At 34.7% G+C, this 72,089-nt stretch overlaps 1 protein-coding gene and 2 non-coding genes across 3 annotated transcripts; all 3 read left to right on the top strand.

Annotated features, from left to right (window-relative positions):
- Positions 1-2,193: 2,193 nt before the first annotated feature.
- On the top strand, positions 2,194-2,300 carry LOC139903626 (small nucleolar RNA R71). The gene has a single exon (XR_011778436.1). It is a non-coding gene; the product is annotated as a small nucleolar RNA R71 (small nucleolar RNA).
- An 8,334-nt stretch (positions 2,301-10,634) lies between these two features.
- On the top strand, positions 10,635-10,741 carry LOC139903627 (small nucleolar RNA R71). Its single transcript, XR_011778437.1, has one exon. It is a non-coding gene; the product is annotated as a small nucleolar RNA R71 (small nucleolar RNA).
- A 19,230-nt stretch (positions 10,742-29,971) lies between these two features.
- LOC139900743 (jasmonoyl--L-amino acid synthetase JAR4-like) lies at positions 29,972-35,258 on the top strand. The gene is made up of 6 exons (XM_071883501.1): positions 29,972-30,039; positions 30,452-30,673; positions 30,807-30,847; positions 33,096-33,420; positions 33,506-33,607; positions 33,762-35,258. The coding sequence occupies exons 1-6, from the start codon at positions 29,972-29,974 to the stop codon at positions 35,104-35,106; spliced, it is 2,103 nt and encodes a 700-aa protein (XP_071739602.1). The 3' UTR covers positions 35,107-35,258.
- The last annotated feature ends 36,831 nt before the right edge of the window (positions 35,259-72,089 follow it).

Genomic DNA, 72,089 nt, shown 5'->3' on the forward strand with positions numbered 1-72,089 from the left:
GAAATTTCGGTTCCATGACCTAGTCTTTAACTTACGACGAATTTTAGAAATCATTTTTTTTAAACTTAATGAAATAAAGCAAATTTTTGTTTTTTAAATTCACACAAAACATAAATTTAAAAAATGCATATTAATTTAATATAAAACCTATAAAACAAAAAAAAATCAGAATGGGGGGAGAAAACTAGTTCTTTAGTGTCTGCTAGTGGAAAAGACCAATCGAATTCCATTCTCGGAACTACACGAGAACAGAACAACTAACTCTAGACAGCATTTTCTTTTTAGAACATTTGAATCTCCCCACACTTAGGTAGCTGTGGTGTCGAAATTGTGATTAACTTCATCATCAATTTCTCTTGGACCATAATCAACTTGCATATCTGTGACTTTTGCTTTAATCCATTGGTCGGATTCCTGTGTAATATCCACAAATTTAACTAGTTTTGCCTTTTCTTTAGGTGATAGATTGGATATTAACTGGTTACATAACTTAAAGTTCCCCTTAGTTCTAGCATCGTGAATCCGTTTAATAAGTTTCTTCATTGAAATGTTAATAACGGGGTCATTTAATTAGTTGTTACTTCATCTTCCCCACACTTAGGCGTTTTATTATTGTTAAGCACTACCGTTGGAGTTGGTAAAACAATATGGTTCTTATCGATCGTTTTTATTGGTTCAACGGTTTTGGTTGGTGTAGATTTAGACTTTCGTATCACAAAGGTGATTGATTTGTCACCATCACTAAGTGTCATTCTACCCTCTCTTATATTAATGAACGCCTCGGTGGACGCTAAGAATGGTCGACCTAAAATTAGAGGAATATTTGAGTCCTCTTATATGTCAATGACAATAAATTCGACTAGAAAGGTTAAATTACCTACTTGAACGGGTAGGTTGTCAGCAATTCCAACTGGGTGCTTAATGGTTTGATCAAAGAGTCTAACACTCATTTTCGTTGGACTTAACTCACCTACTATTAATCTCTTATATAATGAAAGAGGCAAAACACTCACACTCGGACCTACATCTGCTAGTGCATCATACAAGACACAATCACTAAGTAGACAAGGAACAATAAATTGACCCAGATCACCCAACCTGGGTGGAGGTTTCGGTGGAACTGTCTTCACCTGGTTTACTTTTACGGTTTTTGTTTCTTATACTTTCTTATTTTTCTTCTTCTTTCCAAAGGTATCACAAACTTTATTACCTATTACTTGCTCATACTCAACTCCTTTTCTTGGAAACGTTATGGGTGGTCTGTATGGTGCCACCACTGGCTTTATATACTCGGGTGATGGTGGTGGTGTTGTAACTTCTTCATTGTTACTCACATCGAAAACCTTCCCATCATCTGATGCTGGTTTTTCAGAATTCGTTGATACCATATTAACATTCTCATTCCGAGGATTTACTTCAGTATCACTCTGTAGCTTTCCTTGTTCCCTCTTACTCATCATGCTAGCAAGAGTACCTACGTATTTTTCTAGATTCAAAATGGAAGCTTGTTGAGTTCTTAATGACTGATCAAACCTCTCATTTGTTTGGGTTTGAGATTTAATAAATTGTGTTTGAGATTCCATTAGCTTTGTCTTCATTTCTTCCAGATTTGGCTTTTTCTCTTCGGTTTGTTGTGGTGGTTTATATAAGCCAGGTCTTTGTTGATTGAAAGTGTTGTTTTGAGTTGGTTGGTTATTCGGACCTTGTTGGTTGTACGAGTTATTGTTGGGTCGATTTGGATTGTAAAGAATGTTTTGATTTCGATTGAAATTTGGCCTTGGCGGTTGATAATTATTTCCCAGTCTTTGGTTCATGTAGGAAACATTCTTTCGTTCTTCCATGGTTTGCTCAATGTGACAATCTTTCGTTAAGTGTGGTCCACCGCATTGCTCACAACTGATTCTTATTGCATGAATATCTTTAGTCATCTTTTCCATTCTTCTTTCGAAAGCATCTATTTTTGCGAAAACGGAATCAAAGTCATGGCTAGAATCGGCTCTAGCCGCTTTAGATGAACGAAAAATATCTTTTTTCTGGTGCCACTCATGTGAGTGTGAGGCTGTGTTATCTATGATTTTGTGAGCTTTAGTTGCAGTTTTCTTCATAATGGAACCACCAGCTGCTGTGTCGATGTATTTTCGTGTAACAACGTCGACACCTTGGTAGAATATTTGCACTATTTGATAAGTGTCTAAACCGTGCTGAGGACATCCTCTCAACAACTTTCCGAATCTTGTCCACGCCTCATATAATGTTTCATTTGGCTTTTGTGCGAACGTAACAATTTCTCCTTGAAGTCTCACGACTTTAGATGCCGGAAAGAATCTTTTAAGAAAATTTTCAACTAAGACATCCCATGTGTCAATCGCTCCTTCTGGTAACGATTCTAACCAATCTTTAGCTTCTCCCTTTAAAGTCCAGGGAAACAACATGAGATAGATCTATTCATCCTCAACTTCTCTGATTTTGAATAGAGTACAGATCCTATTAAAGGTTCGAAGATGTTCGTTTGGATCTTCTTTTGGCGTACCACTAAATTGGCATTGATTAGTTACCATGTGTAGGATTTGTCCTTTGATTTCATAATCTGGCGCATTAATATCCGGTTGAGTAATGGCATGACCTTGGCCAGTACGTGTAGCTCTCATTCGATCTTCCATACTTAGAGGTTCCTGATTTTTCATGATTGAATTTGTTGAATCTGAATCACTAGGGGATTTTGATTTAATGGTTTCTTCCTCGACAATCTCTGGATGAGTAATTTGTGGTTCAGGAGGAATGATTAGTGGTTCAGGATCTCTGAATTGTCCTTGAATATCCTCCGGGTTCTCAATTGTGAGGTCGGGTTCAAAAAATGGATTATCGGAAAATTGAATTGGAGTACTTGGTCGACTTAAAGATGATTCTAAGGAAAAATCAACGGCGACAATGTTGGCTAGATGTCTTGATCGAGTTACAGGTGGTGAACGTATGAAAGGTGGTGAACGTTTTGCTCGGTGCATTCACTGAATATCCTATTAGTTATAAAAATAATAAAATTATATAAGTTATCAAATTAATAGACTTTTCTGATTTTGCCCCCATTTCGAATAGCCAATAGATGCAGTGGGTAGCCAGGACCCTTTAAATCAGAAGCCCACAAATCGCCACTAACAAATCCAACTATTACTACGAACCAGAAAATTTTGGATGTCTATCAATTTAACCGCTTAAAATAATTTTTCGTCGAAATTTAAAGAAAATAAAGAAAACTTTATGTCCTAAAAACTAGAGCGTAGAAACGAGAAAGAAAAAGAGTGCCTCGAAAAACATGAGGTCAAAAATAAATCGTCGAAAAATAATAATAAGAAAGTAGAGCGTCGAAACTTAAAAGTCTAAAAACTAAAAATTAAAACTTGCGTCTAAAAGTATTAAAGCTTAAAAGGAATTCTATATCCAAAACGGCAATAACTTAATTAGGCACTTAAATCTTAAAATGGCGTCGCAAAATTCTAAAGCACCTAAATCTTAATCTAAAGAAAAAACACTTAAGGGATTTTATGGCAAAGCTTTAAAGATCTAGAAATATAAAATAACTACGGCAAAAACTAAGTTTATAACTAATTACAAACGACAAATAAACAAATTACGAATTATATGATTAAAATATACAATTTATAAAAAGAAACAAGAAATGATAAAATTACTTATTTTATATAGAACTATTATTTTTATATTATTTTATAAAAGTATTAATTTTATATATTTAATAATAATTAATAAACTTAATATTACTAAATAAAACTAAAACTAAATACTAATTAAATAAATCAAAACCTAATTAGGTTAATAATAATAATTAATTTATTAAAACCCTAATCAGTAATTAATGCGTACAAGGTTCAGCCTGTCAGACGGCTTCCCGACAGCGGTTCGTTTATGCCAAAATGGCTCCGCGACTGCGGAGTTTAATGGTGTTGGGTTCGGCTGTTGGGCCAAAAACAGACTCAGCCCAGTTTAATTTAATTAAAAACTGAATCGGGCTTTGAAATTTAACTGGCCCAGTTCGAAATTTTTTTTTATTATATTCATTTGATTTTTTTAGTTTTATAAAATAATGGTTAGAAAATAAAAATAATATTATATTTTAAAAACTTAATAAAAATACTTTTATAGATAAATTCTTAAAATATATATATATATATTCTTTTCTTTTCTTATTTTTAATTTTAATTTTAATTTTTTTTATCACTTATTAATAATACAAAATATTTGTACAAAATTAGAGATAAAAATATAGCGTTTCTCACCGAGTCCCCGGCAGCGACGCCAAAAACTTGATGTTAAAGCGGAGGGGTACGAAATAGATTATCTTTTATTAAGAAATACTATTAAATACGATACAATTTACACAAGTTATTTATTTATTTATAGAATGGGATATACCTAAACCTTGCTACAACACTATAGGCAGTGTACCTAATCGTAGAGTAGTGTAGTTTTTAGTAAGTCCGGTTCATTCCACAGGGAGCTAGTGATTACGTACTATATTTTTAATAAATATATTTATATAAAATATATATATAATTATATATAGTAATATTATATATAAAAGGGGGTTTTACCGTTTAATGACCGGTTTGTCGATTTTATATTTTAAGCGTAAAGATAAATGACGATAATATAAATGACAGAATTTAAATTGCGATAACGTAAATTGCAGTAATTAAAATAACAGTAAATAAAGGTACGATGAAATATGAAATAAAAGTATTATGCTTATTTAAACTTCCGTAACCATGATGTTTAACGTTTTGATTTTAATTCATTACTCTGGGTTAATTGTCCTTTGTCCAGGATTTATTTGAAACCTATCTGGTTTTTGTCCATAATAGTCCATCGGTCATAATTATAAAATGCTCTACAAATTAACCTTATTCCCAAAGTCAAATATTCCAACTAATTAGGGATTCAAACTGTAACAAGGTTTTAATACTTTGTTAATAATTACACCAGGTTATTGACTGCGTGTAATCTAAGGTTTTAATACTTTGTTAACAATTACACCAATTACCCTTGTATGTAATCCACCCCTGTTTTAATTAGTCCATGATATTTTAATTTATCTACTTGGCCAAAATGAATAATCAATGAATAATCAATTACCCAAAACCAATTGATTAATTAAATGATCATAAAAGATGTCGTATAAACGTCACTAAATAGGACATGCATAATCATTTAATAATTATTAGATTAACTAATTTGAAGATAGGTTCGACAGATTCCAATGAGTTGTCATTCAATTAGACAATACCCCCCACCTATTAATAGTCATAGTCCAATGTCCACAAGTGTCGGTCTTTTGTCCAAACCTGAATTATGGTACAAAATTCAATAACCCCGTCTTAATATTTAGCCCAACATCACGATTACTTCGGCCCAAATAAGCATAATAATAACTTAGTTATGATACATTAATTAAAAAAGCAAGAACATAGCTTACAGTGATTATTTATCGCGTAGCGTTACACGGACAGAGTTCCGACTTTAAAACCCGTAAAACATTTCTTACAATAACCCAACTAAACCATAATTTATTATTAATCTTAAATTAAAATTATAATTATAATATAAATATAAATATATTACATATAGAGATTGAGAGATTGGAAAAAGGTGTGTATTTCATCTTCTGAATTCGTTGGCTTTTATAGGCAATTCTTGAGACTGACTGCTCCGCGATCGTGGAGGTTTTACCCTTTGCAGCTCCGCAATTGCGGAGGTCCTGATTCCAGCTCATTTCTTAAACAAAACGTGGGCTGCTGTGAATATTATAATATATAATATATATAATTATTTATATATTATATTATATTCTTGTGCATAGTTGACTTGTAATTTTAGCTCCATTGAGTTGTACTTTGATAGTTGTTTCATGTCTCGGTTCTGGATTTTCGAACGTCTTTTCGTATGCTTAGATATATTGTACTTTGCGTTCCGTGACTTGTACTCTTATCAATATTTAGACGTTAATCATCAATAAATAGTATCATTTAGAGTGTAACTTGTACATTTGAGCTTTTTGGTCATTTGCTTCTTCAAATCGTCATTTTCTTCTTTTGTCTTCGCACTTATTTATTTAAATGAATATTACTTGAAAATAGAACAATTGCAACTAAAAACTTTACATATTGGAAGGATATTGCGACTAAATATATGTTAATTTGGAGCACTATCAAATATCCCCATACTTGAACGTTGCTTGTCCTCAAGCAATACAGAACTTGAAATAAAATCATACATCACTCGAATCACTTTTTTTATTTTCACACTTTATACATCAGTGATTTTGATACGGCGGTATAAACAATGATAGTAACGATAGAACCATGGTTAAAGGTGGGTGTGCCATCCACAGTTGCCTCGGGTTCAGGTCAACGACACTTGCAATCAAATAGTCGATTTACTTTCGGTTTCCAAAGTAAAGTGCACATTTGAAAGGCGGTTTAAAGTCCAACGTGACTATGAAAATTTAGATCCTTAAGGAAATTGGATCTTTATGAAAACATTTGATCTTTTGAAAATTTAAGCCAGATTTTACCCTAGATAAGTTTTTCGGAATAACCCTTCACCAGTGTTTGCAAAATATTTTTGTGGGTTTTCTGGGTTTCAGATTTTAAAATTTTAGCTCAAAACTTATGGTTTTGTGTTACCCACTTGCTAACCTTGTATTAGGAAAGCACACGTCCAGTATACTTGCTCCGTATATTACCTTTCGGTAAACTACCGTCCGGTTGCAAAAGAAAGCGATGAACAAGCAACTGTTAAGGCAATGTCCCATGACATGCATGTAATTATGGTCAAAAACGTGTCGGATGCAATTACTATCCTTTGTAGGAGCAATAGTAAAGATCACCCTATAATTTTTCGGTCTGGCACAAGGTCCTGTCTTCGACCATGCTATGCAACCACCGTTCTTACGGTTGACACCCGATTTGGTTCAGTTGACCTAATTAATTCTGGTGAATTCTCAGGATTTTACGTTCAATGGTAATGAACGCATTGAAAATCGGATTTTAGAAAACAAATCGATTTTAATTTGATCAAAATATTTTCTCGTTCAAGCTCGAGTTTAGATATCATCTAATTCCATGAGTTTGTAATTCTCAATCTTTAAGGTCAATCTCAAGGATTGAGTAATATCAGGCTTAAAAGCTGATTTTTAATCTTTAAGGAGATTATCCTTTCTGGGGGTCTGATTCATTAGTCTTATCAAGCTAATTTGCACGGCGCCCTCCCCATTTTACGAGACAGATCCTCTCATAGTTTGGATAAGTCTGACCACTTGGCGACCCTGTTTGATGCTGAGGTCCATGGATTTCCTGCTGATTTTAGAGATGACTTTTCTAGATTTTTCGTCAACCTACAGCTGGTCTGGACGACAACTTCCTGACCTAAATCAAGAAGCGCGTGTCTTTTTCGGAAGACTTTACTTCCTTTTAATGATGGAATTGATTCATCGTGTAGATCCATCTTTCTTTCAAATATATTACAGTAAATCGGGTAAAACTGATTAGTTTAGTCCAAAGCAAAAGTACCTGCAATAATCTTGTACAAAAATATGTGATATCTGTTTTAAAGAACTTGGTGCATTCTTCCGACACTTAGCTTTTATTTTGTTTCTTTCTTTGCCATTTTATTCTCTTCTATTCCATTTTAAATGAATTCTAACGTTTTGAGTTGTTTCTCAATTTATGTCCTTTCCGAGGTAAAAATAATTTCGGTATTATCACCTAGTTTTATCGTTCATAAATATGTATAAACATGATTTTGAATTCATTTAATTGAAAAATTTTCAAATTTTCACAAAATTTGGCAATTAAACTAAGTGTAAACCCGAGAGAATTTATAACTCTTCCCCACACTTGAGATCTTGCAATGCCCTCATTTGCAAGAAATCAGTAAAAATCTAAATTCATGAGGGTGATTAGTGTAGAAAAATGATTAAAAATACCGAGTTTGCAAACCTATTGTTTTATATCACATTTGCTATTTTACGTCTTGTCGTGAAAATTAGTAACTTTTGCGGAACTTAATGCCAGTCTTTGAAAGTGCGATGTTTTACCCTGTTTTGTATATTACATAAAATACAAACATATATATACATATTTTTGAAGTTTGGTATATAACCCCACATTCATATAATATTTTTGGCATACTTTAAATCAATAAATATTAAAATAATGATAACAAAATTTTTCGCCCCGCCCTCGGGTAAAGAAATTTCTGTTCCATGACCTAGTCTTTAACTTACGACGAATTTTAGAAATCATTTTTTTTAAACTTAATGAAATAAAGCAAATTTTTGTTTTTTAAATTCACACAAAACATAAATTTAAAAAATGCATATTAATTTAATATAAAACCTATAAAAAAAATCAGAATGGGGGGAGAAAACTAGTTCTTTAGTGTCTGCTAGTGGAAAAGACCAATCGAATTCCATTCTCGGAACTACACGAGAATAGAACAACTAACTCTAGACAGCATTTTCTTTTTAGAACATTTGAATCTCCCCACACTTAGGTAGCTGTGGTGTCGAAATTGTGATTAACTTCATCATCAATTTCTCTTGGACCATAATCAACTTACATATCTGTGACTTTTGCTTTAAGCCATTGGTCGGATTCCTGTGTAATATCCACAAATTCAACTAGTTTTGCCTTTTCTTTAGGCGATAGATTGGATATTAACCGGTCACATAACTTAAAGTTCCCCTTGGTTCTAGCATCGTGAATCCGTTTAATAAGTTTCTTCATTGAATTGTTAATAACGGGGTCATTTAATTTCGCATCAACAACGGGGTTCTTTGTTATCAGGGCATCATTAGTTGTTACTTCATCTTCCCCACACTTAGGCGTTTTATTATTGTTAAGCACTACCGTTGGAGTTGGTAAAACAATATGGTTCTTATCGATCGTTTTTATTGGTTCAACGGTTTTGGTTGGTGGAGATTTAGACTTTCGAATCACAAAGGTGCTCGATTTGTCACCATCACTAAGTGTCATTCTACCCTCTCTTACATTAATGAACGCCTCGGTGGACGCTAAGAATGGTCGACCTGAAATTAGAGGAATGTTTGAGTCCTTTTCTATGTCAATGACAATAAATTCGACTAGAAAGGTTAAATTACCTACTTGAACGGGTAGGTTGTCAGCAATTCCAACTGGGTGCTTAATGGTTAGATCAAAGAGTCTAACACTCATTTTTGTTGGACTTAACTCACCTACTCATAATCTCTTATATAATGAAAGAGGCATAACACTCACACTCGCACCTACATCTGCTAGTGCATCATACATGACACAATCACTAAGTAGACAAGGAACAATAAATTAACCCGGATCACCCAACCTGGGTGGAGGTTTCGGTGGAACTGTCTTCACCTGGTTTACTTTTACGGTTTTTGTTTCTTATACTTTCTTATTTTTCTTCTTCTTTCCAAAGGTATCACAAACTTTATTACCTATTACTTGCTCATACTCAACTCCTTTTCTTGGAAACGAGATGGGTGGTCTGTATGGTGCCACCACAGGCTTTACATACTCGGGTGATGGTGGTGGTGTTGTAACTTCTTCATTGTTACTCACATCGAAAACCTTCCCATCATCTGATGCTGGTCTTTCAGAATTCGTTGATACCATATTAACATTCTCATTCCGAGGATTTACTTCAGTATCACTCGGGTGGTGGTGGTGTTGTAACTTCTTCATTGTTACTCACATCAAAAACCTTCCCATCTTCTGATGTTGGTTTTTCAGAAATTGTTGACACCATATTAACATTCTCATTCCGAGGATTTACTTTAGTATTACTCGGTAGCTTTCCTTGTTCCCCTCTCACTCATCATGCTAGCAAGAGTACCTACGTATTTTTATAGATTCAGAATGGAAGCTTGTTGAGTTCTTAATGACTGATCAAACCTCTCATTTGTTTGGGTTTGAGATTTAATAAATTGTGTTTGAGATTCCATTAGCTTTGTCTTCATTTCTTCCAGATTTGGCTTTTTCTCTTCGGTTTGTTGTGGTAGTTTATATAAGCCAGGTCTGTGTTGATTAAAAGTGTTGTTTTGAGTTGGTTGGTTATTCGGACCTTGTTGGTTGTATGAGTTATTGTTGGGTCCATTTGGATTGTAAAGAATGTTTTGATTTCGATTGAAATTTGGCCTTGGCGGTTGATAATTATTTTGATAATTATTTCCCGGCCTTTGGTTCATGTAGGAAACATTCTCTCGTTGTTCCATGGTTTCTTCAATGTGACAATCTTTCGTTAAGTGTGGTCCACCGCATTGCTCACAACTGATTCTTATTGCATGAATATCTTTAGTCATCTTTTCCATTCTTCTTTCGAAAGCATCTATTTTTGCGAAAACGGAATCAAAGTCATGGCTAGAATCGACTCTAGCCGCTATCGATGAACGAAAAATATCTTTTTCCTGGTGCCACTCATGTGAGTGTGAGGCTGTGTTATCAATGATTTTGTGAGCTTCAGTTGCGGTTTTCTTCATAATGGAACCACCAGCTGCTGTGTCGATGTATTTTCATGTAGCAACGTCGACACTTTGGTAGAATATTTGCACTATTTGATAAGTGTCTAAACCGTGCTGAGGACATCCTCTCAACAACTTTCCGAATCTTGTCCACGCCTCATATAATGTTTCATTTGGCTTTTGTGCGAACGTAACAATTTCTCCTTGAAGTCTCACGACTTTAGATGCCGGAAAGAATCTTTTAAGAAAATTTTCAACTAAGACATCCCATGTGTCAATCGCTCCTTCTGGTAACGATTCTAACCAATCTTTAGCTTCTCCCTTTAAAGTCCAGGGAAACAACATGAGATAGATCTATTCATCCTCAACTTCTCTGATTTTGAATAGAGTACAGATCCTATTAAAGGTTCGAAGATGTTCGTTTGGATCTTCTTTTGGCGTACCACTAAATTGGCATTGATTAGTTACCATGTGTAGGATTTGTCCTTTGATTTCATAATCTGGTTCATTAATATCCGGTTGAGTAATGGCATGACCTTGGCCAGTACATGTAGCTCTCATTCGATCTTCCATACTTAGAGGTTCCTGATTTTCCATGATTGAATTTGTTGAATCTGAATCACTAGGGGATTCTGATTTAATGGTTTCTTCCTCGAAAATCTCTGGATGAGTAATTTGTGGTTCAGGAGGAATGATTAGTGGTTCAGGATCTCTGAATTGTCCTTGAATATCCTCCAGGTTCTCAATTGTGAGGTCGGGTTTAAAAAATGGATTATCGGAAAATTGAATTGGAGTACTTGGTCGACTTGAAGATGATTCTAAGGAAAAATCAACGGCGACAATGTTGGCTAGATGTCTTGATCGAGTTACAGGTGGTGAACGTATGAAAGGTGGTGAACGTTTTGCTCGGTGCATTCACTGAATATCCTATTAGTTATAAAAATAAAAAAGTATATAACTTATCAAATTAATAGAATTTTCTGATTTTGCCCACGTTTCGAATAGCCAATAGATGCAGCGGGTAGCCAGGACCCTTTAAATCGGAAGCACACAAATCGCCACTAACAAATCCAACTATTACTACGAACCATAAAATTTTGGATGTCTATCAATTTAACCGCTTAAAATAATTTTTCGTCGAAATTTAAAGAAAATTCTATGTCCTAAAAACTAGAGCGTAGAAACGAGAAAGAAAAAGAGTGCGTCGAAAAACATGAGGTCGAAAAATAAATCGTCGAAAAATAATAATAAGAAAGTAGAGCGTCGAAACTTAAAAGTCTAAAAACTAAAAATTAAAACTTGCGTCTAAAAGTATTAAAGCTTAATTAGGCACTTAAATCTTAAAAAGGCGTCGCAAAATTCTAAAGCACCTAAATCTTAATCTAAAGAAAAAACACTTAAGGGATTTTACGGCCAAGCTTTAAAGATCTAGAAATATAAAATAACTACTACAAAAACTAAGTTTAAAACTAATTACAAATGACAAATAAACAAATTACGAATTATATGATTAAAATATACAATTTATAAAAAGAAACAAGAAATGATAAAATTACTTATTTTATATAAAAATATTATTTTTATATTATTTTATAAAAGTATTAATTTTATATATTTAATAATAATTAATAAACTTAATATTACTAAATAAAACTAAAACTAAATACTAATTAAATAAATCAAAACCTAATTAGGTTAATAATAATAATTAATTTATTAAAACCCTAATCGGTAATTAATGCGTACAAGGTTCAGCCTGTCAGAAGGCTCCGCGACTGCGGTTCGTTTATACCAAAATGGCTCCGCGACTGCGGAGTTTAATGGTGTTGGGTTCGGCTGTTGGGCCAAAAACAGACTCACCCCAGTTTAATTTAATTAAAAACTAAATTGGGATTTAAAATTTAACTGGCCAAGTTCGAATTTTTTTTTATTATTATATTAATTTGATTTTTTTAGTTTTATAAAATAATGGTTAGAAAATAAAAATAAATTTATATTTTAAAAACTTAATAAAAATACTTTTATAGATAAATTCTTAAAATATATATATTTTTTTCTTTTCTTATTTTTAAAATTTTTTTTAACACTTATTAATAATACAAAATATTTTTACAAAATTAGAGATAAAAATATAGCGTTTCTCACCGAGTCCCCGGCAGCGGCGCCAAAAACTTGATGTTAAAGCGGAGGGGTAAGAAATAGATTATATTTTATTACGAAATACTATTAAATACGATACAATTTACACAAGTTATTTATTTATTTATAGAATGAGATATACCTAAACCTTGCTACAACACTATAGGCAGTGTACCTAATCGTAGAGTAGTGTAGTTTTTAGTAAGTCCGGTTCATTCCACAGGGAGCTAGTGATTACGTACTACATTTTTAATAACTATATTTATATAAAATATATAGAATTATATATAGTAATATTATAAATAAAAGGGGGTTTTACCGTTTAATGACCGGTTTGTCGATTTTATATTTTAAGCGTAAAGATAAATGACGATAATATAAATGACAGAATTTAAATTGCGATAAAGTAAATTGTAGTAATTAAAATGACAGTAAATAAAGGTACTATGAAATATGAAATAAAAGTATTATGCTTATTTAAACTTCCGTAACCATGATGTTTGACGTTTTGATTTTAATTCATTACTCTGGGTTAATTGTCTTTTGTCCTGGATTTATTTGAAACCTATCTGGTTTTTGTCCATAATAGTCCATCGGTCATAATTATTGATAGTGCTCCAGATGAACATATATTTAGGCACAATATCCTTCCAATATGTAAGGCTTTTAGTTGTAATTGTTCTATTTTTATATAATATTCGTTTAAATAAATAAGTGCGAAGACAAAAGAAGAAAATGATGATTTGAAGACGCAAATGACCAAAAATCTAAAAAGTACAAAGTACAATCCAAGTGGTTCGAAATATTGATGAGAAACGTCTCAAAATTACAAAAGTACAAGTCGCAAAACGCAAAGTACAAGATATTAAATTATACAAAAGGACGTTCGAAAAACCGGAACCGGGACCTGAGCCAACTATCAACGCGCAATGCAACGGAGCTGAAATTACAAGTCAACTATGCACAAGAATATAATATAATATTTAAATAATTATATAAATTATTTATATATTATATATTATATTAAATAACGTCGACAAACTAGCAAACAAACAATTCTGAGCTGGATTCCCAGGCCATGCGATCGCATGGCCAGAAGGCACAAATGCCATGCGATCGCATGGAACAAAAAGGTTGGCCGCATTGCTATAAAAGGCGCAGTTTCAGTCGAGTTTATAGACATCTTTTTCTCTACTCTTCATCTATAACATAAATATATATATTTATAATTTTAATTTTAATTTAAGTTTAATAATAATTGGGTTATTGTAAGAAATGTTTTACGGGTTTTAAGTCGGAACTCTGTCCGGGTAACGCTACGTGATAAATAATCACTGTAAGCTATGTTCTTCCTTTTTAAATTAATGTCTCGTAACTAAGTTATTATTATGCTTATTTATGCCAAAGTAATCGTGATGTTGGACTAAAAATTAAGATTGGGTTATTATATTTTGTACCATAATTAAGGTTTGGACAAAAGACCGACACTTTTGAACATTGGACTATTGACTATTAATATGTAGGGGGTATTGTCTAATTGAACGATAACTCATTGGAACCTGTCGAACCTATCTTCAAATTAGTTAATCTAATAATTATTAAAATGATTATATATGTTCTATTTAGTGACGTTTATACGACATTTTTTACGATCATTTAATAAATTATTCGGATTGCGTAATTGATTATTCATTCTTATCAAGTGGGTAAATTAATATTCATATCTCATTAAAACGTGGGTGGATTACATACAAGGATAATTGGTGTAATTGTTAACAAAATATTAAAACCTTGAATTACCCGCAGTCGATAACCTGGTGTAATTATTAAACAAAGTATTAAAACCTTGTTACAGTTCGAATCCTTAATTAGTTAGAATATTTGACTTCGGGAATAAGGTTAATTTGACGAGCATTTTATAATTATGACCGATGGACTATTATGGACAAAAACCAGATAGGTATCAAATAAATCCAGGACAAAGGACAATTAACCCAGATAAATAAATTAAGATCAAAACGTCAAACATCATGGTTACGGAAGTTTAAATAAGCATAATTGTTTTATTTCATATTTCATCGTACTTTTATTTACTGTCATTTTATTTACTGCAATTTACTTTATCGCAATTTAAATTCTGTCATTTATATTATCGTCATTTATCTTTACGCTTTATTTAAAATCAACAAACCGGTCATTAAACGGTAAAAACCCCCTTTTATAATAATATTACTTTATATAATTATATATATTTTATATAAATATAGTTGTTAAAAATATAGCGTTAAACTCAGCTAGCTCCCTGTGGAACGAACCGAACTTACTAAAAACTACACTACTGTACAATTAGGTACACTACCTATAAGTGTTGTAGCAAGGTTTAGGTATATCCACTCTATAAAAAAATAAATAACTTGTGTAAAATCGTATCGTATTTAATAGTATTTCGTAATAAAATTAATAGTATTTCGTATACACCTCTGCACACATCAAGTATTTTTGGCGCCGCTATCGGGGACGCCGAAACGAAAAGCTATAAAAAAAGATTTTTATTAAGTTTTAATTTCTTTTTGTAAAAATATGTTTTAAATATTAAAAATACAAAAATATAAAAAGAAAAACGAAATATATATATATATATATATATATATATATATATATATATATATATATATATATATATATATATATATATATATATATATATATATATATATATATATATATTTAAGAGTTTGTTTAAAATATATAAAATTATAAAGTTTTTCTATTTCTATTTTAGTTTTTAAAAAGTAAGTTTTTATTTATTTTATATAAATAAATATAAAACAGAAAAAAAAATAGTAAAAAGTAATCGGGCCGATCACTGTAGCAGCCCAACTAATTTGGCCTGGATCCACGACTCATGCGACCGCATGGAATTATAACTTCAGACTCATGCGATCGCATGACTTGAAGTGACAGGTCTGGTACCTTGGATCCATCGAATTAGGGTTAGGTTTTAATTATTATTATTATTAATTAATTTAGATTAGGGTTTTGTTTTAATATTAATTAGTTTTAGTTTTATTTATTTTGTGTTTTTAAGTTATAATTAGTTGTATTATTTATAAAATCAATACTTTTATAAAATAAATAATATAAAAATAATATTTTTATAAAAATTGTATTTTTATAACTTTAAGCCTATTTTTATATTTTGTATATTTTTAATCGTTAAAGCGTAATTTTATAATTTTTCGTTCGTAATTAGTTCGTAACTTAGTATTTTGCCGTAGTTATTTTATATTTCTAGATTTTTAGACTTTGCCGTAAAATCCTTTAAGTGCTTTTTCTTTAGACTAAGATTTAGATGCTTTAGAATTTTGCGATGCCGTTTTAAGTTTTAGTGCCTTTTTAAGTTATTGCCGTTTTGGATATAGAATTCCTTTTAAGCTTTAATACCTTTAAGACGTAAGTTTTAATATTTAGTTTTTAGACTTTTAAGTTTCGACACTGCATTTTATTATTTTTCGACGCTTAATTTTTCGACCTTTTATTTTTCGACGTTTTTCGATGCACTCTTTTTCTTTCTCATTTCTCGACGCTCTAGTTTTTAGGACATGGAATTTTCTATTTCTTCTCTAGAACTTCTTCAAACTTTGACGAAATTTTTTTTAAGCGGTTAAATTGATAGACATCCTAAATTTTCTGATTCGTAGTAATAGTTGGATTTGTTAGTGGCGAGTTGTGGGCTTCCGATTTAAAGGGTCCTGGCTACTTGCTGGATCTATTGGCTATTCGAAACGTGAGCAAAATCAGAAAAGTCTATTAATTTGATAACTTATATAATTTTTATTTTTATAACTAATAGGATATTCAGTGAATGCACCTAGCAAAACGTTCACCACCTTTCATACGTTCACCACCTGTAACTCGATCAAGACATCTAGCCAATATTGTCGTTGATTTTTCTTTAGAATCGTCATCTAGTCGACCAAGTACTCCAATTTAAATTTTCGATAATCCATTTTTTGAACCTGACCTCACAATTGAGAATCTGGAGGATATTCAGGGACAATTCAGAGATGCTGAACCACTAATCATTCCTCCGAAACCACAAATCACTCATCCGGAGATTGTCGAGGAAGAAACCATTAAATCAGAATCCTCTAGTGATTTAGATTCAACAAATTCAATTATGGAAGTAACAGAACCTCTAAGTATGGAAGACCGAATGAGAGCCACACGCACTGGCCAAGGTCACGCCATTATTAAGCCAGACATTAATGTGCCAGATTATGAAATCAAAGGACAAATCCTACACATGGTAACTAATCAATGCTAATATAGTGGTACGCCGAAGGAAGATCCAAACGAACATCTTCAAACCTTTAATAGGATCTGTACTCTATTTAAAATCCAAGAAGTAAAGGATGAACAAATCTATCTCATGTTATTTCCCTGGACTTTAAAGGGAGAAGCCAAAGATTGGTTAGAATCGTTACCTGAAGGGGCGATTGATACATGGGATGTTTTAGTTGAAAAATTTCTTAAACAATTCTTCCCGGCATCCAAAGTCGTGAGACTTCAAGGAGAAATTGTTACATTTACGCAAAAGCCAAATGAAACTCTATATGAGGCGTGGACAAGATTTGGAAAGTTGTTGAGAGGATGTCCTCAACACGGTTTAGATACTTATCAAATAGTACAAATATTCTACCAAGGATGAGACGTTGCTACACGAAAAGACATCGACATAACAGCTGGTGGTTCCATTATGAAGAAAATCGCAACTGAAGCTTACAAAATTATTGATAACACAGCATCCCACTCACATGAGTGGCATCAAGAAAAAGATATTTTTCGATCATCTAAAGCGGCTAGAGCCAATTCTAGCCATGACTTTGATTCCATTTCCGCAAAAATAGATGCTTTCGAGAGACGAATGGAAAAGATGACTAAAGATATTCACGCAATACGAATCAGTTGTGAACAATGCAGTGGACCACACTTAATGAAAGATTGTCACATTGAGCAAACGATGGAACAACGTGAGAATGTTTCCTACATGAACCAAAGGCTGGGAAATAATTATCAAAATAATTATCAACCTCCAAGGCCGAACTTTAATCGAAATCAAAACATTCTTTACAATCCAAATGGAGCCAACAACAACTCGTACAACTAACAAGGTCCGAATAACCAACCAACTCAAAACAACACTTTCAATCAACAAAAACCTAGCTTGTATAAACCACCACAACAAACCAAAGAGAAAAAGTCAAATCTAGAAGAAATGATGGCAAAGCTAATGGAATCTCAAACACAATTTATTACATCTCAAACCCAAACAAATGAGAGGTTTGATCAATCATTAAGAACTCAACAAGCTTCCATTTTGAATCTAGAAAAACACGTAGGTACTCTTGCTAGCATGATGAGTGAGAGGGGAACAAGGAAAGCTATCGAGTAATACTAAAGTAAATCCTCGGAATGAGAATGTTAATATGGTGTCAACAATTTCTGAAAAAACAACATCAGAAGATGGGAAGGTTTTTGATGTGAGTAACAATGAAGAAGTTACAACACCACCACCACCCGAGTATGTAAAGCCAGTGGTGACACCATACAAACCACCCATCCCATTTCCAAGAAAAGGAGTTGAGTATGAGCAAGTAATAGGTAATAAAGTTTGTGATACCTCTGGAAAGAGAAAGAAGAAGAATAAGAAAGTACAAGAAACAAAAACTGTAAAGATAAACCCGGTGAAGACAGTTCCACCAAAACCTCCACCTAGGTTGGGTGATCCGGGTGAATTTATTGTTCCTTGTCTACTTAGTGATTGTGTCATGTATGATGCACTAGCAGATTTAGGTGCGAGTGTGAGTGTTATGTCTCTTTCATTATATAAGAGATTAGGAGTAGGTGAGTTAAGTCCAACAGAGATGAGTGTCCGACTCTTTGATCAAACTATTAAGCACCCAGTTAGAATTGCTAACAACCTACCCGTTCAAGTGGGTAATTTAACCTTTTTAGTCGAATTTATTGTCATTGACATAGAAGAGGACCCAAACGTTCCTCTAATTTTAGTTCAACCATTCTTAGCGTCCACTGGGGCGTTATTTGATGTAAGAGAGGGTAGAATGATACTTAGTAATAATGAAAAATCGATCACCTTTGTGAGTCGAAAGTTTAAATCTCCACCAACCAAAATCGTTGAACCAACAAAAACGATTGATGAGAAGCATATTGTTTTACCAACTCCAACGGTAGTGCTTAACAATAATAAAACGCCCAAGTGTGGGGAAAATGAAGTAACACCTAATGATGACCTGATAACAAAGAACCCCATTGTTGATATGAAATTAAATGACTCTGTTATTAATAGTTCAATGAAGAAACTTATTAAACGGATTCGCGATGCTAGAACCAAGGGGAACTTTAAGTTATGTAACCAGTTAGTATCCAATCTATCGCCTAAAGAAAAGGCAAAACTAGTTGAATTTGTGGAAATTACACAGGAATCCGACCAATGGCTTAAAGCAAAAGTCACAGATATGCAAGTTGATTATGGTCCAAAAGAAATTGACGATGAAGTTAATCACAATTTCAAAACCACAGCTACTTAAGTGTGGGGAGATTCAAAAGTTCTAAGAAAAAAATTTTGTCTAGAGTTAGTTGTTCAAATTCAAATGTTCTCGTGTAGTTTCGAGAATGGAATCCGATTGGTCTTTTCCACTAGCAGACACTAAAGAACTAGTTTTCTCCCCCCATTCTGAATTTTTGTTTTGTAGGTTTTGTATGAAATAAATACGCTTTTTCAATTTAAGTTTTGTGTGAATTTAAAAAAAAATTACTTTATTTCATTAAGTTTAAAAAATTGATTTCTAAAATTCATCATAAGTTGAAGACTAGGTCATGGAATCGAAATTGCTTTACCCGAGAGCGGGGCGAAAAATTTTGTTATCATTATTTTTAATTTTATTGATCTAAAGTATACCAAAAAAAAAAATTTAAAAAAAAACCCAAAAAACTTTGCTTTTAAAACAATCGCTTTAACGACAAATTTTAAATTTTGTCGAGGGACGGACTAGGTAAATATACCGAAACTACCTAAAGTAAAAGGAATTAAAATTTTAAAAAATTATTCATTTAAATTGTTTTAATAACTAAAGATTTTATAAAAAAAATAATAATAAAAATTTTATGTATGTTTGTAGTTTATCTTATGTACAAAACAGGGTAAAATAGCGCACTTTCAAAGACTGGCGTTAAGTTCAGCAAAAGCTACTAAGTTTGACGACAAGACGCAAAATATCAAATGTGATATAAAATAATATGTTTGTAAACTCGGTATTTTTAATCACTTTTCTACGCTAATCACCCTCATGAATTTATAATTATAGTCTGATTTCATGCAAATGAGGGCATTGCATGATCTCAAGTGTGGGGAATGGTTATAAATTCTCTCGGGTTTACACTTAGTTTAATTGCCAAATTTTGTGAAAATTTGAAAAATTTTCAACTAAATGAATTCAAAATCATGTTTACACATATTTATGAACGATAAAACTAGGTGTTAATGCCGAAATTATTGTTACCTCTGAGAGAACATAAATGGAGAAACAACCCAAAAAGTTAGAATTCATTTAAAATGGAATAGAGGGGAGAATAAAAAGGCAAAGAAAAAAATTAATAAAAACTAAGTGTGGGAAGAATTTACCAAGTTCTTTAAAACACATCACATATTTGGTACAGATTATTGCAGGTACTTTTGCCTTGGACTAATCAGTTTTACCCGATTTATTGTAATACCTTTGAAAGAATAGATGGATCTACATGATGAATCAATTCCATCATTAAAATGAAGTAAAGTCTTCCGAAAAAGACACACGCTTCTTGATTTAGGTCAGGAAGTTGTCGTCCAGACCAGTTGTAGAGTCTACGAAAAATCTTGAAAAGTTTTCTCGAAAATCAGCTGGAAATTCATGGACATCAGCATCAAACAGGGTCGCCAAGTGGTCAGACTTATCCTAACCATGAGAGGATCTGTCTCGTAAAATGGGGAGGCGCCGTGCAAATTAGCTTGATAAGACTAATGAATCAGACCTCCAGAAAGGATAATCTCCTTAAAGATTAAAAATCAGCTTTTAAGCCTGATATTACTCAATCCTTGAGATTGACTTTAAAGATTGAGAATTACAAACTCATGGAATTTGATGATATCTAAACTCGAGCTTGAACGAGAAAATATTTTGATCAAATTAAAACCGATTTGTTTTCTGAAAACCTATTTTCAATGCGTTCATTACCATTGAACGTAAAATCCTAAGAATTCACCGGAATTCATTAGGTCACCTGAACCAAATCGGGTGTCAACCGTAAGAACGGTGGTTGCATAGCATGGTCGAAGACAGGACCTTGTGCCAGACCAAAAAATTATAGGGTGATCTTTACTATTGCTCCTATAAAGGATAGTAATTGCATCCGACACGTTTTAGACCATGAACATTTGCATGTCATTAGACATTGCCTTAACAGTTGCTTGTTCAACGCTTTCCTTTACAACCGGACGGTAGTTTACCGAAAGGTAATATACGGAGAAAGTATACTGGACGTGTTGCTTTCCCAATACAAGGTTAGCAAGTGGGTGACACAAAACCATAAGTTTTGAGCTAAAATTTTCAAATCTGAAACCCACCAAACCTACAAAAACAATTTGCAAACACCGGTGAAGGGTTATTTCAGAAAACTTATCTAGGGTAAAAGCTAGAATGAATTTTTAAAAGATCAAATGTTTTCATAAAGATCCAATTTCCTTAAAGGATCTAAATTTTTAATAGTCATGTGGGACTGTAAACCACATCGTTACTATCATTGTTTATACCGCTGTATCAAAATCACTGATGTATAAAGTGTGAGAATAAAAAAAGTGATTCGAGTGAAGTGTGATTTAATTTCAAGTTCTGTATTGCTTGAGGACAAGCAACACTCAAGTGTGGGGATATTTGATAGTGCTCCAAATGAACATATATTTAGGCACAATATCCTTCCAATATGTAAAACTTTTAGTTGTAATTGTTCTATTTTTATGTAATATTTGTTTAAATAAATAAGTGCGAAGACAAAAGAAGAAAATGACGATTTGAAGATGCAAATGACCAAAAAGCTAAAAACTACAAAGTACAATCCAAGTGGTTCGAAATATTGATGAGAAACGTCTCAAAATTACAAAAGTACAAGTCGCAAAACGCAAAGTACAAGATATTAAATTATACGAAAGGACGTTCGAAAAATCGGAACCGGGACCTGAGCCAACTATCAACGCGCGACACAACGAAGCTAAAATTACAAGTCAACTATGCACAAGAATATAATATAATATTTAAATAATTATATAAATTATTTATATATTATATATTATATTAAATAACGTCGACAAACTAGCAAACAAACAATTCTGAGCTAGATTCCCAGGCCATGCGATCGCATGACCAGAAGGCACAAATGCCATGTGATCGCATGGAGCAAAAAGGTTGGCCACATTGCTATAAAAGGCGCAGTTTCAGTCGAGTTTATAGACATATTTTTCTCTTCTCTTCATCTGTAACATAAATATATATTTATAATTTTAATTTTAATTTAAGTTTAATAATAATTGGGTTATTGTAAGAAATGTTTTACGGGTTTTAAGTCGAAACTCTGTCCGGGTAATGCTACGCGATAAATAATCACTGTAAGCTATGTTCTTCCTTTTTAAATTAATGTCTCATAACTAAGTTATTATTATGCTTATTTAAGCCAAAGTAATCGTGATGTTGGACTAAAAATTAAGATTGGGCTATTAGATTTTGTACCATAATTAAGGTTTGGACAAAAGACCGACATTTGTGAACATTGGACTATTGACTATTAATAGGTAGGGGGTATTGTCTAATTGAACGACAACTCATTGGAACCTGTCGAACCTATCTTCAAATTAGTTAATCTAATAATTATTAAAATGATTATGTATGTTCTATTTAGTGACGTTTATACGATATCTTTTACGATCATTTAATAAATTATTCGGATTGGGTAGTTGATTATTCATTCTGATCAAGTGGGTAAATTAATATTCATATCTCATTAAAACAGGGGTGGATTACATACAAGGATAATTGGTGTAATTGTTAACAAAATATTAAAATCTTGAATTACGCGCAGTCGATAACTTGGTGTAATTATTAAACAAAGTATTAAAACCTTGTTACAGTTCGAATCCCTAATTAGTTGGAATATTTGACTTCGGGAATAAGGTTAATTTGACGAGCATTTTATAATTATGACCGATGGATTATTATGGACAAAAACCAGATAGGTATCAAATAAATCCAGGACAAAGGACAATTAACCCAGATAAATAAATTAAGATCAAAACATCAAACATCATGGTTACGGAAGTTTAAATAAGCATAATTGTTTTATTTCATATTTCATCGTACTTTTATTTACTGTCATTTTATTTACTGCAATTTACTTTATCGCAATTTAAATTCTGTCATTTATATTATCGTCATTTATCTTTACGCTTTATTTAAAATCGACAAACCGGTCATTAAACGGTAAAAACCCCCTTTTATAATAATATTACTTTATATAATTATAGATATTTTATATAAATATAGTTGTTAAAAATATAGCGTTAAACTCAGGTAGCTCCCTATGGAACGAACCGGACTTACTAAAAACTATACTACTGTACGATTAGGTACACTGCCTATAAGTGTTGTAGCAAGGTTTAGGTATATCCACTCTATAAATAAATAAATAACGTGTTTAAAATTGTATCGTATTTAATAGTATTTCGTAATAAAATTAATAGTATTTCGTATACATCTCTGCACACATCAATTATAAAATGCTCGACAAATTAACCTTATTCCCAAAGTCAAATATTCCAACTAATTAGGGATTCGAACTGTAACAAGATTTTAATAGTTTGTTAATAATTACACCAGGTTATCGACTGCGTGTAATCCAAGGTTTTAATACTTTGTTAACAATTACACCAATTACCCTTGTATGTAATTCACCCCTGTTTTAATTAGTCCATGATATTAATTTATCCACTTGGCCAAAATGAATAATCAATTACCCAAACCCAATTGATTAATTAAATGATCGTAAAAGATATCGTATAAATGTCACTAAATAGGACATGCATAATCATTTAATAATTATTAGATTAACTAATTTGAAGATAGGTTCGACAGATTCCAATGAGTTGTCATTCAATTAGACAATACCCCCCACCTATTAATAGTCATAGTCTAATGTCTACAAGTGTCGGTCTTTTGTCCAAACCCGAATTATGGTACAAAATCCAATAACCCCGTCTTAATATTTAGCCCAACATCACGATTACTTCGGCTCAAATAAGCATAATAATAACTTAGTTATGATACATTAATTGAAAAAGGAAGAACATAGCTTACAGTGATTATTTATCGCATAGCGTTACACGGACAGAGTTCCGACTTTAAAATCCGTAAAACATTTCTTACAATAACCCAACTAAACCATAATTTATTATTAATCTTAAATTAAAATTAAAATTATAATATAAATATATTACATATAGAGATTGAGAGATTGGAAAAAGGTGTGTATTTCATCATCTGAATTCGTTGGCTTTTATAGGCAATTCTTGAGACTGACTGCTTCGCGATCGAGGAGGTTTTACCCTTTGCAGCTCCGCATTCGCGGAGGTCCTGATTCCAGCTCATTTCTTAGACAAAACGTGGGCTGCTGTGAATATTAATATATATATATATATATATATATATATATATATATATATATATATATATATATATATATATATATATATATATATATATATATATATATATATATATATATATATATATATAATTATATATTATATTATATTCTTGTGCATAGTTGACTTGTAATTTTAGCTCCATTGAGTTGTACTTTGATAGTTGTTTCATGTCTCGGTTCCGGATTTTCGAACGTTTTCGTATGCTTAGATATCTTGTACTTTGCGTTCCGCGACTTGTACTCTTATCAATATTTAGACGTTAATCATCAATAAATAGTATCATTTGGAGTGTAACTTGTACATTTGAGCTTTTTGGTCATTTGCTTCTTCAAATCGTCGTTTTCTTCTTTTGTCTTCGCACTTATTTATTTAAACGAATATTACTTGAAAATAGAACAATTGCAACTAAAAGCTTTACATATTGGAAGGATATTGCGACTAAATAAATGTTCATTTGGAGCACTATCATAGTGCATGAATGGTTCCAGATTGGTAGATTGAACATGGGAAACTGAATCGGCCCGTGTCTCTTAATTTCTTCGGTAGAGAGTTTCTGAGCAATGCCGAGCATTCTTCTCTCAGTGAAATTTTGTTGGAATCTAGTGTCCTTTCCTTTGTAGAGAGAAGCCTTCGAATGTATCTCTTCTGGTTAGGAACTAATGATGCGCATAGCTGCACATCTATATGCGCTATATCAGATCATCGCACGTCACCCTACATAAATCGTGCAGGCTCATATCTTACACTGACTAGTGCACAATCTCGTCACACTAGAAAGGTACCGGGGCGACACTAAAGAAGAAAGGACACTTGTGGCAACACGATACGATCATGACACTGCAGGGCGCACAGAAAAGGATAGCAGGGTATAAAGGAGACAACACTAAGATAATGGTAGAACTTTTACAGCTTTTTGGAATAAAAGGACGGATACAATACAACGTGGCAACAGCATATCCTCTTTTGTCCCGTAAATCCTCTTCAGGTAGCGCATATCACGTAAATCCTAACATCGCCCTTGGGCCATCAACTCCGGTTAACCCGAATGAGGGTAGGTTACGCTTAACCACCCTTTCTGAGATCATCATCTCGTATGACGGTTATTCACGGTACTCCGGACCAGAGTGTTAAACTCAAAAAACCCTTAAACCCCTCATTATCGTTGATCTCGCATGAACCGAACCCCTTGTACCATTTTATTATTGATCAGGAACTTTGGACATAGTGTCCAAGAATCTTCCGTCAAGTTTGTAGGTATCAAGCTCGGATGGTTCTTCCAATAGCCTTCCGGGATAAGGTACACAAACTAGAGTTTGCGCGGGCAGCTTGTGAGTATATGTCGATTTGTTCTTGAGCCTAGCTGACCTTCTCCGTGGTTCTTCTTTTGGGATTATGGAATCCATTTGCTTAGCTTCCTCTATATGGGGATTTTGGATAGTATTACTAGGTAATCTTCCTTGTGGTCGGGTTTCAAGGCGTTGTGATAACTGTCCGAGCTGCATTTATAGACTTTTGAGCAGAGCCAATTGGTTACGCATGAGTAACTCTGTCTGGTCTTGTCTAGACACGGTTCTCTGATTTTGCTGTTGTTGTCCTTGAATGAACTAATTCAACTGCTCATCAGTCCCGAGAGCAGGGTTAGTTACTTTCGTAATTTGGATGTTTGGAGAATTTTCTTCAGCTGGTGGTCCAGTGAGTGAAAGTGGTTGATCGTAGGTCAGTTGAGATTGTTGGGGGTGGATAAGGTGGGTAACGATAGAGAAAAGGCTGGTTGTTTCTTTGAAATTGGTCAACCCTAGGTTGTTGATTTAATCTGGGATTTGATTGACAAGCTGGGTATTGAACGTAACAGACTGAACCGTCAGGATTCTCGTACTCAACTTGATATTCTTCAGTGGGTTGCGGGTTGGTACAGTTAATAAAAGGCTGAACCTGGTTAACCTACTGCGGTTGCGTCTTCAATTCTCTGATTTGTTTGGCAACAGACTCCATCTTGTCCGTGAGGGATTTGATGACCTCTGTTTGATTATTAAGTGCGGAGAGTGGAGCAGATGATGAAGTTGTTTCACCGATATTCCAGTCATGATGATGCATTGTCATGTTCTCGAGCAACTCCCATGCTTCGTATGCGGTTTGGTTCATCGGATTTCCTTGAGTTGTTGCGTCGATCGTCGTCCTATGATTTACCGCAAGACCATTGTAAAAGGTACAGATTTGAGCTGAGCGTTCTAGCTGGTGATTAGGGCATTTCTTCAGCAGGGTTTTGAATCACTCCCATGAGGTGTAAAGAGATACATCATAACATTGTTTAAAGTTAATGATGTCATTCTTAAGCTTGGTTTCTTTAGAAGGAGGGAAATATTTAGTTAGGAATTTAGTATCCATCTCCGTTCATGACGTGATGGAATCTTTTTCCAATCCTTCAAACCATGTTTGTGCATGATGAGTGAGAGAATAGGGGAACAAGTATAGCCGGACTATATCTTGTCCTATCCCTAGCTGTTTGTAGGTGTTTGAAAAAGATATGCATTTATCAAGGTGAGAGTTAGGATCGTCATTCGATAATCTGTGAAATTGATAGCCATTTTGGATGAGTTGTATAATGTGATGCTTTAACTCGAACGAGTGTCCTTGGATCTCTGGGAATCTGATTGGTCCTCCTTAATTTCAATCGAGGGCTTAGTATTTTCTTCTAGAGTAACGTGTAACGCCATTCGATTTCTGATTCGTTCTTCTTTGCGTGCTTTAAAGATTATTGCGTCTGGATCAGGTACGAATAACAAAGGCCCTGGTCTAGATCAGGTTTGGTTCATACACTGAGTATGCCCTCTTGTTTTAAATGTACTAAGTTCCTAATTTAGTCTAAAATAAACTAAAGGTATCTTAATCTAAGGTAGTCTAAGGTAAACTAAGGTAATCTGTGGTAATCCAAGATATCTAAGGTAATTATCCTAAGTTTAGTTATGTTTTTGGTTCTTGCTACTGATTCCCTGGCATTTCGATAACAGAGCTTCTCATGAACTATTCAACAAACCTAGTAGCCAGATCGACTACGGAGAGGCACGATCCTTTTGTTTCCAATATAATTGGAGACTGTTCAGAAAATCCAACAACCAAGTTCGTGTATAATTGTCTTTCTTAGACACCACTAAATGCTTGCAAATAGGTTTGACAGAAGCAGTATTGTCTGATACCAGTTTCCCGGCAGCGGCGCCAAAAACTTTTACCTTACCTATGATATGACTGAAACGGACGATTTTATTTATGCGGTGTCGTTAGGCCGCAAGGCGTCAGAATCAGCTATCGGGAGGTGAAGCAATAGTTTTAAATTTATATTTAGCGGAGCCTAAATCTTACTACTCCTTATTATGGTGAGTAAGGGAAGTATGACCTAGGGTCGAATTTTTAAGATATCAGTAGAATCGAACCTATATTATGGTGAGTAATCCTAAACAGGTCCCTGGCCACCTTGTTTGCTGCTTTGCTTAGATCTTTTTGCTTGTTCCCGGGATCTTAACTTGGTTTCTGGGGTCGTAACTTGTCTTTCATCGTTTTCGCTCTAGAATCTTCGCTTTAGCTCCGATTCTCTTGATTCTTTTTGCACCAGCTTCGTAATTGCTTGATCTTCATTTTTAACCGACAAAGCGAGTATTTTAGCGATAAAGATTGAAACTTTATTGTTTTTGGGCCTCAATACTGGGTGAAAATGTGACTTTTTAGCCAATATCAAGGGTCATAGAACAGGTTTGTTTAATTGATCGGGACTCTGTTAGGGCCGCCTAACGAAGTATGCAAGATATCAGAGAACTGGTATATACCCGTGTGTTGTGATGTATGGGTTTCAAAACTCGTTTGTTGAGATAAAAAGGTCATGTGGGGTTTCATTTCCAATCTTAGAAAACCCTAGAAGTTCTCAAACACACATACACTTACCTAACTCAATTTCAGTCTAGAACCCTAATCTTTAGATCTCGTTTTAAATCCATTCCTTGGGATTCAGTTATTCATACAAGGTTTATCTCGGTATAATTCGTGTTTGAATCTGAGATCTAAGTGTTTTTGGTTAGGTTTTTGTACAAAAGTGATTTTGAGTCAAAAGATAAGATTTAATTGTTGTTTTGGTGTAAAACTTAAGGGTTTATGTCCCTAAATGTATTGTGTATGTTTTGTGTTCAATTTTGAGGTGAAAAACATGTCCTGGAACGAGATTTGGTGATTTTAGCTAGAAACCCGTGCTCCTACTTCAGATGAACTGCATCCGTACGGATGCGGATTGGATCCGTACGGATGAGCCTGTAACCATATAGATAGGCTTGCAACGTACAAATGTAGATATGTTAGACCCGTACTGATGAGGCTTGGATCTGCACGGATAAGTCATGTAATTGTACGGATAAGTATGAATCCGTACAGATGGGTCCGTATCCGTATATATATGTATAAGTAGTATGTGTTCTTTGTTTTGCAGTTTTAGTGTCATTTTTTAGCCTTTATGCTTCCCGCGTGTCTAATATTGATGAGAAAACTATGCTGACTCTGTGTATGATGTTCTCAGGTGAAAAGAACGAGGAAACCTCTCAATAGATAGGTGTATGAGCTATTGTTGGTAATCAATGAGTGGGTCTATCTCTGGATAGAGTTTAAGTAGCAAGCCATGCTACTGTCGTTTACTATGATTATCATGCTTGATATTAATGATATGCATTGTTAGATGATTGTCATGCTTAGTTAGTCGATGCCATGTTTAGTAGTTGATGCTTGAAGTTATATGATTGTATGCGCGCACTGTGTATGATATCAGTCAGGCCTAAGGAGGCTGAGGATTCTCAACCGAGCCTGAGGAGGTTGAAGTCCATATGAGATCAACCCGTGCTTAGGAGGTTGAGTCCAGGTCCTGCTGTTTGGTCAGTATCGTATGGAAGGACGCATGCGTTGCGTTTGAAGAGTTATGTAGTGGATTAGGCAGGAAGGACTATCGATAGACCGTAGCCCGATCAGCTAGGCTCGTACAAGCCGATGATTCCTCGTATTGTTGTTGTTGTATGCTAGTTAAGGACGTTAGTATATTTATATGGTTGTTGCATGATTGATGCTTATGTTTGATCTGTTAGATAGATTCCATTCACTTATCTTCGTGCTAATCACCCACATTCACCCTTTTTGCAGCTTTAGGAATGCTTTTGATGGCTGGATGTTGATGTTTAAGATATGTTTGACCCCATTAACTCTGATGTGATTTTTTAATAAATGACTACGTTTTTAAGTAACACCCTTTATAAGTAATAATGTTGGGAAATGGAATTTGCGTAATCTTTCTAATTAAGATTGTGGCTTAATAATTAGACTTCTGCAGTGATATTTTTTTTATAAAAAAATGGTCGGTGTTACATAAAATATGCAAATTCAGCAGTTGGCACCTAGGTACACAGCCGTGTGATGTGGGTACCCCGGGTATGCCAGACGTGTATCGAAACTTAGTGCTGGTGTGCCCAGGTATGGGAGCCGTTTACTCTTGTCGTGTGGGCAGCCTATGTGCTGAAGCCGGATGGAGTGGGCACCCCGGGTATTGAGTCCGGGTGCTAATTCTGGCTTGTTTTCAAGCTTGTTTTCGGGATCGAAGCTTGGTTTTCGGGATCGTAACTTGTTTTTCATCGCTTTTGCTCTAGATTCTTTGTTTTAAGTCGGTTTTCTTCGATTCTCCTTGTACCGTCTTCATAACTACTCGATCTACAAAATAAAGCAAATAAATGCTATTTTCTTTGATAAAGTTAAATTATTGACTATTTTAGACCTCAATATCGGGGGGTAAAAATGTGATTTTTTAGTCGATATCAACACGCACAATCAATGAACATATAAACGTGTTGAAGTGACAAAAGCGTCAAAGAAAAATGGAATAATCTAAATGTGCGCTTTTAAGGAAGAAGAGACTTGTGATTAGTGCCCAACTTAAATAATTACTGTGGGGAAACAAGTAATGAAGATGAAGGTGATGAGGAAGCAAGGGAAGAAGTTGCAGATGAAGACACATCTAAGAAGATAGTTTCAAAAAACATAGGTGTGAAAAATAACCATCATGCTCATGATGAGGTAAGTTCATCTTTCTCCAATAGATATAGTAATTTGTTAGATGAAAATGGTGCTCTTAAATTTGTGTACTCTAGAAGTTGTCATAGAAGTTGTCACAAAGTGAAATGGTATGAAAAAAGAAAATTTTAAATTAACTCAACTTAAGAAAGCTTTACTTCATAGAAATAATCAGTTAGCGGTTTTGGTTTTGGTGTTTTTCAATTTTGAATCTTCTCATTTTGTTGGTTGTAATGATTGTAGGTTCTTTCATTTTTCGATTAAAGTTCTTTATAATGTTAATGGTGAGTTAAGGTTAGAAAAATGTTAATGATGGTATTTAAATAGGTATAAATGGTGAGCAAAATAAAATACCTACTGACCCTTTCCGGATGACATGTCGTCCGAAAAAGTTGCGTGCAAAATTTTTTTACTTCTGGAGGCAAATATAATTTTCAAGAGGGAAAATAAAAGAGGAAAAAGTACATTATTTTTCCCAGATGACTTTTTCGAACGATATGTCGTCCAGAAAGTAGTACGCGAAAGTATTTGCTTTTTGGAGCCAATTTTTTCCCACGAAAGAAAATAAAAAATGAAAATACTTGTCCGGGAAAAATCGTGGTCAAGCTCTTCAAAAAAGCTGACCAAAAAGCAGACTTTTTATCGTTTAGTCAACTTTTCCGGACGATAAAGTGTAGTTCGGATTTAGTGATTTTCTAGTAGTGATATTTGTGTGAATAAAAATTATTGATGTGCATTCACTCTAGATATGGAAGTGATTTGAATTTACACTTTAAGTCCTTAAAATGTTTGTGAACCTACAAATATAACTATTATAATATTAATTATACATGATGACTCCTCCGAATACCCATTTTTTTGCTGAAATGACTAACAACTTTTCTAAAATTAAACTCGCAGGTTACACTTTTATTAAGAAAATAATAATTGTATAGAATATTTGTTATATTTAAATATAATTAAAAACATATTGAAAGCACGGGCTCTAAAACTAGGGCTACTAAACTCAAAAGAGTTTTTAAAATTTCTCGACATCACGGGTCCTTAAATAATTCTTATATTTTAGCTTTTTTTAGTATCGCTATTACATACTGATATGAACTGCAAATTACACTTATTTGCACGGGTTTTTACACATCCGTGCAACCTACGGGTTCAAAAGCCTAGTATATATTATATATTATATATTATATATATATATATATATATATATATATATATATATATATATATATATATATATATATATATATATATATATATATATATATATATACACACACAAAATAAAGGCTATATATATGACCCCTGCTTAAGAACAATCTTCCATCTCTCCGGTGCTCCATTTACTCATTTCTTCCTAAATCATACGAGTAAAAGAGAGGTAATATTAATAACATCAAAATCTGTTTATTTTTACCATTTTCTTTAAGCACTCAAATAGCAGCTGTGCGAGTAATCATTTTCTAATGTGTCTTTGTGTGTGCATATTCAAACAAAGATTCTTCATAGTTGTTGTAGTTTTGGAGTGATACTCGGTCTAGTGTTTTGTGTTTGTAACTTTAAGCATCTAGCTAGCTAGGTATTTTAATATTATTATATTTGTCGTTAATAAATATTGTAGCCTGTTCTTCATAATATATATTCACTCTATAGTCTACTATATGCGTTTTTTATGATTTTAAATATACAAATTTTGAATTTCTTTCATCAATACATCATGATTATATTACTTCAGCTGTTGTATGCATGTATAATATGTTGTTATACCTCATTTATATGTTCTAACTTTCAAAAGTATTAGATTATAAATAATTTTAATTAATCAATTTATTTATGCATTGCTTACTCTCTTATATGAATCACTTTGTAAAAGATTCGTGTCCTGATTTCCTAAATATATGAAACTCACTATTAAAATAATATCAATGGTTATAATATTTATAGTCAAGAAACATCCACTATTTTACATATACATAGTGATAAATCTACAAGTTTTTGTATGTGTATTAATTGCGTGTGCAGTGAAATCTGCTAATACATAAATTTAATTTTAATACGTCTATAACGAATTAATAAAAATATCATCACCAATTTTATATTATTTAGATGTACCAAACATATTTTTTTTGTAGACTAATTAATCAATGATTGGTTATTTCATCGTACTGCAGTAAAGCAATTAAATTAAATTCAGTGTACCTAAAAATATTCAAAAACATCAAATTTTTTCACTCCATATTATTATATTGCCTCATAATAATTGTAGGTCTTTGCATTCTAGGTGATATGTTATTTAAGTTTGGTAGCATTATGTCCTTTCATATAAAATTCTTTTAACCTTACTAAATATGCAACAATCATGCCCCAACATGTCATTTTTTTTAGGCCCACTAAATAATCTTTACTTTGGTAACTCATTTTTGACATAACTAAATTATTTCCAAAGTCACATCAAAGTGTTTTTTGTTTTTTTTCAGTGTGGTATACAATATGTATGTCCCCATTATGTTATCCTTTTCATATAAATAGCAATCCCCATTCCACCACTTGATTGCAGGCTCAAAAAAATGGAGAACAAAGTATTTAATTCAGAACAAGTGATTCAAGAATTTGAATCAATAACAAAAGATGCAAAAAGGGTTCAAATTGAAACATTAGAAAGAATCTTGAAAGAAAATAGTGAAGCAGAATACTTGAAAAAATGGAATCTTGATGGCAAATTTGATCCTCAAAGTTATAGTTCTTGTGTTCCTGTTGTTACCCATAAAGATCTTGAGCCTTATATTCAAAAAATTGCTGACGGTGCATCTCACCCTGTTCTTACTGGAAAACCAATCACTACAATAACATTGAGGTACATAATTCGATTAACCGATATTATATTTTATCCGTTTATATGTTTTTCGTTAGTTAACCGAATGATTTGGTTATGTTCATAGTTCTGGGACTACTCAAGGCAAGCCAAAATTTGTACCTTACAACGACGAACTGACTGAAACAACTATGCAAATTTATCGAACCTCTTTCGCTTTCAGAAACAGGTATCTTTTATGAAACTATAGTTTTTGTCGGTGCTTTGCAACATCTCGCCCTGTGTGAAAAGCTGCGTACATATGAGTAAAAAATATTACTGTTGTTTGACAGTATATTTGATAACTGTCCTAATAATGTAAGTTTGATGTCAATGTTTTTTAGGGCATACCCAATTGCAAGTGGAAAAGCTTTAAGTTTCATCTTTGGAAGCAAACAATTCACAACCAAAGGTGGTTTACTAGCAGGAACCGCAACTACGAATGTATATCGTAGCCCACAATTCAAGAAAACGATGCAGGCGATGCAAACCCCATCATGCAGCCCGGATGAAGTCATATTCGGGCCGGATTTTCATCAATCTTTGTACTGTCATCTCTTATGTGGGATCATTTTCCATGAAGAAATTCAAATTATATCGTCCACATTCGCCCATAGCATCGTTCATTCGTTTAGGACCTTCGAGCTGGTATGGGAAGAACTTTGCTCCAATATTAAAACGGGTGTTTTGTCAGCCCGAATCACGGCTCCATCGGTTCGAACCGCTATGGCCAAGGTTCTAAGCCCGAACCCTGAATTAGCTGACAAGATTTACCAAACATGTTCCGGGTTAACCGACTGGAGCGGGTTAATTCCTCAACTGTTTCCAAACTGTAAGTACATTTATGGGATAATGACCGGGTCAATGGAACCGTATTTGAATAAATTGCGCCATTATGCTGGTGGAATACGGTTGTTGAGTGCGGATTACGGGTCATCGGAAGGGTGGATCGGAGCAAATGTTAACCCAAATTTGCCACCCGAAATGACCACTTTTGCTGTGCTTCCCAATATTGGGTATTTTGAATTCTTACCTTTGGGAGAGGTTGATATGGGCCATATGGCTAGCCCGATTGAGCCCAAACCGGTCGGTTTGACCGATGTCCAAATTGGTCAAGAATACGAGGTTGTGGTCACAAACTTTGCGGGTTTGTATCGATACAGGCTAGGTGATGTGGTTAAGGTTATCGGGTTCCATAACGCGACTCCCGAACTCCAATTTGTTTGTAGAAGAAACCTAATGCTAACTATAAACATCGACAAAAACACCGAAAAAGATCTGCAGCTTTCTGTCGAAGCGGCTGCAAAACTTTTAACGGTTGAGAAACTCGAAGTTCTTGACTTCACGAGCCACGTGGACCTGACCACCGAGCCAGGCCATTACGTGATATTTTGGGAGATAAATGGAGATGCAAGTGATGCACTTTTGAAAGAATGTTGTAATTGTTTAGACAAGTCATTCGTAGATGCGGGTTATGTGAGTTCGAGAAAAGTCAATGCGATCGGGCCTCTAGAGCTCCGGGTCCTTCGTAGAGGAACGTTTCAGAAGATTCTGGATCATTATGTCGGGCAAGGCTCCGCGTTGAACCAGTTCAAAACACCGCGGTGCGTGGGCCCGACTAATCAAAAAGTGTTGCAAATACTTTGTAATAATGTTGCAAAGAGTTACATTAGTACTACTTATGGTTAAGGTATTCTGTTGTTATTTTGTTATAGTAGTTTGTCTTGGTTTTGTTGAGGGCTTGAAATAATGTTTATATATTGTGTAAAAAAAGATGTTTTTTATTGTGGTTATAACATAGTTATGTTATTTCTTTCAAATATTTACATGTAAGCAATGTGAAATCTGCGTATATGATATAATGCCAATTTCATAGATTAAAATGACATTTTTTTTTTTTTTTTGCTAACTGTTTATTTGCATGGTTTTTAAAAAGATGCAACTGCTTTTAGTTATGGATTGAGACTAATGATGGTATTGAAAATGACTTGACCTTGTTGGTCTTTTCATGTAAGAAAATACAAACTTTACATATACTTTTTTAATATGTACAATTGTTAAGTACCCAAAACAAAAAATATCGTATAGGCCTTAGGCTGTAGTCTGGATATCTCACTTGTACTTTGTGAATTGTGAGATGTACTTCCATCCAATGTGGTAAACAACCCCGATTACGTTCAAAGAGCGGTTCATTCTGATTTTTTTAAATTATTTAATTAATCAGTAAACGTTGGTTGTCGGCTAGTGGGTCAAAATAGGATTTTTTGATCAAAGTCGATTAAAGTCAAAATTGGTCAACATTTAACATGAATTTAAATTAGATTTTTAAAGTTTTTGAACACAGTATTAGACAATTATATTAAAGTTTATCTTTAATGTTTACATTTATGGTTTGCTTCTATATATATGAAAATATAATTTTAAAATATTTTAATGTATAGAAATATAATCCGATAAATTCTTAAAATATCGATTACTCTTTTTAAAAGCCTCGACCTATTAATCTTCAAATTATTACAAGCTTGCTTCCATCTTCTCAGGCATCCCACTTGGCCACTAGCAACATCTCATGTGTTTTAATATTAACAATAGAAATAGATAGGGAGTAGAATATTCACAGTATAAAAATGATGGGCAAAATGTGTCTTTTTATATAAAAAGATGAACAATATCTGTAATTTACATAAAGCCTACATTTACATATGAGAAAAAGACAAATGTGACTGCAACGTCTTACTTTGAGATTAAAGACTATAACTCATTAGCAAACAACAATTTAAGAAACTTATCAACAACCTATTAATTGAAATAGAAATAATTAAAATATATATGGAATAACATTATTATTTCCTTGATACCCTTGAATTAAAGTCTATACCTGGCAAACGGGTCGAGATGGGTCGGGTTGGGTCAAAGATCAAATGGGTTTGGGTCGAAACGGGTCATGAGTCGAAATGGGTCAGAATTAAAATGGGTCGAACGGGTTGGGTCAAGACCCGGGTCGGTTGGGTCGGGCTAGTAAAATTGTTCTTAATTGTATTTTTGGATGTGTCTCTTCCGAACACACGCCTTTTTAGGACCCCGTTTTTTATGTATTTTTTGACCCCGTTTTTGCAACGAAAACACTCGTCGAAAACACACGTAAAGAACGGGAAACTAAAACGCGTCGAAATCGCAGGCATAAAAACGCGCCGAAATCGCAGGCCGAAAAACGCGCCGAAATCGCATGTCGAAAAACGCGCCGAACTCGCAGGTCGAAAAACGCGCCAAAATCGCAGGTCGAAACCGGGCGCCGAAAACGGACGCTGAAATCGGGAGCCGAAAACGGGGTCCGAAACCAGGGGCCAAAAACGAGCACCGAAACCGGGGTGCCGAAACCGGGTGTGTGAAAATCGCTCCAAATCCATATGGACGAACACGTCATTCATCGATTTCATTGCGAGGTATTTGACCTCTATATGATACGTTTTGTAAACATTGCATTCTTTTAAAAAGGCACACCATAAATGAATATTTAAATTAAAGGTTTTCGACATCTGATGATTTCTACATATAGACAATCATCTTAAATAATAGTTTACAATAATACTTCCGTTGACAATGCAGTCAAAATAAGATACATGGTGATGATTTGGTGAATGCAACGTTTCCTTGAAAAATATGTCATGTAAGACTCCATGCACATAGCTTGTTGATGTTCTGCGAGGTGTATATTAAATAGCTTTATTTTTACTAGGAATTACTATTAAATATGATACAATTTTTTCACAAGATATTTATTTATTTATAGAATGGATATACTTAAACCTTGCTACAACACTTATAGGCAGTGTACCTAATCGTACAGTAGAGTAGTTTTTAGTAAGTCCGGTTCGTTCCACAGGGAAAAAAAATCTTTAAACAAAGCTTAACGCTATATTAGTTTTATTTTATAAAAATACAAATATATATATAAGTAATATTATTATTATAAAAGGGGGTTTTTACCGTTTAATGACCGGTTTGTCGATTTTAAAACTTAAGTCGCAGTTAAAACCAAATATAAAATATTAAATAAATAAAAGACTTAATTTAAAGCGTAAAATAAATAACGATAATGAAATTGCGATAAATAAAAGTGCGATGAAATAAAATACAATAAAGTGCGATAATTAGAAGTGCAATTAAATATAAAATAAAGGAAATTAAATATGAAATAAAAGAATTATGCTTATTTAAACTTCCGTAATCATGATGTTTGACATGTTGATTTTAGTTTTATGCCCATGGGTTAATTGTTCTTTGTCCTGGATTATTTAATATGTCCATACGGATTTTTCCATAATAGTCCATCAGTCATAAATATAAAGAGCGAAAGCCTTCGTCAAATTATTCTTATTCCCGAAGTCAAATATTCCAACTAATTGGGGATTCGAATTGTAACAAGGTTTTAATACTTTGTTTAATGAATACACCAGGTTATCGACTGCGTGTAAACCAAGGTTTTACTACTTTGTTAACAATTACACCAATTACCCTTGAATGTAATTCACCCCTGTTTCAACAAGTCTATTAACTATTAATCCAGTTCCGTGTCCGGTAAAATGAATAATTATTGGTATTTATAGATATCCCGACCACCGTACCCAGTCAAGCGTATGTGGTTATAAATAAATACGTCAAATTATAAGTTTGTATATTAAATTAACAAGGTATTGTTTAGTTAATATAAAACCCATTAATAGCCCATGGTCTAATTTCCACAAGTGTCGTTCTTTTATCCAAACCCCAATTATGGTACAAAGCCCAATTACCCAATTTTAGTAATTAGCCCAACATCATGATTACTTCGGTATTAAATAAGCATAATAATAACTTAGCTACGAGACATTAATGAAAATAATATAAACATAACTTACAATGATTAAAAATAGCGTAGAGTTACACGGACAGAATTTTGACTTACACCCTTACAACATTCGCTAACATACCCTTATTATTAGGATTTAAAATTAAAATTAAAATTAAAATATAAATATATATATATATATATATATATATATTACGTATATATTGAGAGAGAGAGATAGATTAATGGATATAAAAAACGATCAAACTGCGTTGCCTTTTATAAGGATTTTCGTCCAGGGTGTCTCCGCAACTCGCGGCATTTTTTGCCTTCAAACTCCGCGAGTCGCGGAGTTTGTTTTTACAACTCACCAAGCCTTGGCTCCTAGCTTGTCGACGGATTATATAAATAAATATAATATATAAATAATTTTAGTAATTATTTAAATATTATATTATATTTATGTGCATAGTTGACTTGTAATTTTTAGTCCGTTGCGTCGAGCGTTGAGAGTTGACTCTGGTCCCGGTTCCGGATTTTTGAACGTCCTTGCGTACAATTTAATATCTTGTACTTTGCGTTTTGAATCTTGTACTCTTGTAATTTCGAGACGTTTCTTATCAATAATTGGAACCTCTTTGATTGTATTTTGTACTTTTGAGCTTTTTGGTAGTTTGCGTCTTCAATTCGTCGAATCTGTCTTTTGTTTTCACCTTTTATTATTTAAACGAATATCACTTGTAAATAGAACAATTGCAACTAAAAGCTTGTCTTTCTTGAGGAATAATGCTATGAAATATATGTTCGTTTTTAGCATTATCAAATATTCCCACACTTGAGCGTTGCTTGTCCTCAAGCAATATAGTCTTGAAATACTAGAATCACTTCTTTATTCTTCACACTTTGTACATCAGTGATTTCAATACGGCGGTATAAACAATGGTAGTAACGATATGGTTTACAGTCCCACATGACTATAAAATTTAGATCCATTAAGGAAATTGGATCTTTATGAAAACATTTGATCTTTTGAAAATTAAATCTAGTTTTTTTACCCTAGATAAGTTTTCCGGAATAACCCTTCACCGGTGTTTGCAAAATATTTTTGTGGGCTTGGTGGGTTTCAGATTTGAAAATTTTAGCTCAAAACTTGTGGTTTTGTGTCACCCACTTGCTAACCTTGTATTAGGAAAGCAACACGTCCAGTATACTTGTTCCGAATATTACCTTTCGATAAACTACCGTCCGGTTTGTAAAGGAAAGCGTTGAACAAGCAACTGTTAAGGCAATGTCCCCTGACATGCTTTTAATTATGGTCTATAACGTGTCGGACGCAATTTCTATCCTTTATAGGAGTAATAGTAAAGCTCACCCTTATAATTTTCCGGTCTGGCACAAGGTCCTGTCTTTGACCATGCTATGCAACCACCGTTCTTACGGTTGACACCCGATTTGGTTCAGGTGACCTAATGAATTCCAGGTGAATTCCTAGGATTTTACGTTCAATGGTAATGAACGCATTGAAAATGGGTTTTCAGAAAACAAATCGGTTTGTATTTTTGATCAAAATATTTTCTCGTTCAAGCTCGAGTTTAGATATCATCGAATTCCATGAGTTTGTAATTCTCAATCTTTAAGGTCAATCTCTAGGATTGAGTAATATCAGTCTTAAAAGCTGATTTTTGATCTTTAAGGAGATTATCCTTTCTGGGGATCTGATTTATTAGTCTTATCAAGCTAATTTGCACGGTGCCCCCCATTGTACGAGATAAATCCTTCTCATGGTTAGGATAAATCGGACCACTTGGCGACCCTGTTTTATGCTGAGGTCCATGGATTTCCTGCTGATTTTAGAGATGACTTTTCTAGATTTTTTTTTGTCAACCTACAGCTGGTCTGAACGACAACTTCATGACCTAAATCAAGAAGCGAGTTTCTTTTTCGAAAGACTTTACTTCCTTTTAATGATGGAATTGATTCATCGTGTAGATCCATCTTTCTTACAGTAAATCGGGTAAAACAGTTAATTATCGTTCAAAACAAAAGTATTTTCAATTATTTGTTACAGAAATATGTGACATATGTTTAAAATAACTAGGTAAATTTTCCCACACTTGGCTTTTATTTTCTTTTATTTGCCTTTTTGTTCTCCTCTATTCCATTCTTAAATGAATTCTAACATTTTGGTTTGTTTCTCAATTTATGTCCTTTACGAGGTAACAATAATTTCGGTGTTAACACCTAGTTTTATCGTTCATAAATATGTATAAACATGATTTTGAATTCATTTAATTGGAAATTTTAAAAATTTTACTAGAATTGGGTAGTCAGTATATAAGACTAGGGCTGTTCTTTATTATCAGAGAGCACTAGATTCTAATACAACTACTGCTTTACTAGTATTTTTAATGGTAACCAAGTGTTTAAAGTAAAAATTTTAAAATCTGAAAGAATTTAACCCCTTCCCACACTTAAGATTTTGCAATGCCCTCATTTGTAAGAAATCAGTAACAATTTAAATTATTGAGGGTGATTAGCGTAGAAAAATGATTAAATTTTACCAAAGTTTCCAAACATATTGGCGTTTGTTTGCTGAATGATAAATGGTGCATATCATTTGTTCATTCCGTCTTGTTGTTATATCACATTTATTTTGCATCTTGTCGTCAAAATTAGTCGTTTTTGCTGAACAAAATGCCAGTCTTTGAAAATGCGTTGTTTTACCCTGTTGTGTACATAAGATAAACTGCAAACATATATACATATTTTTGAAGTTTAGAATATTACCCCACATTCAAAAATTATTAAAATCTAATAATAAAAGTTAGAAAATTATAAAAACTATTACAATGTCAACATAAGTATTAAATGTAGTAACATTACAAAAATAAAATAAAAATAAAACTAAATAAACTAGGGATGATACTGATACCAGTAGGGGTTCCATGCATAACCATATGTGTTATAAAATGCTTCAGCTGGGTTATAAGTAGGATACGGTGGTTGCATCTCTATAGACCATGGAGGAAATATGGGCGTTGGAGTAGGAATATAGTTTCTACCTATATGTTGGAAATAAGCTATGATTTGGTTTTGATGAACCTGCCAATCTTCAAATGCTCTATGTCTAGCATTTTCATACTCTTGTGAAGCTATAAACCTTTGCATTTCTGTCATTTCATTTCCCCCTCCCACATTACCTGGCTGTTGGTTTCTCTCAACCTGTGGATGTCTACCATGGTATTGTAATGCGGCGTTATTTCGCCTCTTCAAAACCTTCGCACCATGGTATACATTTAAACCAATTGTATCGTGGGGTTCTGGTTCTTCGACTAATAATCCCCCCGACTTATATCCACATTGAGATACTCAGCAATCAAAGTAATAAATATACCACCTCCTATTATACTGTGCGGTCTCATCCCCCTAACCATAGCTGATAAATAATAACCCACACAATAAGGTATACTTACAGCGCTTTGTGGGTCTCGAATACACATGTGGTAAAACAAATCCTGTTCATTTACCTTTTCCATATTCTTACCTCTTTGTGTAATCGAATTAGCTAAAAACCTATGAATTACTCTTAACTATGCTCTATCTATATCCAAATAAGAGTAATTTCCCCCTTTAAATCGGTGATGGCTAGTCATTTGACTCCATACACCATGCGTATCAAAATTTTCATCAATTTTCCTACCATTTAGTATCAACCCTCGACAATCGGCAGATGCTAGCTCCTCAGGCGTATATATACGTAAGGCCTGAGCCATGTCTAGTAGAGACATGTGGCGCATCGAACCTCCTAACAAAAATCTAATAAAAGATCGATCGGTTAAACTAACTACCCGATCATTTATTTCTATACTACACAATAATTCTTCACACCATACTTTATATACAGGTCTACGCATGTTGAATAAACGTACCCAGTCGTTAAAAATAGAATTACCATACCTCTGTGTAAGTAATTCTCTAATTGGCTCTGCCAATTCTACAGCTTCTAATGGTCCCCATTCTATTACCCTAGGTACTTCAACAGCTTTAGAATGAAGAGTATGCAAGCCCCTTTGGTATTTTGGATAATCTATCCAACATCTGTCTAATCTCAAGTTCGGGTGCAAATTTTCCACGTGCATATCTGAAAATGTCATAACTGGATGAGGTATATCTTGTTTATAATAGCTATCAACATCCTGTTGTTCCGCATTCTCAGGAGGAGCATTGCCAGCTTGGGATGAAGATTCACCCCTTTCAGTCTGCAAAACACATCAAACACAGTTTTTGTGCATCCAAATATGCATTAGTGTCAGCAATATCATTAATCAAAATAATTACAATGACATGATCAATTTATATCAAACTTATGCTCATTTTCATATTTTTATCAAATCTACACTTTTTCAAATAAGCATATACAAAAATGTTCGCCAAGTTCATAAGCATTCAACTCAAATAACATGTCAAAATAATCATTACTAGCAATTAAACAAGTTTCAAATGGCATTATCTCTCAAAAATCAAGTTCATGAATTTTAAACTTGAAAAAGTCCACTTTAATTCTCAAAAATCATGTTTAGGCTCAAAGTTTGGATCATTTAACTACCTAAACATGTTACACTACTTAATTTAGCAATAATTCAAGACAAAAATCGACCATAACCTGTTTATATCAAAAAGCCCCAAATTTGCTCAAGAACACAAACTCTAGATTACACAAAATTTGAAGTTTAAGGCTTCTAATCATGTTAAATAGCATTAATCTAGGTTAAACAAGCATAATACATAAGCAATTTAAGCATAATTACACTAAAAAGCATCAAAATCGAATTGGGTATAAAATTGCTCAAGAACACTAATTTTCGGATTAAATGGTGTTTAGGTGTAGAAATTTACTGTTTTTCTTGAGTAATTCTTTGATAGCATCCTTCTCAACATGATTTTAGTAAAAAATGTGATGATTAATGGTGAAAAAATTCGAATTTTAGAGGTGATTTTCGGGTATTTTCGCAGTTTTTGTGGGTGGTAGTGTGCAACTGATCTGTTTCCAGCGTTTTTATTATTTTCTGAATTTTGGTCTCTCCGCGACTTGCGGTGTTTGACCCTTACAAACTCCGCGAGTCGCGGCCTTTCTATTTTTTTTTAATGTAAACCTTAACTTATAAAATAAATTTAAAATTTTGTTTTCCTTTGTTTTAGGACGAGGTCGTTTCGGATTGATGTCCTAGTCCGTCCTTCGACAAAATTTTAAAATTTGTCTTTTTCAAGCGATTGTTTTAAAAGTTAAGATTTTTTTTGGGTTTTTTTAATGTTTTTGGCATACTTTAATTCAATAAGATTAAAAATAATGATAATAAAAGTTCTCGTCCCTCCCTCGGGTAAAGCAATTTCGGTTCAAAGACTTAGTCTTCAACTCACGACGAATTTTAAAAATCATATTTTTAACTTAGCGAAATAAAGTAAATTTTTGTTTTTAAATTCACACCAAACTTAAATTTAAAATGCATAAAATTAAAAATTCACACCAAACTTAAATTAAAAATGCATAAAATTAAAAATTCACACCAAACTTAAATTATATTTTTGTTTTTATACATACAAACTTAAAAATATCAATTGTTCAAATATTTACAATTTTAAATATATTAATTTAAAAAGTTTACAATATTAATTTAATATTTATATATTAATTTTAAAAACATGGTAAAAATAAAATTAAAAATCTTTTTGGTCTTTTATCCCACTTTAATCAATCAAATATTATCAAAAATATACGCCCCTCTTTTCGGTAAAGTAATTTCGGTTCAATGACCTAATTTAACTCATGACGAATTTTTGAAATATTTTGGTTTGATTGATTAAAGATATTTATACCTTAAGAATAAACGTTAAATTTCGCAGTGATGTAATAAATTTTTGAATGATATCAATAATTTCGGTCGCCAAACCTAATTTCATCGAATATCAATTTAATACTTTATAGCGAACAAATTAGCGTTTATTATCAAAAGGTTAAAAATAAAAATAAAAATAAAAACTATACAGACTTACCTGTGAGATAGTATTCTTAGTGATATGATCTATCCCACTCATAAGATAGTCGGTTTAATTGGTTTTCCATAGCTACATAGGCGTAACCTCGAGCATTCAGTGTTTTTTCTTCTAAACATATGAACGGTCCGTCTCTGCATAAAGTAACATATTCGGTGTTTGAATAAGTTTGATTATTTGAACATTTACCTCCATGTGACCATTTTCCACATTTGTGACATTTTTCAAGGTGTTGTGCTCTTCTTTTTGCTGCGGATTTTGATTTTCCTTTACCAAATTGTAACTTATTATCTTCGCATCTGGATTCTTTTCTTACTCCGTCCAATCTTTCTCTGATTACTGATACTAGTTCACTCGGAAGTGTGTCATTATTACGTTTAGTGATCAAAGCGTGTAGCATTAGACCATGGTTTAATTCACAGGAAGTCTTCATTTCGTAAAAACCTAAAAAAATAAAAATTCAGAATGGGGGGAGAAGACTAGTTCTTTAGGATCTGCTAGGGAAAGACCATTCGAGTTCCATTTTTGAGAACTACACGAAAACAGAAAATCTAACTCTAACAGAAATACATATTATCCTTTAAAGACTTGATTCTCCCCACACTTAGTTAGATGTGGTATCGAAATTGTGATTAACTTCGTTTTCAATTGAATCATCAACAACTTGTATATCTTTGACTTTTACTTCAATCCATTTGTTGATTTCCTCCGTAACTTTCACAAATTCAACTAACATCGCCTTTTCTTTTGGCGATAAATTAGATAATAATCGGTTACATAACTTAAAGTTTCCCTTAATCTTAGCATCGTGAATCCGTTTATAAAGTTTCTTCGTTGAACTGTTAACAATGGGTTCATCTAATTTCGTATCATCAATGGCATTCTTTGTGATTGGATCATCATTAAGTGTTTCTTCATCTTCCCCACACTTATGCGTTTTTATTGGTCTAACAGTTTTGGTTGGTGGAGATCTAAACTTTCGGTTCACAAAGGTGATCGATGTATCACTATCCCTAAGTGTCATTCTACCTTCTCTTACATCAATGAATGCCTCAGTGGTTGCTAAAAATGGGCGACCTAGAATTAGAAGAATATCAAGGTTTTCCTCCATGTTAATCACTATGAAGTTTGCAACAAAGGTCAAACTTCCCACGTTAACAAGTAAATTATTTACTATTCCAACCGAGTGTTTAATGGTTTGGTCAAATGATTGAACACCTATTTTGGTTGGTTTTAATTTACCCATGCCTAATCTTTTGTATAAGGAAAGAGGCATAATATTTGCACTTGCTCCTAAATCTGCGAGTCCATTATATACAGCACCATCATTAAGCAAGCAAGAAATGATAAATTCACCCGGGTCTCCTTCTTTAGTAAGTCGAGTTGGTTTGTAAACCTTTTTCGGGTGTTCTTTTCTTGGTTCTTTCACTTCTATTTAAACTTCTTGTTCACATTTTTCTTCGTTTCTTGGAATGGGAGGTTTGTATAAGAATTCTTCTTCATCACTCAAATTTGAATCCTCCCTATATTCTAATTTTGATTTTTCATATGTTGTTGATAACATATTTATGTTTTCATTTTGAAGGTTTTCTTGGGTGGTGAAATTATGATTAACTTCATTGTCAACTTCCATCGGACCATGTATGTAATGTTTAACTCTGTGACCATTAACTTTAAATTCAATCCCATTTGAATTTATTAATTCTATCGTTCCGTATGGAAAAACTCTTTTGACTATGAATGGTCCAGACCACCTTGATTTCAATTTTCCAGGAAATAACTTGAATCGTGAATTGAAAAGAAGAACTCTGTCTCCTTCTTTAAATTCTTTTGAACTTCTGATTCTTTTATCATGCCATTTCTTCGTTCTTTCCTTATAGATTAACGAATTTTCGTATGCTTCATGTCTTAATTCTTCTAATTCGTTTAGTTGACTTAACCGTAGACGTCCAGCTTCATGTAAATCAAGATTACATGTCTTCAAAGCCCAAAATGCTTTGTATTCAATTTCTACTGGAAGATGACATGCTCTTCCATAAACGAGTTTAAAAGGTGTGGTTCCAATTGGAGTTTTGTAGGCTGTTCTAAAAGCCCAGAGTGCATCCTCCAACTTAACAGACCATTCCTTTGGATTTGATCCTACGGTTTTCTCTAGAATACGTTTTAAAGCTCGGTTGGTATTTTCAACTTGTCCACTTGTTTGTGGATGATATGCGGTGGAGATTTTATGAGTTACTCCATATCTTTTAAGAACTTTCTCAAGTTGATTATTTCAGAAATGAGTTCCCCGATCACTTATTAAAGCTTTCGGTGTTCCAAACCTTGCAAAAAGACGTTTTAAAAAGTTAACTACAACTCGTGCATCGTTAGTTGAGAGAGCTTGTGCTTCCGCCCATTTAGATACATAATCAATGGCTACGAGAATATATAGATTATTATGAGATTTTGGAAATGGACCCATAAAGTCAATACCCCAAATGTCAAATACTTCACATACTTGAATGACATTTTGTGGCATTTCATCACGTTGACTTATTTTTCCGGCCCTTTGACAAGCATCACAGGATTTGCAAAGAAGGTGAGCGTCTTTGTAAATTGTAGGCCAATAGAATCCAGCATCATAAACTTTTCTTGCTGTTAGTTGAGGCCCACAATGTCCTCCTGTTGGTCCTGTGTGACAATGGTTTAAGATTTTACTAGCTTCATCTCCAAATACACATCGGCGTATTATTCCATCTGGACAACTTTTAAACAGATGTGGATCTTCCCAGAAATAATGTTTTATATCACTAAAGAATTTCTTTCGTTTTTGGTACGATAATCCTTTTTCAAGGAATCTACATACTAATTAGTTTGCATAGTCTGCAAACCATGGAATTTTATTATAATCTATCTTCAATAGATATTCATCAGGAAAGTTGTCTTGATGGCCGATTCATTTAGAACTTCTAATTCGGGATTTTCAAGACGAGAAAGATGATCAGCGGCGAGATTTTCTGCTCCTCTTTTATCTCGGATTTCAATATCCAACTCTTGTAAGAGTAAGATCCAACGGATTAATCTTGGCTTGGCATCTTGTTTCGAAAATAGGTATCTAAGAGCAGAATGGTCGGTATAGACCACCGTTTTAGCTAGAACGAGATATGAACGAAATTTGTCAAAAGCAAAGACAATAGCAAGGAGTTCTTTTTCAGTAGTTGTGTAATTTGTTTGTGCTCCTTGTAACGTCTTACTAGCATAATATATAGGTTGAAATCGTTTTTCAATCCTTTGTCCTAAAACGGCTCCCATTGCAAAATCACTTGCATCGCACATTAGTTCAAACGGTAGATTCCAATTTGGTGTTATCATGATCGGCGCATTAGTGAGTTTCTCTTTTAGAATATTAAAAGATTTGATGCATTCATCTGAAAAGATGAATGGAGCATCCTTTTCTAGGAGTTTATTCATAGGAGTGGCAATTTTAGAAAAATCTTTTATGAAACGTCGGTAAAAACCGGCATGCCCTAGAAAACTCCTAACTCCTCTAACATTGGTGGGATGTGGAAGTTTAGCAATTACATCTACTTTAGCTATATCCACTTCAATTCCTTCTTTTGAAATTTTATGTCCAAGAACGATGCCTTCTTTAACCATGAAATGGCATTTCTCCCAATTAAGTACTAGATTTGATTGTTCGCATCTAATAAACATTCGTTCAAGATTAACTAAACATGATTCAAATGTATCACCGAAGACTGAAAAGTCATCCATGAAAACTTCCATGCATTCTTCTATCATGTCGTGAAAAATCGCCAGCATGCACCTTTGAAAGGTTGCAGGGGCGTTGCAAAGTCCAAATGGCATGCGTTTGTAAGCAAAAGTACCATAAGGGCATGTGAATGTGGTTTTCTCTTGGTCTTCGGGAGCTATTGGAATTTGAAAGTATCCGGAAAAATCATCTAGAAAACAATAGTAACTATTTCCGGCTAATCTTTCCAACATTTGATCAATGAAAGGTAAGGGAAAGTGATCTTTTCTGGTGGCGTCATTTAATTTCCTATAATCAATACATACACGCCATCCTGTTACAGTCCTAGTAGGAATAAGCTCATTTTTCTCATTTGTAATGACAGTCATGCCACCCTTCTTAGGCACGCATTGAACTGGGCTTACCCATGGACTATCAGAAATTGGATAAATTAAACCTGCATCTAGCAGTTTAATAATTTCTTTTTTAACAACATCTTGCATATTAGGATTTAGTCTTCGTTGGCGTTGCACATACATTTTATGACCTTCTTCCATAAGGATTTTATGTGTGCAATACGAAGGACTTATTCCTTTAATATCATGAATCTTCCATGCAATAGCTAGTTTATGAGCTTTCAACACAGAAATGAGTTGTGATTTCTCATTTTCAGTAAGAGAAGACGATATTATTACAGGTAATTAAGATTCACCATGTAAATAAGCGTATTCCAAATGGTTTGGAAGTGGCTTTAACTCTAATGTTGGTGGTTCTTCTATCGATGATTTATATCGATATCTGTCTTCTTCTTTTAGCATTTGAATTTCTTTTGTTGTTGGTTCATATCCATTAGCTATTAGTGTAGCTAACATTTCAGCTTCATCAATTGGTTCAGTTCCTTCTCCTAAAGAACATTCTCTTGTTCCTTGTAATTTTGGAAATTCTTCTAACAATTCTGCATGTGAATCTATAGTTTGAATATAATAACATGTATCATCTGCAGATTGCGGTTGTTGCAGTGCTCTATCAACAGAAAAGGTAACACTCTCGTTCTCTATACTTAGGGTCAATTTCTTACCAAACACGTCTATCATTGCTTTAGCCGTGTTTAAGAATGGTCTTCCTAATATGAGAGGAACTTGAGAATCTTCTTCCATGTCCAGAACAACAAAATCTACTGGAAATACTAAAGTACCAACTTTAACTAGAATGTTCTCCATTATCCCTCTAGGATATTTTATTGATCGATCGGCTAGTTGTATACTTATTCTTGTTGGTTTCAATTCTCCAAGGTCTAGTTTAGCGTATAGTGAATACGGCATTAAATTTATACTAGCACCTAAATCTGCCAATGCTTCTATTGAACTAAGACTTCCCAGAAAATATGGAATTGTGAAACTTCCTGGATCATATAGTTTTTCTGGTATCTTATTCAACAGCACTGCTGAACAATTCGCATTCATAGTAACAGCCGAGAGTTCTTCCATTTTCTTTCTATTCGATATTAGATCTTTCAGAAATTTAGCATATCTAGGCATTCCTGAAATCACATCAATGAAAGGAAGATTTACATTTATCTGTTTAAACATATCCAAGAATTTGGATTGCTCGGCTTCAAGTTTCTCTTTTTTCAATTTACTTGGGTAAGGAAGTGGTGGTTGGTATGGTTTAACATAAGGTTTAGCCTTAACTGTGTTATCTTCATTAACCTTTTCAACTACCGGTTCTGTTTCCTTATCTTGATCAGGTTGTGGTTCTTGTGGAGTAGGAATAGCTTCATCAGAAATTTCAGGTATTTCAGGTGGTTTAAGTGTTGTACCACTTCTTGTGGTAATGGCTTTAGCTGTTTCATTCCGGGGGTTAGCATTTGTATCACTAGGTAAACTTCCCGGTTTTCTTTCACCTATTAACCTTGCTAGGTTACTTACTTCTTGTTCCAAATTTTGAATAGAAGCTTGTTGATTTCTAAATGCTTGAGCATTTTGTTCATTCGTTTGTTTCTGAGATGTGAAAAACTGTGTTTGAGTTTCAACTAGCTTCGTCATCATATCTTCTAAATTCGGCTTTTTATAATCGATTTGTTGTGGTTTGTTTTGAAAATTAGGTCTTTGCTGATTGTAAGTATTGTTGGATACTTGTTGATTACTAGGACCTTGTTGGTTGTTGTACGGAATATTTCGGTTATAATTCTGGTTTTGATTGTAAATCGGTCTTGGCGGTTGATAATTATTCTGATAATTATTTCCAGGCCTTTGGTTTATGTATGAAATATTCTCTCTTTGTTCCATTGTTAGTTCAATACTAAGACAATCTTTTGTCAAATGTGGTCCTCCACACTGCTCACAACAAATTCGTATTGAGTGAATATCTTTAGTCATCTTTTCTATTCGTCTCTCGACAGCATCTATCTTTGCGGAAATGGAATCTAAGTCATGGCTAGAATCGGCTCTAGCTGCTTTAGATGATCTAACGATATCTTTTTCTTGTTGCTACTCATGTGAGTGGGAAGCCGTGTTATCAATAATTTTGTAAGCATCAGTTTCGGTTTTCTTCATAATAGAACCACCAGCTGCTATATCTATGTCTTTTCTTGTAGTGATGTCGCATCCTTGGTAGAATATTTGTACTATTTGACAGGTGTCTAAACCATGTTGCGGACATCCTCTTAATAACTTTCCAAATCTAGTCCATGCCTCATATAGAGTTTCATTCGGTTTCTGTGTGAACGTAACAATTTCTCCTTGAAGTCTTACGGCTTTAGATACAGGAAAGAATTGTTTAAGAAATTTTTCAACTAAAACATCCCATGTATCAATCGCCCCTTCAGGTAACGATTCCAACCAATCTTTGGCTTCTCCCTTTAAAGTCCAGGGAAATAACATGAGATATATCTATTCATCCTCAACTTCTCTTATTTTAAATAGTGTGCAGATCCTATTAAAGGTACGAAGATGTTCGTTTGGATCTTCCTTCGGCGCACCACTAAATTGGCATTAATTAGTCACCATGTGTAGAATTTGTCCTTTGATTTCATAATCTGGCGCATTAATGTAACGACCCTGGTTTTTCCAACGTTATTTATTAATAATAATTATTATTAATACGCTTGATTAAACGAATGTATGTTATTACATTTACATGTTGCTTTAATTGCCCGTACTTGAACTTTAAATGCCCGAAACGTCTTTGTGACACCCGGAACTTGCACGAATAATATTTTAAGATATTATTTACATTCATGATTAATTTTATTAATCATTTTAATTAACTAAAGCTATTAGTTAGTTACTTGGGCTTAAGTTGGACTTTTATTGGATTACTTGCTAACTACTTGCAAACTTGGGCCTTTTAGTGTTAATGGACTTGTGTAAGCCCACCCTACTTATATTATGGATTAGTTAGCCCACTCTTGCAACTTGTAAGTATCATTTAACTTGGAACTAGATGGTTAGCTTAGAATTGGAATCTTGTTGCACTTAATCCCCATGTAAACACACTTATTATCCACCTTTTGTAAGCCTTACACACTAGTGACCAAGGAACTAAAGCCATCCCCCTTTGAATGGGCTGCTGGCCGTTGCCCTTGGTGTAGGCCAAGGGTGTGATTTCCTTTCCATTTTGCTTACTTACTCTTCACTAGTCTTCATTCCAAAATACACACACACTAGCATTTCAAATTTTCTCTCAAACTTTCTCTAGTTCTTGTAAGTGTATGAACTTTATTTCTCTTCTTTTTCTTCAACCAAAACCGATTTCCAATCCATCTTCATCATCATTCTTTGTTGTTAAATTGTTACTTGTTCTTGTTTAAGGTTGATTACTTGTAAGTTACTAGTTATTATTTACTTACTTACTTGTCTTTATTTACTAAGTTACAAGATCAAACTTTCTAGTTTTGATTCTTCATCTTTATCTTGTTATAACAAGAACATCAAGAACATAATCTATCTAGTTATGTTCTACATATTTTGTTTCAAAAGATTAAAGTTCATAGTTGTATAAACTCATTACTTGTAGTTCTTGAAGTAACTTTAAAGTTACTTCACTTAAAGATCAACTTGGGTTGAATCTTTAAAAGTATGAGCAACTATGAACCATTTTTCTTATTTAGTTAGTTTTCTACTTTATTTTGTTTCAAAAGATTTAAAGTTTATAATCTTTATAATTGTTACTTGTGTTCTTGTTTGTTGTATGTTACTAGAATACCACCTTCATGGTTGGTTTAGGCTTATCATTCATTTTCTTTATTTCTTATTGTTAGTTGCTTACTACACATTTGAACAAGGACATGAAACCAACAAGAGCTTACACTTTGGTGCAAGTATCATGGATCCAACACTTGGTTGTGATCTTTCTTAGTGTTCATGAACTTGTTCATAAACTTACATGTAACCTTGGTTCATCAAACACTTACAACACTTGCACTTGAGTTATGATGGACAAACCTTGGTCAAAATGATGTTAACACATCAACGAGTTGTACATTTGAAGCTATACGCATCAAGGAAGAGAACCGTGATGAACATCAAGCACCGAGACAACCGGAACTCTCCAAAACCCACTGTTCTGTCCAAAACCTACTGACCTGATGCTTCTGGAACAGACCAGTAGACCTGGGCTGTTCTAACCTTGATTTTTAGATAGAACTTTTCTAGTAGATAACTTTTCATATAGGACTCGTCTTAATCCGAGTTACGGTTTAGGATTTATGGCCCTCCGATCGTTACCATGTCCTTTAACGTTGTGCAGAAATTTCTGACCTACTCGCACTTAGACCGTCGCCACGGTCAAACCAAGATGAGTTTGCTTCTGTAAATTTTACCACACTTAAGGGACTCATAGACGGAGCCATGACCACTGGTCTCACCTTAATCCAGTAAGGGTAGAGGCTGTGGTGACTGACCGAAGTCAGCCTTTGTTTTAAACGACTTTCATAAACGAGTCTTACTTGTTACCTTTTGTTTAATGATGATTGATGATGACCCTTATGACCTTAATTACGTACTTGTAAACCTTTTGAGACGACTTATTGACTTAGTGCTATTTGACTTAGGTTGAGGACGTTTGGACCGTTACTTGCACACCACTTTCCGACTACTACCTTACCATTACTACTAATCATTGTGAGTTATAGCATTCCCTTTTTACTTTAACTTATTTTGGGAACTGAGAATACATGCGGATTTATGTTTTACATACTAGGCACGAGTACTTAAACTTTATATATGTGTGGGTTATACAACGGCAGAAACATTCCCTTTAGCTCGGTAACGTTTAATCATTGGTTTTTGAACCGTGAACACGAATCTTAGATATGGATCCATAGGGTTTGACATCCCCACTCGGGCTAGTAGCGCTAGCATTTAACGAGTGTTTAATACTTCGAGGTTATACGCACTTGCCAAGTGCACTTTAAGGGGGTATATTAAACGTTAAGTTAGTTACCGGGTGCCAACGGTTAAGCATATACTTTTACATACTTTTGAAACGCTCGTTGTAGCACTGAAATCTCGTGGCCTACTTACATTACTGTTATACTTAAACTATAGCTCACCAACCTTTGTGTTGACCTTTTTAAGCATGTATTTTCTCAGGTGCTTGAAGTCGCTTCCGCTATCTTACTAGACGTGCTGTAGAACCCGCTGCCTAGAGTTGTTATCGCATGACTACTTATGTTGCATTCAAACTTTTTACTTATGAATTTATGTTATGTAACGACCATTATGGTCACGTACACTTATTTAATGCTTCTACTTAGTGAAGCATACTTTGATTTGTAAAACAATTGACGTATGTTATGACGTCACTTTTATTAATGAATGCAAACTCTGTTTTGAAAACGCATATAGTACTTAACCTTGTAATGATCCTGTTGATGATGGTCCGTACATGATGATTTAGTACGGGACGTCACATTTGGTATCAGAGCATTGGTTGTAGGGAATTAGGATGCATTAGTGAGTCTAAGACCGACCCGAGTAGGATTCACTAATAGGGCTAATCTACAACTTGTTAGTTTACTTGTTTCCGCTGAACTTACTGCATGCTGCTGCTTACTGTTACTGCTATATGCCGTATGCTACTACGTGATTTCACTACTGCATGCTATTACTTGCTTTCGATTGCATGCTAGTTTCGTACGATTACTGATATTGCCATGCTACTTATTGTTATACATGATTTAAACTGTTGGCCTATTATTTGCTTGCTTTATGACATACTGACATGGAAAATTTATTTTTCCTTGTTCAGATGTCGGACGTTCCACCTACTGACATCCCGAGCGGCTCAGGCCCCGTTGTTCCACCCACTGCTGCACCTGTTGCTGCTGCTGCTGCTGCCGACATTCCGGCCCCGACACCCACTGGCGACCCCGGCGCCTCTAGTTCTGGAGCTAGCTCTAGTGTGCCTATCCCGGCGTCTTCTTCCAGACCCCTGAGGCAACTGGCTCGCATTGGTGGCATGGAGATCCCCGCGGAGTTCGGGGAAGGTCCCTTCCGTAATCACTGGCGCACACCTTGCCGACGCACTGCCGACGGCCGCTTAGCCGTGATTACGCCAGGCCGACACCGACAGATGTTGGCCGCTTTCGGATATGTTGAGCCACCCGCGCCACCACCGCATGATTCAGACGACGGTTATTCCACCGATGCTTCTTCAGACGACACCTCATCTGACGACTCCAGTGAGGAGGAGGATCCCGCTGACCGACCGATTCAGGCACCTTCTACCCCGCCGAAGAAGCGGTATCGCTTCGCTGGCATAATTCCTGGTCGTACTGTCACTGACGCTTATGGTCGGCGTCGTAGGATCACTGCTCGTAAACGGCTGGTGCCGTACCCCGCCGACCCACAGATATTACCGTCTCCACCCAGAGCCGGACCATCCACTTCAGCACCACCGGCTCCACCTGCACCGCCAGCACCACCTGCCCCATCATCTTCCTCTAATGAGGAAATGAGGCGGGAGATTGAGATTCTCCAGACCCGAGTTACTGAGCTCGAGGAGCAGTTGGCTCATGTTTTGGACATCTTGTACCCACCATCGCCGTAGGACTTTGTACTAGATTCTGTATTGTAATCTCTTCTTGTAATTTCATATTTCACTTATGTAATGTACGAACTTATTGTAATGTATGAACTTATTATCATTAATGAATGGAATTTGTGTTGTTACTTTGTGCGCAAATGTTCTATTTACGTTATCATATCATGGTTTTGTGGTACTTATATATGCTTGCATTACTTAATCAACATGTGTTGTGCTGTTTTCATGTTGGTTGTTATATACTATATTATTATTATTTGCATAATGGATTTTGACTTGAGTCAAAATGTTTGTATAGAACATCATGGCCAACGGGAGATCTATCCCCACCGCGGCACAAATTGAGGAAATGATTAACGAGCGAGTCGCTGCTGCACTAGCTGAAAGACAACCCCAAGTTCCACCACCACCACCTGTCAATCCACCTGTCGTCCGAGATGGGTGTACTTACAAGGAATTCCAAAACTGCAAGCCACACTACTTCAGTGGCACTGAGGGACCCGTCGGTCTCACCAGATGGTTCGAAAAGTTGGAATCGGTATTCAGGGTTAGCAATTGTTCTGAGGCTAACAAAACGAAATTTGCATCTTGCACGCTGTCTGATGGCGCGCTCACATGGTGGAATACCATGGCCCAAGCGAAAGGAATTGATGAGGCGTATGCTACGCCTTGGGAAGAATTTAAATGTGCTATGATCGAGGAATACTGTCCGAGAACCGAGATTCAAAAGATGGAAATCGAATTTATGCAATTGAAAACCGTAGGGAACGACCTTAACAGCTACAACCGTAGGTTTTTGGAATTGGCTCTTATGTGTCCAACCATGGTCACCCCCGAATTTAAGCGTTTGGAGAAATACTTCTCGGGACTTCCTAAGTCCATCAAGGGTAATGTTACCTCATCCAAGCCACCAAGTGTTCCCGAAGCAATGCACATGGCGCATACTCTCTTGAATCAAATCATCCTGGACGAGCCGGAGAAGGCTAAGTTTGAAACTATTAGTGGTGAAAAGAGGAAATGGGACAACAACCACAACAACAACAGGGGTAGGAACTATGATCAAAACCCGACAAAACGACATGAAGGGTTCAGGCAAAACAACAACATGCACAACAACAACACCAACCCCAACAACAACAACCGCACCAATCCGAACTACAAAGGAACCTTACCACAATGCAATAGGTGCTACAAGCACCACACTGGGTATTGCAATGTTATCTGTGAGAAGTGCCAACGATCTGGACATGTTGGCAAGGATTGCAAGGTTACCACTTTGAATGTGAAGCCAAACCACAACAACAATTGGCCTAAGAAGTGTTATGAATGTGGAAAGACGGGCCATTTCAGAAACGAGTGTCCTAACAAGCGTAAGGATGGCGGACCACCACGTGCTAGAGCCTTCAATGTTAATGCAAGGGACGCTCGCGACAACCCCGACTTGGTGACAGGTATATTCAAGATCAACAATCTTTTAGCTTCTGTCCTATTTGATACTGGTGCCGATAGGAGCTATGTGTGTAGACATTTTTGTGATAAGTTAGATTGGTCGTTAGTTCCTTTGAAGGAAAGTATGCTTGTCGAGGTCGCCAATGGAAAACTTGAAAAGGTTGACCATATTAGTCGTGGAGCTATTATCAACATAGCTGGTGCAGATTTCGAAATTGATTTGATACCTATCAAACTGGGAAGTTTTGACGTGATCGTCGGTATGGATTGGTTGAGCAAGATAAAGGCCGATGTTATCTGTGGAGATAAAGCACTTCGCATACCACAAGGAGATGGTGAACCACTGGTTATCTATGGAGAGAGATGTACCTCGAAGTTGAATCTCATTAGTTGCGTGAAAGCGCAAAAGATTATGAAGAAGGGACGCTTTGCTGTCCTAGCACATGTGAAAGCGGTAGAAACTGAGATGAAGAACGTGAACGACGTTCGAATTGTGAACGAATTTTCTGATGTCTTCCCAGAGGAATTGCCTGGATTACCGCCGCAGAGAGCAGTAGAGTTTCAGATTGACTTAGTGCCAGGAGCTGCACCTGTAGCTCGCGCACCTTATAGACTCGCACCTTCCGAGATGCAAGAATTACAGAGTCAACTACAAGAACTATTAGATCGAGGGTTTATCTAACCAAGCTTCTCACCTTGGGGCGCACCTGTGTTGTTTGTAAAGAAGAAGGATGGATCCTTCCGTATGTGTATCGACTACCGTGAACTCAACAAATTGACTATCAAGAATCGATATCCTCTTCCACGAATTGATGACCTTTTTGATCAACTACAAGGATCGAGCGTTTATTCAAAGATCGATTTGCGATCCGGATATCACCAGCTGAGGGTGAAGGAAAGTGACGTGATGAAAACTGCATTCAGGACCCGTTATGGTCATTATGAGTTCCTCGTGATGCCATTCGGTTTGACAAATGCACCTGCCGTGTTCATGGATCTCATGAATCGTGTCTGCAAGCCTTACTTGGATAAGTTTGTTATCGTCTTCATAGATGATATCCTCATCTACTCTAAGAGCGAAGAAGAACATGAGCAACACCTTCGGCTAGTGCTTGAACTCTTAAGACAAGAGCAACTTTACGCCAAATTCTCCAAGTGCGAATTTTGGTTGAAGGAAGTACAGTTTTTGGGCCATGTTGTGAGCGACCAGGGTATCAAAGTTGATCCCGCCAAGATTGAAGCCATCAGCAAGTGGGAGACCCCCACTACTCCAACGCATATTCGCCAATTTCTAGGTCTCGCCGGTTATTATCGAAGGTTTATCGAAGGATTTTCTCTGATTGCGCGTCCTTTGACCGCACTGACTCACAAGGGCAAGAAGTTCATTTGGGAACCCACACACGAATCAGCATTCCAAACTTTGAAGAAGAAGTTAACCTCCGCACCTATCCTATCACTTCCTGAAGGCAGTGACGACTTTGTTGTTTATTGCGATGCATCGAAGAGTGGTTTTGGTTGTGTACTGATGCAACGATCAAAGGTTATTGCCTATGCCTCCCGCCAATTGAAGATTCACGAGCGGAACTACACTACACATGATCTTGAACTTGGAGCCGTTGTCTTTGCACTCAAATTGTGGAGACATTATTTGTATGGAACTAAGAGCACTATCTTCACCGATCACAAGAGTCTCCAGCACATCTTCGATCAGAAGCAATTGAATATGAGACAGCGTCGATGGATCGAGACGCTCAACGACTACGATTGTGAACTCCGTTATCACCCTGGCAAGGCCAATGTTGTAGCTGACGCTTTAAGCCGAAAGGAGAGGACGGCACCTCTCCGTGTTAGGGCTCTGAACATCACCATTCATTCGAACCTCAACAACCAGATCAGAGTAGCCCAAGTTGAGGCTCTCAAGGAGGAGAACATATCTCACGAGCATTTGAACATACTTGTCTCTCGATTCGAGGTTAGAGAGTCTGGACTCCGATGTTATGCCGGAAGAATTTGGGTACCTTACTATGGAGATCTACGAAGCCTGATACTTGATGAAGCACACAAATCAAGATATTCGATTCACCCCGGTGCAGGTAAGATGTACCACGACCTTAAAGAACAGTATTGGTGGCCGAATCTTAAGAAGGACGTTGCAACTTATGTTGGGAAGTGTTTGACTTGTTCGAAAGTTAAGGCCGAACATCAGAGACCTTCTGGGTTACTTCAACAGCCGGAAATCCCACAATGGAATTGGGAAAGGATCACAATGGATTTCATTACTAAGCTGCCGAAGACGGTGGGCGGATGCGATACTATTTGGGTTATTGTTGACCGCCTTACTAAATCTGCACACTTTCTAGCGATGAAGGAAACTGATACAATGGAAAGACTTGCTCAGCTGTACATCAAAGAGGTTGTATCTCGTCATGGTGTACCTTTATCAATCATCTCCGATCGCGATCCCCGTTTTGCTTCCAGATTTTGGCGTTCTTTGCAAGAAGCCATGGGAACTCGTCTTGACATGAGTACTGCTTATCATCCTCAGACTGACGGGCAAAGTGAACGAACGATTCAGACCCTGGAGGACATGCTGCGTGCATGTGTCATTGATTTTGGAAAGGCCTGGGAAAGGCATTTGCCACTCGCCGAATTCTCGTACAACAACAGTTATCACTCAAGCATTAATGCTGCACCTTTTGAAGCATTGTATGGTCGTAAGTGCCGATCTCCTATTTGTTGGGCCGAAGTAGGCGAAAAGCAAATCACCGGACCCGAGGTAGTTCACGAAACCACGAAGAAGATCGCTCAGATCCAAGCTAGACTTAAGACTGCCCGTGATCGCCAAAAGAGCTATGCCGATCTTAAACGGAAAGACTTTGAATTTAATGTTGGTGATCGTGTAATGTTGAAGGTTGCACCTTGGAAAGGTGTGATCCGTTTTGGAAAACGTGGAAAGTTGAACCCACGATACATTGGTCCTTTCGAGATCTTGGAACGTGTTGGACCAGTTGCTTACCGTTTGGATCTACCAGCACAATTGAGCTCAGTTCATCCTACCTTCCATGTGTCAAACTTGAAGAAGTGTCTTGCTGCACCCGAACTCATCATACCTTTGGAAGAACTTACTATTGATGACAAACTCCACTTTGTGGAGGAACCTGTTGAGATTATGGATCGTGAGATCAAAACTTTGAAACGCAACAAGATTCCGATTGTACGAGTACGATGGAATGCCAAACGAGGACCTGAGTTTACTTGGGAACGAGAGGATCAAATGATGCGGAAATATCCTCATCTTTTCCCGACTCCTCCATCTACTTCAGCTTAAATTTCGGGACGAAATTTTCTTTAACAGGTGGGTAATGTAACGACCCTGGTTTTTCCAACGTTATTTATTAATAATTATTATTATTAATACGCTTGATTAAACGAATGTATGTTATTACATTTACATGTTGCTTTAATTGCCCGTACTTGAACTTTAAATGCCCGAAACGTCTTTGTGACACCCGGAACTTGCACGAATAATATTTTAAGATATTATTTACATTCATGATTAATTTTATTAATCATTTTAATTAACTAAAGCTATTAGTTAGTTACTTGGGCTTAAGTTGGACTTTTATTGGATTACTTGCTAACTACTTGCAAACTTGGGCCTTTTAGTGTTAATGGACTTGTGTAAGCCCACCCTACTTATATTATGGATTAGTTAGCCCACTCTTGCAACTTGTAAGTATCATTTAACTTGGAACTAGATGGTTAGCTTAGAATTGGAATCTTGTTGCACTTAATCCCCATGTAAACACACTTATTATCCACCTTTTGTAAGCCTTACACACTAGTGACCAAGGAACTAAAGCCATCCCCCTTTGAATGGGCTGCTGGCCGTTGCCCTTGGTGTAGGCCAAGGGTGTGATTTCCTTTCCATTTTGCTTACTTACTCTTCACTAGTCTTCATTCCAAAATACACACACACTAGCATTTCAAATTTTCTCTCAAACTTTCTCTAGTTCTTGTAAGTGTATGAACTTTATTTCTCTTCTTTTTCTTCAACCAAAACCGATTTCCAATCCATCTTCATCATCATTCTTTGTTGTTAAATTGTTACTTGTTCTTGTTTAAGGTTGATTACTTGTAAGTTACTAGTTATTATTTACTTACTTACTTGTCTTTATTTACTAAGTTACAAGATCAAACTTTCTAGTTTTGATTCTTCATCTTTATCTTGTTATAACAAGAACATCAAGAACATAATCTATCTAGTTATGTTCTACATATTTTGTTTCAAAAGATTAAAGTTCATAGTTGTATAAACTCATTACTTGTAGTTCTTGAAGTAACTTTAAAGTTACTTCACTTAAAGATCAACTTGGGTTGAATCTTTAAAAGTATGAGCAACTATGAACCATTTTCTTATTTAGTTAGTTTTCTACTTTATTTTGTTTCAAAAGATTTAAAGTTTATAATCTTTATAATTGTTACTTGTGTTCTTGTTTGTTGTATGTTACTAGAATACCACCTTCATGGTTGGTTTAGGCTTATCATTCATTTTCTTTATTTCTTATTGTTAGTTGCTTACTACACATTTGAACAAGGACATGAAACCAACAAGAGCTTACACTTTGGTGCAAGTATCATGGATCCAACACTTGGTTGTGATCTTTCTTAGTGTTCATGAACTTGTTCATAAACTTACATGTAACCTTGGTTCATCAAACACTTACAACACTTGCACTTGAGTTATGATGGACAAACCTTGGTCAAAATGATGTTAACACATCAACGAGTTGTACACTTGAAGCTATACGCATCAAGGAAGAGAACCGTGATGAACATCAAGCACCGAGACAACCGGAACTCTCCAAAACCCACTGTTCTGTCCAAAACCTACTGACCTGATGCTTCTGGAACAGACCAGTAGACCTGGGATGTTCTAACCTTGATTTTTAGATAGAACTTTTCGAGTAGATAACTTTTCATATAGGACTCGTCTTAATCCGAGTTACGGTTTAGGATTTATGGCCCTCCGATCGTTACCATGTCCTTTAACGTTGTGCAGAAATTTCTGACCTACTCGCACTTAGACCGTCGCCACGGTCAAACCAAGACGAGTTTGCTTCTGTAAATTTTACCACACTTAAGGGACTCATAGGCGGAGCCATTACCACTGGTCTCACCTTAATCCAGTAAGGGTAGAGGCTGTGGTGACTGACCGAAGTCAGCCTTTGTTTTAAACGACTTTCATAAACGAGTCTTACTTGTTACCTTTTGTTTAATGATGATTGATGATGACCCTTATGACCTTAATTACATACTTGTAAACCTTTTGAGACGACTTATTGACTTAGTGCTATTTGACTTAGGTTGAGGACGTTTGGACCGTTACTTGCACACCACTTTCCGACTACTACCTTACCATTACTACTAATCATTGTGAGTTATAGCATTCCCTTTTTACTTTAACTTATTTTGGGAACTGAGAATACATGCGGATTTATGTTTTACATACTAGGCACGAGTACTTAAACTTTATATATGTGTGGGTTATACAACGGCAGAAACATTCCCTTTAGCTCGGTAACGTTTAATCATTGGTTTTTGAACCGTGAACGCGAATCTTAGATATGGATCCATAGGGTTTGACATCCCCACTCGGGCTAGTAGCGCTAGCATTTAACGAGTGTTTAATACTTCGAGGTTATACGCACTTGCCAAGTGCACTTTAAGGGGGTATATTAAACGTTAAGTTAGTTACCGGGTGCCCACGGTTAAGCATATACTTTTACATACTTTTGAAACGCTCGTTGTAGCACTGAAATCTCGTGGCCTACTTACATTACTGTTATACTTAAACTATAGCTCACCAACCTTTGTGTTGACCTTTTTAAGCATGTATTTTCTCAGGTGCTTGAAGTCGCTTCCGCTATCTTACTAGACGTGCTGTAGAACCCGCTGCCTAGAGTTGTTATCGCATGACTACTTATGTTGCATTCAAACTTTTTACTTATGAATTTATGTTATGTAACGACCATTATGGTCACGTACACTTATTTAATGCTTCTACTTAGTGAAGCATACTTTGATTTGTAAAACAATTGACGTATGTTATGACGTCACTTTTATTAATGAATGCAAACTCTGTTTTGAGAACGCATATAGTACTTAACCTTGTAATGATCCTGTTGATGATGGTCCGTACATGATGATTTAGTACGGGGCGTCACAATTAATGTCTGGATGAGTAATTGCGTGACCTTGGCCAGTGCGTTTAGCTCTCATTCGATCTTCCATACTTAAAGGTTCCAGATTCTCCATAATTGAATTTGTTGAATCTGAATCACTAGAAGATTCTGATTTAATGGTTCGTTCCTCATCAATCTCTGTTTGAATAATTGGTGGTTCCTGAGGAAAAATTAATGGTTCAGGATCTATGAATTGTCCCTGAATATTCTCCGGATTCTCAATTGTGAGGTCGGGTTCAAAAAATGGATTATCGGAAATTTGAACTGGAGTACTTGGTCGACTGGATGACGATTCTAAAGAAAAATTGATGTCAAAGCAGAGGGGTATAAAATACTATTAATTTTTACAAGGAAAAAATTATTAAATACGATACAATTTTACACAAGATATTTATTTATTTATAGAATGGATATACTTAAACCTTGCTACAACACTTATAGGCAGTGTACCTAATCGTACAGTAGTGTAGTTTTTAGTAAGTCCGGTTCGTTCCACAGGGAAATCTTTAAACAAAGCTCAACGCTATATTAGTTTACTTTTATAAAAATACAAATATATATATAAGTAATATTATTATTATAAAAGGGGGGTTTTTACCGTTTAATGACCGGTTTGTCGATTTTAAAACTTTAGTCGCAGTTAAAAATAAATACAAGACTTAAATTAAAGCGTAAAGTAAATAACGATAATGAAATTGCGAATAATAAAAGTGCGATAAAATAAAATTGCGATAATTAAAAAGTACGATAATTAAAAGTGCGATTAAATAACAATAAATAAAAGTGCGATAATTAGAAGTGCAATTAAATATAAAATAAAGGAAATTAAATATGAAATAAAAGAATTATGCTTATTTAAACTTCCGTAATCATGATGTTTGACGTGTTGATTTTAGTTTTATGCCCATGGGTTAATTGTCCTTTGTCCTGGATTATTTAATATGTCCGTCTGGTTTTTGTCCATAACAGTCCATCAGTCATAAATATAAAGTACGAGTGTCCTCGTCAAATTATTATTATACCCGAAGTTAAATATTCCAACTAATTGGGGATTCGAATTGTAACAAGGTTTTAATACTTTGTTTAATGAATACACCAGGTTATCGACTGCGTGTAAACCAAGGTTTTACTACTTTGTTAACAATTACACCAATTACCCTTGAATGTAATTTCACCCCTGTTTTAATTATTCTAGTGGCTATTAATCCATTCCCGTGTCCGGTTAAATGAACGATTATTCGTACATATAAATACCCCGCCCATCGTGTCCGATCGAGTGTATATGGTAATTTATAGGGACGCCCAATTGTAAATCTTTATATTAACATTAACAAACTTTCATTTAGTTAAACAAATATAAAGCCCATTAATAGCCCATAGTCTAATTTCCACAAGTGTCGTTCTTTTGTCCAAACCCCAATTATGGTACAAAGCCCAATTACCCAATTTTAGTAATTAGCCCAACATCATGATTACTTCGTTTTAAATAAGCATAATAATAACTTAGCTACGAGACATTAATGTAAAAAGGTTGAACATAACTTACAATGATTAAAAATAGCGTAGCGTTACACGGACAGAATTTCGACTTACACCCTTACAACATTCGCTAACATACCCTTATTATTAGAATTATAATTAAAATTAAAATTAAAATTAAAATATAAATATAAATATATACGATATAGATAGAGAGATGGATATATTTGGTGGTTTTTTCGATCAGAATTCGTTTGCTTTTATAGGAAGTTTCTGAAATTGGGGCTCCGCGACTCGCGGCCCTTTTGGCCTTCAAACTCCGCGAGTCGCGGAGAATGAAAATACAGCTCACACTTTGGAGTCTTTCTCTGCTGACGGTTTTTATTTATAAATATAATATATATATATATATAATTAATATAATATATATATATATATTATATTATATTTATATACATAGTTAACTTGTAATTTTTAGTCCGTTGCGTCGAGTGTTGAGAGTTGACTCTGGTCCCGGTTCCGGATTTTCGAACGTCCTTGCGTACAATTTAATATCTTGTACTTTGCGTTTTGAATCTTGTACTCTTGTAATTTCGAGACGTTTCTTATCAATAATTGGAACCTTTTTGATTGTCTTTTGTACTTTTGAGCTTTTTGGTCGTTTGCGTCTTCAATTCGTCGAATCTGTCTTTTGTCTTCACCTTTTATTATTTAAACGAATATCACTTGTAAATAGAACAATTGCAACTAAAAGCTTGTCTTTCTTGAGGAATAATGCTATGAAATATATGTTCGTTTTTAGCATTATCAAATATTCCCACACTTGAGCGTTGCTTGTCCTCAAGCAATATCGTCTTGAAATACTAGAATCACTTCTTTATTCTTCACACTTTGTACATCAGTGATTTCTATACGGCGGTATAAACAATGGTAGTAACGATATGGTTTACAGTCCCACATGACTATAAAAATTTAGATCCATTAAGGAAATTGGATCTTTATGAAAACATTTGATCTTTTGAAAATTAAATCTTGTTTTTACCCTAGATAAGTTTTCCGGGATAACCCTTTACCGGTGTTTGCAAAATAATTTTGTGGGTTTGGTGGGTTTCAGATTTGAAAATTTTAGCTCAACACTTATGGTTTTGTGTTACCCACTTGCTAACCTTGTATTAGGAAAGCAACACGTCCAGTTTACTTGTTCCGTATATTACCTTTCGGCAAACTACCGTCCGGTTGTAAAGGAAAGCGTTGAACAAGCAACTGTTAAGGCAATGTCCCGTGACATGCTTTTGATTATGGTCTATAACGTGTCGGACGCAATTACTATCCTTGGTAGGAGCAATAGTAAAGCTCACCCTTATAATTTTTCGGTCTGGCACAAGGTCCTGTCTTTGACCATGCTATGCAACCACCGTTCTTACGGTTGACATCTGATTTAGTTCAGGTGACCTAATGAATTCCAGGTGAATTCCTAGGATTTTACGTTCAATGGTAATGAACGCATTGAAAATAGGGTTTTCAGAAAACAAATTGGTTTGTAATTTTGATCAAAATATTTTCTCGTTCAAGCTCGAGTTTAGATATCATTGAATTCTATGAGTTTGTAATTCTCAATCTTTAAGGTCAATCTCTAGGATTGAGTAATATCAGTCTTAAAAGCTGATTTTTAATCTTTAAGGAGATTATCCTTTCTGGGGATCTGATTCATTAGTCTTATCCAACTAAATTGCATGGTGCCCCCCCATTTTACAAGATAAATCCTTTTCATGGTTAGGATAAATCTGACCACTTGGCGACCCTGTTTGATGCTGAGGTCCGTGGATTTCCAGCCGATTTTAGTGATGACTTTTCTAGATTTTTCGTCAACCTACAGCTGATCTGGACGTCAACGTCATGACTTAAATCAAGAAGCGCGTGTCTTTTTCGGAAGACTTTACTTCCTTTTAATGATGGAATTGATTCATCGTGTAGATCCATCTCTTCTTTTCTTTCATCGGGTAAAACAGTTTAGTTTAGTCCAAAGCAAAAGTATTTTCAGTTATTTGTTACAGATATATGTGACATATGTTTAAGATAACTTGGTAAATTTTCCCACACTTGGCTTTTATTTTCCTTTTTATCGTCCTCTATTCCATTTTAAATGAATTTTAACATTTTAGTTTGTTTCTCAATTTATGTCCTTTCCGAGGTAACAATAATTTCGGTGTTAAAACCTAGTTTTATCGTTCATAAATATGTATAAACATGATTTTGAATTCATTTAATTGAAAATTTTGAAAAATTTTACTAGAATTGGGTAGTCAGTATATAAGACCAGGGCTGTTCTTTATTATCAGAGAGCACTAGATTCTAATACAACTACTGCTTTACTAGTATTTTTAATTTTAACCAAGTGTATAAAATAAAAATTTTAAAATCCGAAAGAATTTAACCCCTTCCCACACTTAAGATCTTGCAATGCCCTCATTTGCAAGAAATCAGTAACAATTTAAATTATTGAGGGTGATTTGTGTGAAAATGATTAAATTTTACCAAAGTTTCCAAATATATTGGCGTTTGTTTGCTGAATGATAAATGGTGCACATCATTTGTTCATTCCGTCTTGTTGTTATTTCACATATATTTTGCATCTTGTCGTCAAAATTAGTTGCTTTTGCTGAACTTAATGCCAGTCTTTGAAAATGCGTTGTTTTACCCTGTTGTGTACATAAGATAAACTGCAAACATATATACATATTTTTGAAGTTTGGTATATTACCCCACATTCAAAAATTATTAAAATCTAAGAATAAAAGTTAGATAATTATAAAAATGATTACAATATTAACAAAAGTATTAAACGTATCAATAATTACAAATTACAAAATAAAAATAATAAGTAAACTAAGGATGATATTGGTACCAATAGGGGTTCCAGGCATAACCATAAGTGCTATAGAATGCTTCGGCAGGGTCATACGTAGGATATGGTGGCTGCATCTCTATAGACCAAGGAGGGAAGATGGGTTTCGGTGTAGGAATATAGTTTCTACCTATATGTTGGCAATGAGCTATGATTTGGTTCTGATGAACTTGCCAATCTTCAAATGCTCTCTGTCTAGCATTTTCGTATTCCTGAGAAGCTATAAACCTATGCATTTCTTGCATCTCATTCCCCCCTCCTACATTACCTTGTTGCTGGTTTCTCTCCACCTGTGGATGTCTACCATGGTATCGTACTGCGGCGTTATTTCGCCTCTTCAAAACTTTCGCACCATGGTATACATTTAAACCTATAGTATCGCGGGGTTCCGGCTCTTCTAGTAATAATCCCCCCCGACTTATATCCACACCGAGATATTCACCAATCAAAGTAATAAAAATACCACCTCCTATTATGCTATGTGGTCGCATCCCCCGAACCATAGCTGATAAATAATAACCCACACAATATGGTATACTTACAGCGCTTTGTGGGTCTCGAATACACATATGGTAAAACAAATCTTGTTCATTTACCTTTTCTTTGTTTTTACCGCTTTGTGTAATCGAATTAGCTAAAAACCTATGTATTACTCTTAATTCGGCTCTATCTATATCCAAATAAGAGTAATTTCCCCCTTTGAAACGGTGATGGCTTGTCATTTGACTCCACACACCGTGTGTATCAAAATTCTCATCTATCTTTCTACCGTTTAGTATCAATCCTCTACAATCGGCAGACGCTAACTCCTTAGGCGTATATATACGTAAAGCCTGAGCCATGTCCAGTAAAGACATGTGGCGCATTGAACCGCCTAACAAAAATCTAATAAAAGAACGATCGGTTAAACTAGCTACCCGATCATTCAACTCTATACTACATAACAATTCTTCACACCATACTTTATATACAGGTCTACGTATGGTGAATAAATGTACCCAGTCATTAAAAGAAGAATTACAATACCTCTGTACAAGTAATTCCCTAATTGGCCCGGCCAATTCTACAGCTTCTAAGGGTCCCCATTCTATGATCCTCGGTACCTCAACAACCTTAGAATGAAGAGTATGCAAACCCCGTTGATATTTTGGATAATCTATCCAAAGTCTGTCAAATCTCAGGTTCGGGTGCAACTCTTCCAAGTGCATATCGGAAAAGGTCATGACTGGATGAGGTACATCCTGCTTGTAGTAGTTATCCACCTCCTGTTGTTCCAAATTTTCAGCAGGAGCATTGCGGGTTTGGGATGAAGATTCACCCCTTTCATTCTGCAAAACACATCAAACACAATTTTTGTGCATCCAAATATGCATTAGTGTCAGCAAAATCATCAATCAAAATAATTACAATGACATTATCAATTTATATCATACTTAAGCTCATTTTCACATTTTTGTCAAATCTACACTTTTTCAAATAAGCATATACGAAAATGTTCGCCAAGTTCATAAACATTCAACTCAAATAACATGTCAAAATAATCATTATTAGCAATTAAACAAGTCTCAAATGGCATTATCTTTCAAAAACCAAGTTCATGAATTTTAGACTTGAAAAAGTCCACTTTAATTCTCAAAATCATGTTTAGGCTCAAAGTTTGGATCATTTAACTACCTAGACATGTTACACTACTCAATTTAGCAACAATTCATGACAAAAATCGGCCATAACCTGTTTATATCAAAAAGCCCCAAATTTGCTCAAGAACACAAACCCTAGATTACTCAAAATTTGAAGTTTAAGGCTTCTAATCATGTTAAACAGCATCAATCTAGGTTATACAAGCATAATACATAAACAATTTAAGCCTAATTACACTAAAAAGCATCAAAATCAAATTGGGGAAAAATTTGCTCAAGAACACCAAATTTCGAATTAAATGGTGTTTAGGTGTAGAAATTTACCGTTTTTCTTGAGTAATTCTTAGATAGCATCCTTCTCAACATGATTTTAGCAAAAGATTTGGTGATTAACGGTTAAAAATTGGGATTTTTGGGGGTGTTTTTCGGGTGCAGAATTCGCTGTGTTTTTGTTGTTTTGGGTTGGGGACTGATCTGTTCTGCAGTTATATTTTTTTTTTCGGTTTTTAGTCTCTCCGCGACTCGCGGGGATTTACCCTCCAAATTCCGCGACTCGCGGAGCTTTTTTTTTTTTTTTTTTTTTTTTATAATCATTAACTTTTGAAACAATTAAGTACTTAATTTTAAAATTTTGTTTCCCTTGTTATTTAGGACGAGGTCGTTTCGGATCGATGTCCTAGTCCGTCCCTCGACAAAATTTTAAAATTTGTCTTTTTGTAGCGATTGTTTTAAAAGCTAAGATTTTTGGGTTTTTTCAATGTTTTTGGCATACTCTAATTCAATAAGATTAAAAATAATGATATTTAAAGTTCTCGTCCCTCCCTCGGGTAAAGCAATTTCGGTTCAAAGACCTAGTATTCAACTTACGACAAATTTTAAAAATCATATTCTTAACTTAATGAGATAAAGTAAATTTTTGTTTTTAAATTCACACAACTTAAATATAAAATTCAAAATTTATATTAAAAGTTCACACCAAACTTAAAATTTGAAATGCATAAAATTAAAAATTTATATTTTAGAAATTAAAAATTCACACCAAACTTAATTTAAAAATTTATAAATTCATACCAAACTTATATTATGGTTCAAATATTTACAATTTTAATTATATTGTTTTTACAAAATTTACAATATTAATTTAAGATTTAAATATTAATTTTAAAAACATGGTAAAAATAAAATTAAAAATCTTTTTGTCTTTTTATCCCACTTTAATCAATCAAATATTATCAAAAATATACGCCCCTCTTTTCGGTAAAGTAATTTCGGTTCCAAGACCTAATTTAACTCATGACGAATTTTTGAAATATTTTTGGTTGATTGATTAAAGATATTTATACCTTAAGAATAAACGTTAAATTTCGCAGTGATGTAATAAATTTTTGAATGATATCAATAATTTCGGTCGCCAAACCTAATTTTATTCAATACCAATTTAATACTTTTTAGCGAACAAATTAGCGTTTATTATCAAAAGGTTAAAAATAAAAATAAAAATAAAAACTGTACAGACATACCTGTGAAATAGATTTCTTAGTTATATGATCTATCCCATTCATAAGATAGTCGGTTTAATTGGTTTTCCATGGCTACATAGGCGTAACCTCGAGCATTCAGTGTCTTTTCTTCTAAACATATGAACGGTCCGTCCCTGCATAAAGTAACAAATTCGGTATTTGAATAGGTTTGATTATTTGAACATTTACCTCCATGTGACCATTTTCCGCATTTGTGACATCGTTCTAAGTGTCGTGCTCTTCTTTTCGCTGCGGATTTTGATTTTCCTTTACCAAATTGTAACTTATTATCTTCGCATCTGGATTCTTTTCTAACTCCGTCCATTCTTTCTCTGATTACTGATACTATTTCACTCGGTAGTATGTCATTATTACGTTTAGTGATCAAAGCGTGTAGCATTAGACCATGGTTTAGTTCACAGGCAGTCTTCATTTTGTAAAAACCTAAAAAAAATAAAAATTCAGAATGGGGGGAGAAGACTAGTTCTTTAGGGTCTGCTAGGGAAAGACCATACGTGTTCCATTTTCGAGAACTACACGAAAACAGACAATCTAACTCTAACAGAAATACATATTATCCTTTAAAGACTTGATTCTCCCCACACTTAGTTAGCTGTGGTGTCGAAATTGTGTTTAACTTCGTTGTCGACTTCCATCGGACCATGTATGTAATGTTTAACTCTGTGACCATTAACTTTAAATTCAATCCCATTTGAATTTATTAATTCTATCGTTCCGTATGGAAAAACTCTTTTGACTATGAATGGTCCAGACCATCTTGATTTCAATTTTCCAGGAAATAGCTTGAATCGTGAATTGAAAAGAAGAACTCTGTCTCCTTCTTTAAATTCTTTTGAACTTCTGATTTTTTTATCATGCCATTTCTTCGTTCTTTCCTTATAGATTAACGAATTTTCGTATGCTTAATGTCTTAATTCTTCTAATTCATTTAGTTGACTTAATCGTAGACGTCCGGCTTCATGTAAATCAAGATTACATGTTTTCAAAGCCCAAAATGCTTTGTGTTCAATTTCTACAGGAAGATGACATGCTTTTCCATAAACAAGTCTAAAAGGTGTGGTTCCAATTGGAGTTTTGTAGGCTGTTCTAAAAGCCCAGAGTGCATCCTCCAATTTAATGGACCATTCCTTCGGATTTGATCCTACGGTTTTCTCTAGAATACGTTTTAAAGCTCGGTTGGTATTTTCAACTTGTCCACTTGTTTGTGGATGATATGCGGTGGAGATTTTATGAGTTACTCCATATCTTTTAAGAACTTTCTCAAGTTGATTATTACAGAAATGAGTACCCCGATCACTTATTAAAGCTTTCGGTGTTCCAAACCTTGCAAAAAGACGTTTTAAAAAGGTGACTACAACTCGTGCATCGTTAGTTGGGAGAGCTTGTGCTTCCGCCCATTTAGATACATAATCAATGGCTACGAGTATATATAGATTATTATGAGATTTTGGAAATGGACCCATAAAGTCAATACCCCAAATGTCAAATACTTCACATACTTGAATGACATTTTGTGGCATTTCATCACGTTGACTTATTTTTCCGGCCCTTTGACATGCATCACAGGATTTGCAAAGAAGGTGTGCGTCTTTGTAAATTGTAGGCCAATAGAATCCAGCTTCATAAACTTTTCTTGCTGTTAGTTGAGGCCCAAAATGCCCTCCTGTTGGTCCTGTGTGACAATGGTTTAATATTTGATTGGCTTCATCTCCAAATACACATCGGCGTATTATTCCATCGGGACAACTTTTAAACAA

This window comes from Rutidosis leptorrhynchoides, chromosome 3, assembly GCF_046630445.1.
Source record: "Rutidosis leptorrhynchoides isolate AG116_Rl617_1_P2 chromosome 3, CSIRO_AGI_Rlap_v1, whole genome shotgun sequence".
Lineage (NCBI taxonomy): Eukaryota > Viridiplantae > Streptophyta > Magnoliopsida > Asterales > Asteraceae > Rutidosis > Rutidosis leptorrhynchoides.

Excerpts from the sequence above, each read along its gene's own strand:
- LOC139900743 (XM_071883501.1), top strand. The coding sequence starts at position 29,972 with ATGGGAGCCGTTTACTCTTGTCGTGTGGGCAGCCTATGTGCTGAAGCC. Across the intron at positions 30,674-30,806 it reads AGTTGTCACAAAGTGAAATG|GTTCTTTCATTTTTCGATTA; the intron begins GTATGAAAAAAG and ends TAATGATTGTAG. Across the intron at positions 30,848-33,095 it reads AGTTCTTTATAATGTTAATG|CAATCCCCATTCCACCACTT; the intron begins GTGAGTTAAGGT and ends TCATATAAATAG.